Source organism: Sapajus apella, unplaced genomic scaffold (assembly GCF_009761245.1).
Source record: "Sapajus apella isolate SASKATOON/1434 unplaced genomic scaffold, GSC_monkey_1.0 scaffold12, whole genome shotgun sequence".
Lineage (NCBI taxonomy): Eukaryota > Metazoa > Chordata > Mammalia > Primates > Cebidae > Sapajus > Sapajus apella.
Window position 1 is genome coordinate 32,167,167 of NW_022436952.1, and position 51,736 is coordinate 32,218,902.

The 51,736-nt window shown below is 45.2% G+C and overlaps 1 protein-coding gene and 2 pseudogenes across 3 annotated transcripts; all 3 read left to right on the forward strand.

The window, feature by feature from the left end:
• Window positions 1–3,158: 3,158 nt before the first annotated feature.
• Window positions 3,159–14,387, forward strand: RDM1 (RAD52 motif containing 1). 3 transcript variants are annotated; one of them, XM_032280838.1, is made up of 7 exons: window positions 3,159–3,311; window positions 3,689–3,868; window positions 7,951–8,073; window positions 8,476–8,644; window positions 9,633–9,731; window positions 11,731–11,816; window positions 14,305–14,387. In XM_032280838.1, the coding sequence occupies exons 1-7, from the start codon at window positions 3,216–3,218 to the stop codon at window positions 14,332–14,334; spliced, it is 783 nt and encodes a 260-aa protein (XP_032136729.1). In that variant the 5' UTR covers window positions 3,159–3,215; the 3' UTR covers window positions 14,335–14,387. The 3 variants fall into 3 exon arrangements, with proteins under 3 accessions (XP_032136729.1, XP_032136728.1, XP_032136730.1); XM_032280837.1 differs by lacking the exon at window positions 14,305–14,387 and adding an exon at window positions 13,590–13,947; XM_032280839.1 differs by lacking the exon at window positions 3,689–3,868 and having other exon boundaries at window positions 3,162–3,311; window positions 13,590–14,332.
• Window positions 14,290–17,418, forward strand: LOC116553384 (annotated as a pseudogene).
• Window positions 17,419–20,575: 3,157 nt separating this feature from the next.
• Window positions 20,576–21,468, forward strand: LOC116552674 (annotated as a pseudogene).
• The last annotated feature ends 30,268 nt before the right edge of the window (window positions 21,469–51,736 follow it).

A 51,736-nucleotide genomic window follows, 5' to 3' on the forward strand; every position in this document is an offset into this window, starting at 1 on the left:
CCACTCATTTCTCTACCTCTGAGCCTTAACTGTTTCTATTATGAGAGAAGAGATTTGACTATTCAGTGGTTCCCAGGCTTTTGTATTTCGCAGGTCATAAAATGTAAAAAAATAATTAAACCTGAGATTTCTAATTTTTATTTTTTGAAACAGTCTCACTGCATAGCCCAGGCTGGAATGCAATGGCACGATCTTGGCTCACTACAACCTCCGACTCCCAGGCTCAAGCAATTCTCCTGCCTCAGTCTCCCAAGCAGCTGGGACTACAAGTGTGTACTACCATACCCGGCTAATATTTTGTATTTTTAGTAGAGATGAAGTTTCACCATGTTGACCAGGCTGGTCTCAAACTCCTGGCCTCAAGTGATTCACCCGCCTCAGCCTCCCAAAGCGCTGGGATTACAAGTGTGAGCCACCAGGCCTGGGCAAGATTTCTAATTTTTAATGTCCATGTAAGAGCATTGAAGCAACTATCCTCTATTTATCAGCATCTTTTCACAAAACAATTTTTAGTATCAACATTATAGGGAGATCATACTTGTAGAAGAATGGAGTAGAATCTATTTTATTTTATGAAATTATAAAAAACCTGATTACATTCTCCATATTGTCCTCATTTTGTAGAATAGGGGTGAAAACTTTATCACAGTATGTGTCTGAGGATCATTATTCAGAAACCACAAGAGACTTGTCCTGCAGGGTCTCTTCTGGCTCTGATACTCTAGGATTAAAATAAACAGTAGTAGGATCTGAAACTTCCTTTACAAAGATTACGACAAATCTGACCTAACTGACTCCATTTTGCTTCTAACCTCCAAGCTGCACTTGCTCATTCCTGGGCACAGACCAACCTAACTATGGGAGAAATTTTTACCGTTTAACTTTGAAACAAAGATAGTAGTCCCTTCCTGAAATAAACAACCTCCTTGCTTGGGAATCAGATCTCCTTTGTAAAACTAACGAATTAACCACAAGATTAGAAATTATGGCTCAGGAATTATGTAGCCAGAGGCCACAAGATTCCTAACCTCCCCAGTTGCTCCTATACTAACATTGCTCTAGTCTCAGCAATGCACCAGGATATAACAGTCTCCAGTTGTCTGAGATAACTCACAGAGTTCTTTGTCCTACCTCCAAGATGATTAAGGAGTGTGGACACAAATGTGAGGTTAGAGCGAAAGTTTCATAAGTGAAAGAAGAACGCTCTCTGCCAGCAGAGAGTGGGGGCCAGAACGGGTGCTCCCAATGAGGCAGGCTCCAGGGTTTTCACAGACTGGAAAAGGGGAGCAATGGCTTAGTCCACCAGCTGTCTTGGAGAACTCAACTTGGCCAGGAGCCTAGGCCCAAGACCAGTCAGGATCTGAAATGATAATTCTGAGATGCTGTTTAGCTTGGCCCAGGACCTATCAGCAGAGGCTGAAATGATGATTCTAGAGACTGGACTTACAGCCCAAAAAGGAGAGTGCCACCAGAACTCACCAGAGTCCACTGTGCCCATGCCCACAAAAGGAGAAGCAACTTTGTCCTGGGAGCCTGCTAACTATACAAAGGACAAAGGGGTCTTATTCCTTTATCTCAGTAAGCTGGAGGTTTGCACAAGTTTTTATCCAAATGGGCCAGAGGTTTTTCCATCTGTGCAGCAGTGGGCATGTCTCCAGGCACAACATCCTATGCTAGTTCCCTTATTGGTGCCTATAGCTTGAATTTTTTCCCAGGCTGCTTTTTATGTTATGTGTGGATGAGACACTGACCCTGTGGGCAGGGATCTCTCTGGGGACCCATCCCTTGATTTGTGTCCATGCTCCTTAAGGCAAGCTAACTAACTCCTTACAACATTACTATTTGTAAAACCTAATACTGGTGTTCTAGGTATTTTTCAGATGCTTTATTCTGATGGACCAGTTGGCACCACTCATATTGGCAAACTGGCTCCTCTGGTCTTGTGGGCCCCAACCAGGAATTCACTCAGCACAAGAACACAAGCTCTGACTCGCTATGATTTCATCCTTGACCCAACCAATCAGCATTTCCTGTTCCCTAACCCCTTGACTGCCAAATTATCCTTAAAAAAACACCTGCTTCCAAATTTTCAGGGAGGCTAAGTTGAGTAATTATAAAACTCCAATCTTCTATTTAGCTGGTTCGATGCTTATGAAACTCTATTTCAACAACACTATCTCAGTAAATCAGCTTTTCTGGGCAGTGGGTACCATGAATCCACCAGGTGATTACACTGCTCCACCACATAGCTGATTATGACAGCTACTCTTTCTCAGGCACCTTCAGACCCAATGTTGGTGCCCTATTTGGACCTATTCTTTGATTTTTTTCTCATTAATCTCTCCTCCTCACTCATACCTCCAAACTCACACATCGTCTAACCCCCACAAGTACACATACACGATTCACCAGAATCACGTAGGACAAACAGGTAATTCTTTTTAGGGATTTCATGCTAGACTGTTAATGGCTTAGTGAGTTATACTGTTTTTTGGGGGGGGGGGTTTTTGTTTGTTTTTTTTTTTTTTTTTTTGTAGACAGAGTTTCACTCTTCTTACCCAGGCTGGAGTGCAATGGCGTGGTATCAGCTCCCTGCAACCTCCGCCTCCCGGGTTAAGCCCCCCGAGTAGCTGGGATTACAGGCGTGAGCCACCATGCCCAGCTAATTTTTGTATTTTTAGTAGAGACAGGGTTTCTTCATATTGGTCAGGCTGGTCTTGAACTCCCAACCTCAGGTGAGCTGCCTGTCTCGGCTTCCCAAAGTGCTGGGATTACAGAAGTGAGCTACCACACCCGGCCGAGTTATATTTTATTTGTATATTTTAAACTCTTAAAAGTCCAAATATTGCATCTTTTGTGGTTATTTCCCACAAGCTCAGTAGGTAGTGCTAATGCTTAGTGCCCTGATCTCCTTCTGGAGTGAAGATAAAGCTGGCTGCTATAAACTTGTCCCTACCTTTCCATCCAGTCAGCTCATTTTGGGACTCTACCGTAAACATGCACTTGAATGGAAGCCCGTTTCAGGGTTCTTGGGCGTGTGGCTGGAGGAGCGGAACGGACTCAGAGGCCAGCCCTAAGTAGTGAGGACGAGTGAGCTATCCGACCGCCGGCCCCGCCCCTCAAACGCGCCTTTTTTTTTAAGAACGCGCGGGCGTGCCTTGCGCAGGCGCAGTGCTTGGAGCGAGCGTTAGCCGCGCAGGCGCGATGAAGGAAGGATGGCGGAGTTGGTACCTTTTGCGGTTCCCACCGACAGTGACAAAACCTTGCTAGTGTGGGAGCTGAGCTCCGGACCCACGGCTGAAGCTTTGCATGTGAGCCGGGGCCAGGGAGGAGGAAGGGATGGAGAAAGCCGCCCACCTGCGGACTGGGAGTGCCAGAGTCCTGTCCCAGCACCTCACCTGCCTCAGCCTCCGCTGAAGGATTCTTAATTCTAGAGGGGACCCCAACGGACAACTAACTACCCCCAACAGATTTTCAGAGTCCCAGAGAGGTACCGTTCCACTGTCAGCACGTTTTACCTGCTAGTGCTTCTTAAAGTTTAGGATTTCGAGAGGAAACCTGTTAAGTGGGAAGTGTTTTGAATCACATCCTTCGCAAAGAGGGGTTTGGGAAATATGAGGGCATGTGTGGTTTTGTTTTCCGGGCGTGAGATTTCATGCGCTTTTTTGGCGTGGGACCACCCCCACAGCATTCTCTGTTCACAGCATTTTCCCAGTTTGGCCTTCTGTATTCAGTCCGGGTCTTCCCAAACGCTGCAGTGGCTCAACCTGGTTTCTATGCCGTCATTAAGTTTTATTCAGCACTGGCTGCCCACAGAGCCCAAAAGGCATGCGACCGGAAGCTGCTTTTTCAGACATCTCCTGTCAAGGTGGGTCCAAATGTGGAATTTCTAGCTCCGCTGGAATGAACTGCTGAATTCAATAATAGGTTAGCATTTGTCCAGCACTCTGGTTTATAGAATATTTTCAGATGCATTGCCACACTAATCTTCCAGTTCTCTGGTTTTTTTAGATGAAGAAACTGAAATTCAAGATGATTGAGTGACTTGTTTAAGGTTCCTGACAAGAGGCTGGACATCGTGACTCACCCCAGTAATCCCTGCACTTTGGGAGGCCAAGGCGGGCGAATCATGAGGTCAGGAGTTTGAGACCAGCCTGGTCAACACGATGAAACCCCATCTCTACTAAAAATACAAAAAATTAGCCTGGCGTGGTGGCGCACGCCTGTAATCCCAACTACTCGGGAGGCTGAGGCAGGAGAATCGCTTGAACCCAGGAGGCAGAGGTTGCAGTCCAGCCTGGGCGACATGTCGAGTGAGGCCCTGTCTCAAAAAAAAAAAAGGGGGGGGTTCCTGACAAGAATTATGGAAGCTTGAGGCTGAACTCCAACCTACTGATGCTAAACCCCATGTCATTTTATGCTGTCCCTTTTTAAGAAATCTCAGCTTGGGCAACATAGTGAGACCCTATCTCTACAAAAATTTTAAAGATCAGGCTGGGCATAGTGGCTCATGCCTATGTTTTCGGAGGCCAAGGCAGGTGGATCGCTTGAGGCCAGGAGTTCGAGACCAGCCTGGGCAACATGGCAAAACTCCATCTGTACTAAAAATACAAAAACTAGCCAGGCATGATGGCACACACCTGTAGTCCCAGCTACTCAGGAGGGTGAAGCATGAGAATCACTTGAAGCCAGGAGGTGGAGGCTGCAATGAGCTGAGATTGTGCCACTGCACTCCAGCCTGTGTGACAGTGTGAGGCTCCATCTCAAAAAAAAAAAAAAGAAAGAAAAATATCAGCCAGGTGTGATGGCATGCACCTATAGTCCCTTCTACTTGGGAGACTGAGGTGGGAGGATCGCTTGAGCCCAGGAGTTTGAAGGTGCAGGGAGCTATGATTACATCACTGCACTCCAGCCTGGGCAACAGAATGAAACCCTGTCTCTAAAAAATAAGTGAATGAATGAAATCTTTGCCAGAATAGATTTGCTTATATTTACTTTTTAATTTTTTTAGAGACAGAGTATCCCTGTGTTGCCCATGCTGGTCTCTAAATCCTGGCCTCAACCAGTCCTCCTGCCTCAGCTTCTTCAGTAGCTAGGTACAAACCATCATGCCCAGCTATTTTTACTTTTTTTTTTTTTTTTTCGAGATGGAGTTTCACTTTGTCACCCTGGCTAGAGTGCAGTGGCACGATCTTGGCTCACTGCAACCTCTGCCTTCTGGGTTCAAGCGATTCTGCCTCAACCTCCTGAGTAGCAGGGACTACAGACACCTGCCACCACACCTAGCTAATTTCTGTATATTAGTAGACATGGGTTTTCACCATGTTGGCCAGGCTGGTCTCAAATTCCTGACCTCAAGTGATCTGTGTGCCTCACCCTCAGGTGTGAGGCACCACACCCAGCCATATATATTTACTTTTATATGAATTTAAAATGTGTAAGCATAACCACATCTTCTGCCACCTATTACATGAAGGAGACTTTATCATCATCATCATCATGGTCACGATGACTCAGAAACTGCCTATTTGGAACTCCCTTCAGTTCTCGGAGAATGAGAACATTCTTTAAACGGCATTGTAGAAACCCTATTCCATATTAACATGCCAACCAATTTTACTTTCTCAGATCCACAGAATGATATCTCATTGTATGCCTCAATTCAATCACCTTTCCCTTTTCAAGGACCGTTTCCATTCCTGATTGGCTACTTGATCTGACTGCTTCCTGCTAATCTTGCTGCCGTTTCTTGTCTATATTCCATTCCTCATTGAATTAATCTTGATCAAATGTGAGAACTCTACTTACTAATGTCTCCAGGTATACTACCCCCACTTCTGTAGCCTGTTCAACACCCTCTTAGCCTGTTCAGCACCCTCTTCAATCCTGGTTCCACTTCCTGTAACTGAAATGATTACCTGTGAGATATTATTTAACTTTTGGACAATGATCTGTTTCTAACGTGTGACCATTTCACATAGCCACTCAAATATTTCAAAGGTATGGTAAAGAGTATGAAACACTTACTTGGTATCATTTTGTAAATGATGAGTTTCAAGTGCTCTTTGGACATTGAGACCATTCCATAAGCTTTAGGTTTTGGGGATTTCACAGCATAAATCACATCACTTGATACAGTAATGAAGGGAATATTTTACAACTCAATAGATAGGTGAGAGGAGAGGGCATTCATACTAGATTTATTTCTTTACTGGATTCAGAGCCTTGGGTTACTAATCGCCCTGACTGTTAACTAGTTTAGGTGTTCTTTTCTACTTTTGCACATACACCTAGATCCTGTCTTTTTTGTCCTTTTTAAATACAGAAAAGACAGCAATGTTTTAAAATAAAATCAAAGGCCTAATGCACCTGAGAGGGTTTTATTTTTGTTTTTTGGAGTTTTGTTTGAGACGGAGTCTTGCTCTGTTGCTTACGCTAGAATGCAGTGGCATGATCTCAGCTCACTGCAGCCTCTGCTTCCTGGATTTAAGTGATTCTCCTGCCTTAGCCTCCCAAGTAGCTGGGATTACAAGCGTGCACCACCATGCCCAGCTACTTTTTGTATTTTTGGTAGAGATGAGGGTTTCTCCATGTTGGCCAGGCTGATCTCAAACTCCTGACCTCAAGTGATCCACCCGCCTAGGCCTCCCAAAGTGCTGGGATTACAGCCATGAGCCACTGTGCCCAGCCAAAAGGTTTTTTTTTTTTGGTGGGGGGGCAGGAGTGGTGTGAAATGAAGGAAAATGGTTGCCAGCAAGAACTGTAACAAGGTTATCCAAGGTGACAACTGTCTGTGCCACCCAGGGGATCAGAGTTTTATGAAGCTTCCTGGTTGTCCAGAAAGTCTCCACTGTGACTCATGATACAGGCCAATCTCCCCATTAGCACTCAACATTTAAAAACTGGTCTTCATTTCTCTTTCCCAACAAGCATTTCTCCTTTTCAGTTGGAGAAAGTAATTTCATTTTTACTTGCCCCATTGTTTTATCCATTCACTCGATCAACAGATCATTTGTCCTCTATTATATGCCAAGAACTGTGCTTGGTTCTGGGAATGAAAAAAAAGAATACGCTATGGTTTCCTTTGGGACTTATGGGGCTTGTAAACCAGTGATGGAGGAAGGTGCTTAAACAAATCCGTAAAGAATTAACTTTACTGTTAATTCTTACTAATTTCTAATACAAATAAATTTAACTTTATGGCCAGGCACGGTGGCTCACACCTGTAATCCCAGCACTTTGGGAGGCCAAGGCAGGGGGATCACGAGGTCAGGAGTTCGAGACCAGCCTGGCCAATATGGTAAAACCCCATCTCTACTAAAAATACAAAAAATTAGCAAACAAATACAAAAATTAGCAGGGTGTGGTAGTGCCTGTAGTCCCAGCTACTCAGGAGGCTGAGGCAGAAGAATTGTTTGAACCCAGAAGGCAGAGGTTGCAGTGAGCCAAGATCGCACCACTGTACTCCAGCCTAGGCAACAGAGCGAGACTGTGTCTCAAAAGTTAAATAAATAAATTTAACTTTATTTGTGTCATTTGAATTTCATGAATATAATATACTACACTTAAAAAATGAAATAGACATAAGAAAGAACTGGTGATATAAGAAATCCATAGAAATGGGTAAAATATTTCAAGAAGTAACAGTAGATATTTGCATTCTCAAAGAAGCTTATAAATGTAGATAAATCTCGTTGTTTTAGTTGCTTGTAAAATTTACAGAGGTATGTATAATTTCTCTTTAAATAGGGGTTAGCAACTTGGGGAGGGGGTGGGTGGTAGGTTCATCTTACCTATCCTTCAGATCATATTCTCAAGCAGGAACTACTGAATGGGAAGACTGAAACAATTTATTTTCTTTGTACACTTGGTTTTGATAAATCCCCACGTGTCCAAAGTAAAATCTCTAATGGGTTGTGATATTTATGAGTCTATCTCTTGTGACTTTAGGTTCATCTTGGCACCAGACATAAGGCAGTTCAACATCAGGCCCTTCCCCTGAACGGCTCCCAATGCCAAGAACTGGCGAATTACTACTTTGGTTTCAATGGATGGTCAAAAAGGATCATCAAGGTGAACCTTGTAAATTTTCTTTCACTAAGCACACTCTCCTTTCAACACTGAAATCCTAGACTTTAGACAGAAATATGGAACTGGATTGTAGGGAGGAGATATAAGAGGCCTCTTAACATTGAGGGTAAGTGGACATGTCTGAGTTGGCATGTTGCCTAGAATTAATAATCTCAGTCACTTGAATGCTGGTATCCATAATTTTCTCCACTATTTGTGTGGTCTATAATAAAAAATGGGTGTCTCTCTAGCAGTTCCTTTGCAAACCTAACTTGATTTTGAAGCCATAAGACACCTCAACTGTTAGCTTGAATGGCTGGAGTTTAGTTTTTATTTCTAATAACAAAACATTTTGAAGCCTACATTAAGATCCTAGGAAGGATCTTAGATTAAATATCCTTACAGCTGCAGGAGCTTTCTGACCTTGAAGAAAGGGAGAATGGAGATACCATGGTGCCACTTCCGAAGCAAAGCCTGAAGTTCTTCTGTGCTTTAGAGGTGGTGTTGCCATCCTATGATTGCAAGAGTACTGGCATTGGCTTGGTGGAGGAGCCTGTGAATAAGATGGAGGAAGGTTTGTTTACATTAGGGGTGGAGGTGGGTAGGGATTTGGAGTAGAAAGGATCTCTCTTTTTTCTTACTTTGCAAAACTTATCTTTTCAGATACATATCAAACCCTTCCCTCTCTGAGCTACTGAAGTCCTGGACAGAGTTTTTCTGTTTTACAATATAGATTTTTACTGTGGCGATGCCTGATTGAACCTTTAAATTTAAAATCATACGGCTGACTTCCTGCCAAGAGGCTTAAGAGGAAAAAGGAAGTAATGTTTATTTTTTCAGCTTTTGGTTAAGAACTTGCTTTGTGCTAAAATAGTCTTTCACCTCTTTTTTGTTTTTTGTTTTTTGAGACGGAGTCTCGCTCTGTTGCCCAGACTGGAGTGCAGTGGCGCAATCTCTGCTCACTGCAACTTCTGCCTCCCCGGTTCTTGCAATTCTCCTGCCTCAGCCTCCCAAGTAACTGGGACTACAGGCGCACACCACCACACCTGGCTAATTTTTTATTTTGGTCATGACAGGGTTTTACCGTATTGCCCAGGCTGGTCTCAAACTCCTGAGCTCAGGCAATCTGCCACCTTGACCTCCCAAAGCGCTGATATTACAGGTGTGAACAACTATGCTCAGCCAAATATGTGTCTCTTGTAGCCTTCAGTTATCTTAGCAAAACCATCTAAAGATTTATTTATTTATTATTATTGTTAGAAACAGGCTAGAGTGCAATAGCATGATCATAGATCACTATGACCTCAAACTCCTGGGCTCAGGGGATCCTCCTGCCTCAGCCTGCTGAGTAGCCAGGACTACAGGCACTACTGTGGAGGCAGTAAAAACGGGCCCTGCCAGGATATACCTATAACAGAGCCATGCAACCATACCCTTGGGCTGTCTGCCCGTAATCACGAAGATTATGAGCTAAGAATTGTGGATGCATTTTTATTTTTTAAACATATAGCAATTATTACTCAGATAAGCATTTTAAATCCATTTGTTTTGATTGGATTTAGGACCGCTATCATGCCTTATGAAAAGGAAGACAGCCCAGAAGCTTGCTATTCAGAAGGCTTTGTCAAACGCATTCCAGAAACTGTTGATTGTGGTTCTAGGTAAGACTCTCTTGTTCATCCTTGAAGTACTTTAGTTTCAGTGAGCAAATAAACTCATTTTGAAAAGTTAATTGGATAAAAATATTGATAACTAAAGCACTCCATAGTATGCTTTCATTTGCTAAATTCTTCCACAGCAACAGGCTCAAATTTGTTCTTTGTGACATTTGTGAAAAAAAAGACAGCAGATATTGTTTCTAGTTTACAGATGTGAAAGGACTTGCCTCAGTTCCCACAGAAAATGTTTAAACCAGGTCTTCTTTACTTGCTTGCCTATCATGTAGAATAATGATTATAAGCTTTGGACACATAGATTTGAGTCCTAACTCGGTCTCTTAGATTTTTAATGCAATTTTAGGTCTTCTAGCCAGAGAGATTTGAAGATACTTAATATCTCTAAGCTTCAGTCTCTTCATCTACAAACCAGGGTTAGTAATTCAGTTAACTTTATGGGGGATATTGTAAGAGTAAATGAGATGATGAATGTAAAAGCTCAGAACTACACTTACAAGGTAAGCAGACATATTAACTATTATTGTCATTGCTTATTTCTTTCTGAATAAATAAACTCTCTGCTGAAGAGTGTAATAGATGATGTTTCCTGAATCAAGAATTCCGTTTCAGCTTTCATTTTTGGCACTGACACATTAGGCAAGTATGATTCTTATACAATAATCAGCTGCTTTGCTGTGCGCCTTGGAAGTGGTCATGCAATTGAATGGTATTGATTGTATTCCCTATTAAGTTCTACAGTGGCAAGAATGTTATAGGCTGTGCCCAAAGGAAACCTGTTGATTAGCAAAGAGTCCCTGAACAGAGTTGCTCTTCTGCTTCACAGCCCTGAAGGCTTAGAGACTGAGAGATCCTAATTAAGTTACCACAGAGCTTTATTTGCTTGTAAGGGGTGCTCCTGATTGCTCTCAGCTTTCCAACTTAAGCAACAGCCCTTCTAGTGAAAGTCTTACTTCCTTGGTCGTCAACTGTCAAGTCTGAGTAACAACCTTTAAGAACCAAACTAGATGTGTGGGTTGTTTACCTCTCCCTAGTATATGAAGGTGTCCCTTGCACACACTCAAAACTTCTTAGACCAAAAGCCTGATGGCTCTCATTTGCCTTGAAGGAAGTTCTGTTGTCTATAAGAGTATGTGGGCCAGTTTCTGCCAATAAAATATTCAAATATTCTCTCTCTCAGAAGCTTTGTTCATTGTATCTGGTGAAATTTTGGTTCTCAGATAGTTGACACCTGGCCCTTGCTTCTAATGTGAAGTGTCTACTAGCACAGTGGTCTCTATTCCAGATTTGAACTTACTTTAACCCCCACCTGATGCCTTACCATTTAATCATATTATGATTGAACATTTTTGTTTTCACATTTTTTTCCCAACAATATGTTTCTCCATGAAGGCCTGTTTCTTTCCACATTTTAAACTTTTTATGTCGTTATTCCTTAGTTCCTATCTGTAAGATCATAAAGTTCTTTGAACCAAACACAGTTATTTCATACATATGTTAAAAACTGAGTTGTGAGGCCAGATGTGGTGACTCATACCTGTTACCTCAGCACATTGGGAGGCCAAGGAAGGAGGATCACTTAAAGTCAGGAGTTCAAGACCAGCTTGGGCAACAAAGCAAGACCATGTCTCTAATAAAAAAAAAAAAATTATCCGGGCACAGTGGTGTGTGTACCTGTAGTCCCTGCTACTTTGGAGGCTGAGACAGGAGGATCACTTAAGTCCAGGAACTCCAGGCTGCAGTGAACTATGACAATGCCACTGCACTCCAGCCTGGGTGACAGAGTGAGACCCTGTCTCCAAAAAAAAAAAAAAAAAAAAAGGAAAGAGAAAAAACTGAAGTGTGGATAAGGAAACTTCCAGGAAAATGCCCTTGTTTTCTGCTTTTAGAAACCAAAAGAATGTCTCATCATGGGGTGCTACCATTATATGCAGGAAGTTTTAAAATGAAAAAGATTCTGAATTGATCCTTGCTAACTTTATTTCAGAAAGTGGTAAAATAGCTGTGGAGTACAGACCCAGTGAAGAGATCGTAGATGTCAGATGGGAAGAGGAGCTACATGGTTTAATTCAAGTATGTGGGATAAAAATTCAGGGGTAATATAGCCAGTATAACCATAATTCAAAACAACCAGCAGAATTTGAAGGATAATTTGTTTCATTCTTAGGAAAATGTGATACTGCTTTTGAGTGCAGTGTATTTCTGGGGCTTTTCTTGAAGTCCCGACCCTTGGTTCTGACCCCTTATTTGAAGTTTGGAGAGCAGAACTGAGAACTATTAGAATATTACTACAGTTGTGGACAGAGGAGAGGGGTTAGTCTCCCCCCAGGAGTTAGGATGCTGGGCTGCTTGAACACGGATCTTTTTAGAACTCCCTTCAAACAGGATCCCAGAGATATGGGGAGAAGGTTACCGGCCTTAAGGATGATTGTACTACAGCTTTTGAAAACTATAATGACTTTCAAATATGGCTTATCACCTGGATATCAATACCTCCCATATATCTTGGGTAGACTATTTTGCTGAAGATTTTCTGTAAATGAGACAGTCATGTGCTGCAAAATGATGTTTTGGTCAACAACAGACCACATATATGATGATGGTTCCATAAGAGTGTAATGGAAGCTATCCCTATACAGCTATACCATTTTTTATCTTTTAGAGTATTTTTACTATATCTTTTCCATGTTTACCTTCACAAATACCTGCCATTGTGTTACAGTTGCCTTTGGTATTCAGTACAGTAACATATGGTACATTCAGTACAGTAACATACGGTACAGTAACATACAGTACTAGGAGCCATAGGCCATACCATATAGCCTAGGTGTGCTGTAGGCTATAGGTTTGTGGAATTATATACTATGATGTTAGCACAGTGGTGAAATCACCTGATGACACATTTCTCAAGCTCCTCCTCACATGGTGAGCAATGCATGACTGTATATGAAAGTTCTTACATAGGGATTAAGTTTCTAAATTAATTTCTGAAAGAAAACAATGATTATTTACTACCTATGGAATGTTTTATTTCAGTGGGAACTTAATTTAGAGCTAGAGTGTTTTATTTAACTTTCACTCCAAAGTTGCAAAGTGTTTTGTTTTGAAGTTTTTCCTTGTAAAATAATTATTTTAATTCAATTTAAATAAAAACCATCAAGGAAGCTTCAAGCTTTAAGAAGTCTAGCTCTGTGAAATGTGAGAGGAAGTCAGCACTGATTTCAGAAATCTGGTTATAACAGTAGATCCACCCCTAAATGAGGTGAGTCTTGGAATCCCTTCCATTGTAAAACCATTACTCTGTACCACGTGCCTATGTTAGGCACTGGAATAAGATGAAGCACCTTCTTAGAGTTCACATGCTGGGGATTGTGCCAGACAATGAGTAATAAGATAGGTAAGAATGGATGTGGAGGAAGTCAGCTGGGTTCTAGTTATAGTCACATTTCAGGAAATAAATTATTTAACATGCTGATTTTATCAACCTAAGCATCTTCTCCACATGTGCACACAGGGTAGATCTCTGAAGAGTGGCACTGTAATTCTAGGGTAATGGCTGTGTTAAGTCAAGGCAGGATGACAGTTCAGCCTCCTCCCAGGCTACTGCAAAGGGCTATTCAATCGGTTTAGCCTTCTCTCCCAGACTGAATTGCCCATGCCCCAAAGCCCCTCCTGCAGAAAATTTGGAGTCCTCTCTTATTCCCTGGAAGCCCCTACCTAATAGGGTGGTGAATTATCAAACATGCAACAAAGGATCTGGGAGGTTTAGCAAAAATCACAACATTTAGGAATGAATGACTGTAATGTGTGGGCTGCCTGCCATCCTAGCTGGTGCATATTTTGCAGATCAGTTGCTCTCCCTGGAAGCAGCATGGCCAAGAGGAGAATGAGTATCTCGCGGATTTCAGCTTGGAGGAGGAAGAGTTTAGGCTGCCAGAACTTGACTAGCACTTCTGAATATCTCGAAGCAAGGTCCCGTAACTTCCTTGGGAAGCTCTGTCATGCCCCTACCCCACCCAACCACAACAGGCTGCTGGAGTCCTGGGACCACCTGGGTCTGCTGCCCAAATCATTCCTGATGAACAGGAGGGAGGGGTGTTCTGGTGGGGCGGGAAGGGAGGCTTGGGTGGGATTGTGGGATAAGAGTGCTCTGGTGACTGTGAGGATCTAGACCAGAGCCTAATAACAGTTGCCTAAATAAAAATGTCGTAAATAATGGATGAGGTGGAGCGCACGGTTGCTAGGGGCGCCAGCTTCTATGGGCTGCCATGATGACTGCTGCTCAGTGCAGGGAGCTAACATATGTCATGTTTCATCTGCCTCTCAGGGGCCCCATGGCCCCTCCTCACACAACAACTATTGTAGCTCCTAGCCCAGGAGACTCAACCTCTGGAGTGGTTCCAGGGCCCACTCCAGCTGACCTCCAACCCCCAGAAGCCAACTGAGCCCTGGTCTTCACGCTCCATCAATCTCCCACCAGAATTTCCCCAGCACTTATCTAGCCCTGCCCCCAACAGACTTGGGGGTCTTTGATAATATGGGGTCCTCTACTTCCTCCCAGATGTCAGCCTCACCTCAGGAACCTGACTGAGACTTTGGTTCCATTCCTGGACATGGATTCAGCTGGAGAGCTGCCCCTGGGGCCAGAGAAGTTCACAGCTACACAGCAGGATCTGAATGACAAGCTGACTCAGCAAGAAAGACTCCCAGAGTTGGCTCCAGTGGAACTTGGGTCAAAACCAGACGCTAGCATGGCCTCTTTGCCTCAAAAGTTAGGTTCAAACTGTAGGTCTAGATCAGGCTTCAGATCATCAGGCATATGAAATATTTGTTGCACCTCTAGATAATCAGAATTCAAAGGCAGTAAAGACTAGTGTTTCGCCCAAGAACCTGAAGAAAGATCTGGCTCAGCATAGGAGGCTTGCTAAGGTTGTTGTTGGACCTCCACACCAATTTGTATTAAAACCTCAGCATCGGAAACAAACTTTGCAGGGTGAGTATTTAGATTCAAGTATGGATACACTGTATCCCGAAAGCCTGCTTCCAGAACTCCAGGTGAACTCAGATGAGCCTCCAGGGCCCCCTGAGCAAGCTGGACTACTCAATTCCATCTAGAGCCCGAAACTCAAAATCCAGGGACCCTTGAACAGATCAGTCCTCTTCACTCAAGCAGAAAGCCCCAGTGCAATTTCCACAGCTTCCTGAACCTTCTTCAATCCAGCAGGAGGCCCCAGCTCTACCTTCATTCATAGTCCCTTGAGGGAATCCACTCTTCAACAGAGCAGGAGGCCCCAGCAGAGCAGCTACCTACCTCTGAAGAGATTGTAGCTCAGCCATCAATACATCACTAGGTAAATATTCCATTAAAAAGTTGGAGTGAAGCTCAGCACTCACACTTGCCCAATGTAACAGTCAAACCTGTGGATGTGGAGCTTATAGTAACTCCAGAGCCAGGTAAGGGACTTAAATCAAGCCAGGAACAGGCCGCAGCTCAGCTTCCAGACCACCCCGAGGAGGTGAACTCTTCCTAAACCCAATTAAAGGCCCAACTCAGACACCAGACCACCTGGAGGAGATGAAATCTGTGACCCAGCAAGGAAACCCAGCTGAACCTCCAGTTCCTCTTGTGGAGGCTGAACCTTCTCCAAGTGAGCAGGAGCAGCCAGCTCAGCCTTCTGAGTTTCCAGGGGAGGTTGAACTTTCTCAGACTCAGCAGGAGGCCCCAGCTCAGCCTCCAGAGTCCTCTGTGGAGAATGCAGCTCGAACTCCACTGAATCATGAGGTGACAGTTCAACCTCAGGGTAAGGATCAAGCTCCTTTTACCTTGCCCAACTTTACAGGTAAACCTGCGGATGTAGAAATTACCATAACTTCAGAACCTAACAAGGAGGCAGAATCCTCTCAAGCCCAGCGGGAGGCCCTAACCCAGCCTCCAGAGGAGGGAGAACCTTCTGCAACCCAGAAGGAGACCCCAACTGAGCTCTTATGTCCTCTTACGGAGGCTGAGCCTTCCCCCAGTGAGCAGGAACAGCCAGCTCAACCTTCTGGGTTTTCTGGGGAGGCTGAACCTTCTTAGACCTGGCAGGAGGCCCCAGCTGAGCTTCCAGAGTCCTCTATGGAGAGTGTAGCTCAAACTCCACTGAATCATGAGGTGACAATTCAAACTCCAGATGAGGATCAGTCTCATTATAACTTTCCCAGTGTTACAGTTAAACCTGTGGATGTGGAGATTATCATAATGTCAGAGCCTATTAAGGAGGCAGAATCTTGTCAAGCCCAGCAGGAGGCCCCAACCCAGCCTCCAGAACAGGTGGAACCCTTTGCAACCCAGGAGGAAACCCCAGCTGTACTTTAAAGTCTTGTGGAGGCTAAGTCTTTCCCCGGTGAGCAATTGCAGCTAGCTCAGACTTCTGAGACTCCTGGGGAGGTTGAATCTTCTCCAGCCCAGCAGGAGACTCCAGCTCAGCCTCAGGAACATCATGAAGTAATAGTTTGACCTTCAGGTCAGCATCAAGCTCAGTGTTCAGATTTGCCCAACGTCACTGTTAAGCCTCCAGTTATATAGCTCATCATAGCAGCAGAGTCCATTGCAGAGGTGAGAATTTCTCTAATCCACCAGGAGGCTACAGCTCAGCTCTCACGGCCAGTTAATGATGTGGAAACTTCCACCAGCCAGCATGGGGGCCCACCTCTGCCTCCAGAGTCATTGGAGCAGGCTAGACCTCTTTGCCAGTTCAACAGGAGATGTCAGTTCAATCTCCAGAACCTATGAAGAAGGAGAACCCCTCTCCAAACCAGTAGTAGGCTACAGCTGAGCATCCACAGACCCCTGAGGAGGTTGAGTCTTCTCTAACCCAGCAATAGGCCCCAGCTCAGCCTTCAGAGTTCCCTAATTGGAAACTGCCAAGCCACAGGAGAATACCCTCACAAAGTGTAGACAAAAAAAGAAGTGGGAGAGCAGAGCATCAGGAAGGAATAGAGTGCCCAGGGACTGGGATCAGAACTGGGTCTTAGCTCGGCCTATTCACCTCAGATGTAAGGTTCAAACTGTAGATCTAAAGTTTGAGTTTGAGCTACATATCATCAGGCATATGAAATACTTGTTCCACTTCTAGATAGTCTGAATTCAAAAGCAATGAAGATTAGTGTTTCGCCCAAGAACCTGAAGAAAGATCTGGCTCAGCACAGGAGTCTTGCTAAAGTTGTTGGGACTCCACACCAATTTGTATCAAAACTTCAGCATCAGAAACAAACTTTGCAGGATGAATATTTAGATTCAAGTATGGATATACCATATCCAGGCAGCTTGCCTCCAGAACTCCAGGTGAATTCAGATGAGCCTCCAAGGCCCCCGGAGCAAGTCAGGCTTTCTCAATTACTATCTAAAGCCTAAAACTAAAAATCCACAGACACCCAAAGAGATCCAGTCCTTTTCATTCCAGCAAGAAGTCCTAGCACAGCTCCCTGAGGAGGTAGAACCTTCAACCCAGCAAGAAAGGCCCAGCTCTGCCTTCACAGTCCTTTAAGGTGCTCCACTCTTCAACAGAGCAGGAGGCCACAGCACAGCAGCTACCTGCTTCTGAAGAGATTGTAGCTCAGCCATCAATACATCATCAGGTAAATGTTGCATTAAAAAGTTGCAGTGAGGCCAGGTGCAGTGGCTCACACCTGTAATCCCAGCACTTTGGGAGGCTGAGGCTGATGGATCACCTGAGGTCAGGAGTTTGAGACTAGCCTGACCAACATGGTGAAACCCTGTTTTTACTGAAAATACAAAAATTGGCAGGGCATGGTGGTGGATGCCTGTAATCCCAGCTACTCAGGATGCTGAGGAAGGAGAATCGCTTGAACCTGGGAGGTGAAAGTTGCAATGAGCCAAGATCGTGCCATTTCACTCCAGCCTGGGGGACAGAGTGAGAGTCCATCTCAAACAAAAAAAAAGTTGGAGTGAAGCTCAACACTCACACTTGCCCAATGTCAAAGTCAAACCTGGATGTGGAGCTTACAGTAACTCCAAAACCAGGTAAGGAACTTGCATCAAGCCAGGAACAAGCTGCAACTCAGCCTCCAGAGTACCCCAAGGAGTGGACTCTTCCTCAACCCCATTAGAGGGCCCAACTCGGACACCAGAGCACCCTGAGGAGATGAGATCTTATACAACCCAGCAAAGGACCTCAGCTGAGCCTCCAAGTCCTCCTGTGGAGTCTCAACCTTCTCAAAGTGAGCAGGAAGAGCCAGCTTAGCCTTCTGAGTTTCATGGTTAGGTTGAATCTTCTCAGACCCAGCAGGAGGCCACAGCTGATGGCCTCCATGTCCTCTATGGACAGTGCAGATCAAACTCCACTGAATCATGAGGTGACAGCTCAAACTCAGGGTGAGGATCAAGCTCATTATAATTTGCCCAAAATTGTAGTTAAACCTGTGCATGTAGAGATTAGCATAACTTTCAAGCCTACCAAGGACATTGAATCTTCTCCAGCCCAGCCTCCAGAGGAGGTAAAACCTTCTGCAACCCAAGAGGAGGACACAGCTGAGTCTCCAGGTCCTCCTGTGAAGGCTGAACCTTTTTCCAGGAAGCAGGAGTAGCCAGGTCTACCTTCTGAGTCTTCTGGGGAAGTTGAATCTTCTCTAGCCCCCAGGAGATCCCAGCTTAGCCTCTAGAACATCAAGTAACAGTTTCACCTCCAGGTTACCATCAAGCTCACCATTCAGATTTGCCTAATGTCACTGTTAATCCTCCAGACATGCAGCTCACCACAGCAACAGAGCTTACTGCAGAGGTGGGAACTTCTCCAGTCCACCAGGAGGCTACAGCTCAGCTATCAGGGCCAGATAATAATATAAAACCTTCCACCACTCAGCAAGGGGGCCCACCTCTGCTTCCATAGTCATCAGAAGATAACTTCACCGGTTCAGCAGGAGACTTCAGTTCAATCTCCAGAGCCTACTAAAGATGAGAACCCCTCTGCAACCCAGCAGGAGACTGCAGCTGAGTATCCACAGATGCCTGAGGAAGTTGAGTCTTCTCCAACACAGCAATAGGCCCCAGCTCAGCCTTCAGAGATCCCTAATGAAGTTGTAACTCAACCTCTAGCTTATCATGAGTTAACACCTTCTCCTCTAAGTCATGATCAAGTTCAGCCTTCAACATGGCACCATGTCACTGTTAAGCCTGTGAATCACATGGTAACCATGACTCCAGAATTCACCTAACAGGTTGAAACTTTAACCCAACAGGAGGGCCAGATAAGTTCGTAATGTCCCTTGAGCAGTTTAAACATTTGAAAGACCAGCAAGAGATTTTCATGCAGCAGCTAAATACCCATGAAAATGAACTTCCTCCAGTCCATCAGTAGCCCACAACTCAGCCTCCAGTTGAGCTCTCCTCAGACTTTGTAAAGTCATTGAATGATGAGATGGTATTTTCACCTCTAAATCTGTCTTTAGTGTTTGAAAGTAATTCAACTTTACCTAATACCACAGTTAAAAATGAGGATATGGACCTCACCATAGCTAGTGAAGTCATTATGGAGGTTGAACCTTCCCCAGTCCACCTGGACAACCCTCCTATCCCCACTGAGTAGGCTGATCTTTCTCTAACCCAGCCTGATTCCTTTCCCCACCTCTGGATTCTCCTGAAAAGACTGAGTCTCCATCACAGCAAGAGGCCACAGCTCAGATCCCAAATCCTGCTAAAACGGTAGAATTTTCTCCAGCAAGAGTCCCCAGCTGAGGCACTGGAGCCCCCTAAGGAGGTTGAACCATCTGCAACACAGAAGAAAGCCTCAGGGCATCCTCCAAAGTCCACTGCAGAGGTCAGTCCCCCATCACAGCTGGAGATACCAGCTCAGCCATCAGCCAACTGAGAAGGTCAAACCATCCCTATTCCTACAGCAGGCCCCAATTCAGCTTTTAGAGCCACCTGAAGAGATGGAATCCACTCCAGCAGGCAGGGACTGCTCAGTCTTCAGAGCCCCATATGATGGTAGAACCCTCTTCGACACAGCAGATGGCCCCATCTTTGCCTCCAGATCTCCCTCAGGAGGTGGAACAATCTCTCATTCAGCAGAAGTTTCCAACTCAAACTCCAGAGCACCCTTTGGAGGCAGAACATTTTCCAGTCCAGCAGGAGGCCAGAGTTCAGGCTCCAGAGCCTCCTAAGGAGGCAGAACCTTCAAGTCAGCAGAAGATCCCAGCTCAGCTTCCAGAGTTCCCTAAGGGGGTTGCAGCTCAACCTCCAATACATTATGAGATGACAATTTCAACAGCAGGCCAGGACCAAGCTCAGTATCCAGTGTCACAATTCAGCCCTTACACCTGGAGCTTACCATAACTCCAGAATCCACTATGGAGGCTGAGCATTCTACAACCCTGAGGAAGATGACAGCTCCTCCAAAACATCCTGAGGTGACACTTCCACCTCCACACTAGGTTTAGGCTTAGCACTAAACTTGGTGTGGAGGTGGATGTGTCACCTCAGAATGACACTTCCTTTAGATCTCAAATGTAACTGAGGTCACAGTTTAACCTTTAGATCTCAAACTTACTACAACCCCACAACCTACTACAGAGGGTATATTTACTCCAACCATGGAGAACTCAACTCACCTTCCAGGACCACCTGTCAAGATTGTAGCTCAACCTGCCGCTCATTATGAGATAACAGTTCCAATTCTGGTCAGGATCAAGCTCAGCATTAAACATGGCTCAGTGTCATAATTCAACCTTATGATCTGGGGCTTACAATCACTGCAGAATCCATTACAGAGGTTGAACATTCTCCAACCATGCAGGAGACCCCCACTCAGCTTCCTAAGAAAGTTGTACTTTAATCTCCGGTATATCAAGAGGTAACTGTTCCAACACCAGGTCAGAATCAAGCTCAGCATCCATTGTCACCCATAGTTACAGTTCAACCTTTGGACCTAGACATACAATAACTCCAGAACTCACCTCAGAGCTTGAATATTCTACACTTCTGAAGAAGACTATAGTTCCTCCAAAGCACCCTGAGGTGACACTTTCACATCCTGTTCAGGTTCAGACTCAGCATTCAAACCTGACTCAAGTCACAGTTCAACTTTGGATCTGAAACTTACCTTAACTCCAGAATCCACTATGGAAGTTGAATCCTCTCCAACCATGCATAAGACCCCAACTTAGCCTCCAGAGCTACTACATAAGGAGGCTGTAGTTCACCTTTGTTGGTATTATTATGAGATGTCTGTTCCAACACAAGGCCCGGATAGAGCTCAGCATCCAACATAACCTAGTGTCACAGTTCAACCTTTGGATCTGGGGTGTAACGTCACTCCAGAATCCACTACAAAGGTTGAGACTTCTACAGCCATGATGACTACAGATCCTCTTCCAAAGCACCCTGAGGTGACATTTTCACCTTGAGACAAGAGTCGGGCTCAGCATTCAAACCTGACCCAAGTCATACTTAAACTTGGACTTGGAACTTACCATAAATGCAGAACCTACTACGGGGGTTAACCTTCTCCAACCACAGTGGAGACCTCAACTCAGCCTCCAGACCTGAGGCTTGCCATAACTCTAAATGCTATACAGACATTGAACATTCTACAGACCTGGACAAGACTACAGCTCCATGTCCAGACCAGGTTCAGAATCAGTATCAAAACCTGACTGAAGTCACAGGTCCACCTTTGAACTAGAACCTACTCAGGATTTATTGGTTCCGTCTGAAAGTTATGCCTAAAATAAAGCTTTAACTGCACAAGAGGAACAGAAGGCCTCCACAAGCACAACATATGTGAGCTTTATACTGGCACAAATGAGACACTGTCAAGTACTGACCTCAGCCCAAGGCAGAGGCTCCACCAAGGTCCTGTCCCAGAGCCCAACACCTACAATGGCACATTCCCCATCTTGTAAAATCACCTTTCCTCAACTGTTCTCTGTGTCCTGCCTGACACAGCAGCCTTTTCCTGGCAGCCTTCCTGGACCTTCTGTATCTCCCCAAACCACACGGACAACTGACTTTCTGCTTTCACCTTTCCGTCAATTCTTCCTTCTCATTCTCCTTTACTGTTGGGCCCCTTCTCCAGTCTTTTACTTGTGATTGCTCTTAATCCTTTTCTTATCCATTTTCCTTTAGCCCCATTATTTCATTGCTTAAGTGCTGCTATCTTCCTATTTGCACTTCACCCTCTTTACAGCACTCTGTCTCTCTCCCCATCTCAGTAATAGTGTTCTAAGTGGCTAAGAGTTGATTCTGAAGCCAGGTTACTAGGTTTGAATCCAGGTCTGTCATTTATTAGCTTGGTTACCCTGAGCAAGTTATTCTGCTCTATGACTCAATTTCCTCGTCTTTAAACTGGGGATTATGCTAGTTACCATTTCATAGGTTTGTTGTGAGATTTAGATGAGTGAATACCTGTAATACTTAACATCAGTGCCTAGCATATGTAAGAGTGTTGGCTTTTAACATGATTACTCAGTTCTTTAGTTGTATCTGGAACTCATCTTTTTCCCTGGCTTTCTATATATAGCAGTCGTTTTGTGTCCAACCCAAGGACAAGTATGACACTGTCTCCAGAACATGAAAATGATATGAAGGAAAAAGGGAATAGGCATAAAAAGGGAGGTGTACATAATAAGTACTAAAAGATAATGCAGATCATCGGTGCTACAATTTGCCAGAATATGTGATCCTTGAGGTGTGGCGGTCAGGGGAACCTATATCAGTAAGCTAAAACTTTACCTGGGGTTTAAAGTGTAGCTATAATTTGTTAAATAAGAAAAAAATGAGCTAGGCGCAGTGGCTCATGCCAGAAATCCCAGCACTTTGGGAGGCCAAGGCAGGCAGATCATGAGGTCAGAAGATTGAGGTCATTCTGGCTAACACGGTGAAACCCCGTCTCTACTAAAAATACAAAAATTAGCCAGGCGTGGTGGCATGTGCCTATAGTCCCAGCTACTCAGGAGGCTGAGGCAACAGAATTGCTTGAACCTAGGAGGCAGAAGTTTTGGTGAGCTGAGATGGCGCCACTGCACTCCAGCCTGGGCAACAGAGCATGACTACATCTCAAAAAAAAAATAAGAAAACAAGAAAAAATGGGAGTACAGTCTAGGCAAAGGCATGGTTATAGGTATGGTCAGAATTAAGTAGAACAGGCCACAGCTCAGCCTCCAGAGAACCCCGAGGAGGTGGACTCTTAACCCAATTAGAGGCCCCAGCTCAGACACCAGAGCACCCTGAGGAGATGAAATCTTCAGCAACCCAGCAATGGACCCCAGCTTAGCCTCCAGGTCATCCTGTGGAGGCTGAACCTTCCTCCAATGAGCAGGAGCAGCTCAGCCTTCTCAGTTTCCTGGGGAGGTTGAACCTTCTCAGACCCAGCAGGAGACCCCAGCTCTGCCTCCAGAGTCTTCTATGGAGAGTGGAGATCAAACTCCACTGAATCATGAGGTGACAGTTCAACCTCAGGGTGAGGATGGAGCTCATTATAACTTGCTCAACATTATAGTTAAACCTGCAGATATAGATTAGCAGATCTTCACAGCCTACCAAGAACACTGAATCCTCTGCAGTACAGCAGGAAGCCCCAATCCAGCCTCCAGAGGAGGTGGATACTTCAGCAACCCAAAAGGAGGCCCCAACTGAGCCTCCAGGTTCTCCTGTGGAGATTGATCCTTTTCCCAGTGAGCAGGAGCAGCCAGCTCAGCCTTCTAAGTCTTCTGGGAGGTTGAATCTTCTCCACCCCAGCAGGAGATTCCAGCTCAGCCTCAAAAACATCATGAGGTAACAGTTTCATCTCCAGGTCACCATCGAGCTCAGCATTCAGATTTGCCCAGTGTCACTGTTAAGCATCAGATATGGAGCTCACCATAGCAACAGAGCCTACTGCAGAGTTAGGAACTTGTCTATTCCACCAGGAGGGTACAGCTCAGTTCTCAGGGCCAATTAATGATGTGAAACCTTCTGCCACCCAGCACAGGGGCTCAACTCTGCCTACAGAATCATCAGAAGAGGCTGCACCTTTACCAGTTCAACAGGAGACCTCAGTTCAATGTCCAGAACCTACTAAAGATGAGAGCCCCACTCCAACCCAGCAGGAGGCTACAACTCAACATCCACAGACCCCTGAGGAGGTTGAGTCTTCTCCAACCCAGCAAGACGCCCCAGCTCAGCCTTCAGAGCTCCCCTAATGAAGTTGTAGCTCAACCTCTAGAGCATCATGAGATAACACTTTCTCCTCTAAGTCATGATCAAGTTCAGCTTCCAACATTGCACAATAACACTGTGAAACCTGTGGATCACATGGTTAATATGATTCCAGTGTTCCCCTGCCAGGTGAAATTTTAACCAAGCACAGGCTCCCAGATCGGTTCATAATGTCCCCTGAGCAATTTAAACATTTGAAAGACCAGCAAGAGATTATCATTTAGTAGCTAAATACCCCTGGAAATGATGACTTCTTCCAAGTCTATCAAGAGCCCACAACTCAGTCTCCCGCTCAGCTCTCCTCAGACATTGTAAGTTCATTGAATGATGAGATGGAATTTTCACCTCTAGATCTGTCTTCAATATTGAGAAATAATCCAACTTTGCCTAATACCACAGTTAAAAATGTGAATATGGGCCAGGTGTGGTGGCTCACGCCTGTAATCCCAGCACTTTGGGAGCCCAAAATGGGTGGATCACCTGAGGTCAGGAGTTTGAGACCAGCCTGGCCAACATGGTGAAACCCCATCTTTACTAAAAAATACAAGCTAGCTGGGTGTGGTGTCAGGCTCCTGTAATCTTAGCTATTCGGGAGGCTAAGGCAGGATAATTGCTTGAACCTGGGAGGTGGAGATTGCAGTGAGCTGAGATTGTGCCATTGCACGCCAGCCTGGGAGATAGAGCAAGAGTCTATCTCAAAAAAAAAAAAATGTGGATATGGAGCTTACCATACCTACAGCAGTCACTATGGAGGTTGAACCTTCTCCAATCCAGCGGGACAACCACCTATTCCCAGTGAGCAGGCTGACTTTTCAGCAGCCCATCTTGATTCCCCTTCCCTACCTCTGGAGTCTCCTGAAAATATTGGCTCTTCAGCCTAGCAAGAGGCCACAGCTCAGACTCCAAATTCCCCTAAAGAAGCAGAACCTTCTCCAGTCCAGCAAGAGTTTCCAGCGGAGCCAACAGAACCCCCTAAGGAGGTTGAAGATTGAATCTTCAGCCTAGCAAGAGGCCACAGCTCAGACTCCAAATCCCCCTAAAGAGGTAGAACCTTCTTCAGTCCAGCAAGAGTTTCCAGCCAAGCCAACAGAGCACCCTAAGGAGGTTGAACCATGTGCAACCCAGCAGGAAGCCTCAGGCCATCCTCTGAAGTCCACGAAAAGAGGTTAGTCCTCCACCAAAGCTGGAGATACCAGCTCAGTCACTAGAGTCACCTGAGAAGGTCAAACTATCTCCAGTACTACAACAGACCCCAACTCAGCTTTTAGAGCCATCTAAAGAGGTAGAATCCTCTCCAGTCCAGCAGGCAATCCCTGCTCAGTTTTCAGAGCCCTCTATGGTGATAGAACCGTCTCCAATCCAGCAGATAGCCCCATCTTCTCCTCCACAGCTCCCTCAGGAAGTGGAACCATCTCTAACTCACCAAAAATTTCCAGCTCAGACTCCAGACCCCTGATGGAGGCAGAACCTTCTCCAACTCAGCAGGAGGCCACAGTTCAGGCTCCAGAATCCCCCAAAAAGATAGAACTTTCAAGCCAGCAGATGGTCCCAGCTCAGCTTCCAGAGCTCCCTAAGGTGGTTGCAGCTCAACCTCCAATGCATTATGAGATGAAAATTGCAACAGCAAGTCAGCACTAAGCTCGGTATCCAGTATCACCCAGTGTCACATTTCAACCTTTACACCTGGGGCTTACCATAACTCCAGAATCTACTATGGAGGCTGAGCATTCTACAACCCTGAGGAAGATGACAGCTCCTCCAAAATTCCCTGAGGTAACACTTCCACCTCCACACCAGGTTTAGGCTCAGCACACAAACCTAACTGAGGTCACAGTTTAACCTTTGGATCTCAAACTTACCACGACTCCACAACCTACTACAAAGGTTATATTTTCTCCAACCATGGAGAACTCAAATCAACTTCCAGAGCCACCTACAGAGGTTGTAGGTCAACCTCCAGCTCATTACGAGATGACAGTCCAACACAAGGTCAGAATCAAGTTCAGCATTCAGCATTGCCCAGTGTCACATTTCAACCTTTGGACCTGGGGCTAGCAGTCATTCCAGAATCCATTACAGAAATTGAATTTTCTCCATGCAGGAGACGCCAGCTCAGCATCCTAAGGTAGTTATACCTCAACTTCCACTATATCAAGAGGAGACAGTTCCAACACCAGGTCAAGATCAAGCTCAGCACTGAATATAGACAATTGATTGCAATGCTTCCAGGGCAGCAGCACCTCCATGCTGTGTGACTTTATTTGCTTAGCAGACTAGCATCACTCTATGAATTACATGGCAAGTGGGAATCTGCTCTTTCTATAAGATATCTTATTAATGCAGGTCAGAGGGTCATATGTTAACACTGTAGGACTTAACATTGCTTTTCTTGCTGTTTATGGGAGATTCTGCACAAGTCACACATGCCCTTCACATTGCACTATGTACCCACTTTCTCACAGGGATAATAAAAAGAGCACTTTCGTTGGAGCTGTGCTTATTGACATGTCCAAGAGCAAACCTGCAATAAACATGGTGCTTTGTGCTTAGTCTAGGAATTATTGCTAAGAAGTTCAGGGATGATTTTTTTCTTTTTGATTTTTTGTTTGTTTTCGTTTTATGAAATGGAGTCTGTTGCTAGTCTGGAGTGCAGTGGCATGATCTCGGCTCACTGCAACCTCCAACTCCCTGGTTCAAGCGATTCTTCTGCCTCAACCTGATGAGCAGCTGGGTCTACAGGTGTGCACCACCACACCCAGCTAATTTTTGTATTTTCAGTACAGAGAGGGTTTCACCATGTTGATCTAACCAGTATATCAAGAGAAGACTGTTCCAACACCAGGTCAGCATCAAGCTCAGCATTGAATATCACCCAGAGTTACAGTTCAACCTCTGGACCTGGTGGACTCACCATAACTCTAGAACCCACTACAGAGATTGAACATTCTACACCCCTGAAGAAGATTATAGTTCCTCCAAAGAACCCTGAGGTGACACTTCCACATTCAGACCAGGTTCAGACTCAACATTCAAACCTGACTCAAGTCATAGTTCAACCTTTGGGTCAGCAACTTACCTTAACTCCAGAATCCTCTGCTGAAACTTCTCCAACCATGCAGAAGACCCCAACTCGGCCTCCAGAGCTACCTAAGAAGTTTGTAGCTCAACCACCTGTGTATTATTATGAGGTACCCATTCCAATACCAGGCCAGGATCAAGCTCAGTACTTCTACAACCCTGACAGGTATAGCTCCTCGTCCAAAGCACCCTGAGGTGACACTTCTACCTCCAGGCAAGAATCAGGCTCAGCTTTCAAACCTTACTCCACTCACAGTCCAACCTTTGAACCTGGAACTTACCATAACTACAAAACCTACTACAGAGGTTAAACTTTCTCCACCACAAAGGAGACCTCAGCACAGCCTTCACATATGGGGCTCGCCATAACTCTAGAACCCACTACAGAGATTGAACGTTCTACAGCCCTGGACAAGACTACAGCTCCATGACTAGACCAGGTTCAAACAGCATCGAAACCTGACTGAAGTCACAGGTTCACCTTCTGAACTAGAACCTACTCGGAATTCACTGATGCAGTCTGAAAGTTATGCCCAAAATAAGGCTTTAACTCCACAAGAGGAACAGAAGGCCAGCACCAACACATGTGAGGTATGAACCTGCAGAGATGAGACACTGTCATGTATTGATCTCAGCCCAAAGCAGAGGTTCCACCAAGTGCCTCTGACAGAGCCCAGCACCTACAATAGCACCTTCCCCATCTTATAAGAATCACCTTTCCTCAATTGTTCTCTGTGTCCTGCCTGACCTGGCAGCCTTTTCCTGATGGAGGCCTTCCTGGGCTTTCTGTATCTCCCCAAACCAAACTGACAACTGACTTTCTGCTTTCACCTTTACTTGTCAATTCTTGCTTCTCATTCACCTTTACTGTTAGGCCCCTTCTCCAGTCTTTTGCTGGTGATTGCCCTTACTCAGTCCCATGACATCATTGCTTACTCTGCAGCTCTCCTCCCATTTTCACTTCACCCTCTTTACAGCAGCCTGTCTTTCTTCCCATCTCAGTGATGATCCTCTATGTGGCTAAGAGTTGATTCTGGAGCTAGGCTGCTTGGGTTTGAACCCAGGTCTTTCATTTATTAGCTTGGTTACTCTGAGCAAGTTATTCCACTCTGTGACTCAATTTTCTCATGTTTAAGCTGGGGATTATGCTAGTTACCATGCCATAGGATTGTTGTGAGATTTAGATGAGTGAATACATGTAATACTTAATCTGCGCCTACCATATGTGAGTGTGTTGGCTGTTAACATGATTATTCAGTTTTTGGTTTTTTTTTGTTTTTTGTTTTTTTTTGAGACGGAGTTTCGCTCTTGTTACCCAGGCTGGAGTGCAATGGCGCGATCTCGGCTCACCGCAACCTCCGCCTCCTGGGTTCAGGCAATTCTCCTGCCTCAGCCTCCTGAGTAGCTGGGATTACAGGCACGCACCACCATGCCCAGCTAATTTTTTGTAGTTTTAGTAGAGACGGGGTTTCACCATGTTGACCAGGATGGTCTCGATCTCTTGACCTCGTGATCCACCCGCCTCGGCCTCCCAAAGTGCTGGGATTACAGGCTTGAGCCACCGCGCCCGGCCGATTATTCAGTTCTTTATGTCATCATTGTCCCTGGCTTTCTATATGTAGCAGTCATTTTGTGTCCAACCCTGGGCCAAGTATGATACTGTCTTCAGAACATGAAAATGATGGAAGAGAAGAAAGAGAATAGGCATAAAAGGGAGATATATATATATAATGAAGTACTAAAAGATAATGCAGACCATCGGTGCTAGATCTGTAAACCTTGAGGTATAGAGGTCAGGGAAACATATATCAATAAGCTAAAACTTTACTTGGGGCTTAAAGTGTAGCTCTAATTTGTTAAATAAAAAAAATATGAGTACAGTCTAGGCAAAGGCATGATTATAGGTATGGTCGAAATTTAGTAGACAGGCTGCAGCTCAGTCTGCAGAGAACCCCAGGGAGGTAGACTCTTTCTCAACCCAATTAGAGGCACCAGCTTAGACAACAGAGTGCCCTGAGGAGATGAAATATTCTGCCCCCAGCAAGGGACCCCAGCTGAGCCTCCAGGTCCTCCTGTGAAGGCTGAACCTTTTTCCAGGGAGCAGGAGCAGCCAGGTCTACCTTCCGAGTCTTCTGGGGAAGTTAAATCCTCTCTAGCCTGCAGGAGATCCTAGCTCAGCCTCCAAAACATCAAGGAACAGTTTCACCTCCAGGTCACCATCAAGGTCTGCATTCAGATATGCCTAATGTCATTGTGAAGCCTCCAGATATGCAGCTCACTATAGCAACAGAGCCTACTGCAGAGTTGGGAACTTCTTGAATCCACCAGGAGGCTACAGCTCAGCTCTCAGAGCCAGTTAATGATGTGGAACCTTTCACTACCCAACATGAGGGCCTGCCTCTGCCTACAGAATCATTGGAAGATGCTGGATCTTTACCAGTTCAACAGGAGACTTCAGTTCATTATCTCCAGAACCTACTAAAAATAAGAACCCCTTTCCAATACAGTAGGAGACTGCAGCTGAGCATGCACAGGCCCCTGAGTAGGTCGAGTCTTCTCAACCCAGTAAGATGCCCCAGCTCAGCCTTCAGAGGTCCCTAAAGAAGTTTTAGCTTAACCTTCAGAGCATCATGAGGTAACAGTTTCTCCTCTAAGTCATGATCAAATTCAGCCTCCAACATTACACCATGTCACTGTTAAGCCTGTGGATCAAATGGTTACCATGACTCCAGAGTTCACCTATCAGCTTGAAATTTTAACCCGACACAGAGCCCCAGTTCAGTCCTTAATGTCCCCTGAGCAGTTTAAACATTTGAGAGACCCACAAGAGATTATTGTTCAGTAGCTAAATACCCTGGAAATGATGACTTCCTCCAAGTCTATCAAGAGCCCACAACTCAGTCTCCAGCCTAGCTCTCCTCAGACATTGTAAGCTCACTGAATGATGAGATGGTATTTTCACCTCTATATCTGTCTTTGATATTCAGAAATAATTCAACTTTGCCTCATACCACAGTTAAAAGTGTGGATTATGGACCTTGCCATACCTACAGCAGTCACTATGGAGGTTGAACTTTCTCCAGTCCAGAAGGACAATCCTCTTATTCTTAGTGAGCAGGCTGTTTTCTCTAGCTCATCCTGATTCCCCTTCCTTGCCTCTGGAGTCTCCTGAAAAGATTGAATCTTCAGCCCAGCAGGAGGCCACAGCTCAGACCTCAGATGCTCCTAAAGAGGTAGAACATCCTCCAGTCCAGCAAGAGTACACAGCTGAGACACCAGGACCCCTTAAGGAAGTTGATCCATCTGTAACACAACAGGAAGCCTCAGGTCATCCTCCAAATTTGACGAAAGAAATGAGTCTTCCACAGCAGCAGGAGATATCAGCTCAGCCACCTGAGAAGTTCGAACCATCTCTAGTCCTACAACAGGCCTCAACTCACCAACTCAGAGTCACCTGAAGAGGTAGAATCCTCTCCAGTCCAGCAGGCAGAAACTGCTTAGTCTTGAGAGCCCCCTATGGTTGTGGAACCCACTCTCACCCAGCAGATGATTCCATCTCTGACTCCACAGCTCCCTTAGGAGGTGGAACCATCTCTAACTCAAGAGGAGGTTCCAGCTAAGACTCCAGAGGCCCCTATGAAGGCAGAACCTTCTCCAACCCAGTATAAGGGCACAGTTCAGGCTCCAGAGTCCCTAATGAGGTAGAAACTTCAGGCAGCAGATGGTCCCAGCTCAGCTTCCAGAGTTCCCTAAAGGGGTTGCAGCTCGACCTCCAATGCACTATGAGATAACAATTTCAACAGCAGGCCAGGACCAAGCTCAGTATCCAGAATCACCCCATGCCACATTTCAACCTTTACACCTGGAGCTTACCATAACTCCAGAATCCACTATGGAGGCTGAGCATTCTACAACCCTGAGGAAGCTGGAAGCTCCTCCAGAACACCCTGAGGTGACACTTCTACCTCCACATCAGGTTTACCACACAAACCTGAGGTCATGGTTCAACCTTTGGCTCTCAAACTTACAACTCTACAACCATGACAGAGGGTATATTTACTCCAACCATAGAGAACTCAACTCAGCTTCCAGGGCCACCTATCGAGGTTGTAGCTCAACCTCCAACTCATTATGAGGTAACAATTCCAATTCTGATCAGTATCAAGCTCAGCATTAAACATGGCTCAGTGTCATAATTCAACCTTATGATCTGGGGCTTACAATCACTGCAGAATCCATTACAGAGGTTGAACATTCTCCAACCATGCAGGAGACCCCCACTCAGCTTCCTAAGAAAGTTGTACTTTAATCTCCGGTATATCAAGAGGTAACTGTTCCAACACCAGGTCAGAATCAAGCTCAGCATCCATTGTCACCCATAGTTACAGTTCAACCTTTGGACCTAGACATACAATAACTCCAGAACTCACCTCAGAGCTTGAATATTCTACACTTCTGAAGAAGACTATAGTTCCTCCAAAGCACCCTGAGGTGACACTTTCACATCCTGTTCAGGTTCAGACTCAGCATTCAAACCTGACTCAAGTCACAGTTCAACTTTGGATCTGAAACTTACCTTAACTCCAGAATCCACTATGGAAGTCGAATCTTCTACAACCATGCATAAGACCCCAACTCAGCCTCCAGAGCTACTACATAAGGAGGTTGTAGTTCACCCTTGGTATGGTTATGAGATATCTGTTCCAACACAAGGCAGACCTGGTTTCTCCTGCTCCCTATTGTCACAGTTCAACCTTTGGATATGGGGTGTACCATCACTCCAGAATCCACTACAAAGGTTGAGCCTTCTACATCCCTGATGACTACAGCTCCTCCTCCAAAACACCCTGAGGTGACACTTCTACCTCCAGACACGATCAGGCTCAGTATTCAAATCTCACTCAATTCACAGTTCAAACTTTGGAGTTGGAACTTAAACTAATTACAGAACCTACTACACAGGTAAACCTTCTCCAACCACAAAGAAAACCTCAACTCAGCCTCCAGACCTGGGGTTTGCCATAGCTCCAGAACCCACTACAGAGATTCAACTCTACAGGCCTGGACAAGACTACAGCTGTATGTCCAGACCAGGTTCAGAATCGGCATCAAAACCTGACTGAAGTCACAGGCCCACCTTCTGAACTAGAACCTACTCAGAATTCATTGGTGCAGTCTGAAAATTACACCCAAAATAAGGCTTTAACTGCACAAGAGGAACAGAAGACCTCCATAAGCAGCAACGTATGTGAGCTCTGTACCTGCAGAGATGAGACACTGTCATGTATTGACCTCACCCCAAAGCAGAGGCTTCACCAAGGGCCTATGCCAGAGCTCAGCACCTACAATGGCACCTTCACCATCTTGTAAGAATCTTCTTTTCCTCAGTTGTTCTCTGTGTCCTGCCTGACATGGCAGCCTTTTCCTGGTGGCCTTCCTGGGCCTTCTGTATCTCCCCAAACCACACTGACAACTGTTATTCTGCTTTCACCTTTGCTGTCAACTCTTCCTTCTCCTCATTCTCCTTTACTGTTAGGCCCCTTCTCCAGTCTTTTACTTGTGATTGCTGTTAATCCTTTTCTTATGCATTTTTCTTTAGCACCACCACATTATTGCCTAACCTCAGCTCTCCCATTTTTGCTTCACCCTCTACAGCAGCCTGTTCCTCTTCCCATCTCAGTGATAGTTCTCTAAGCTTCAACTCCCTATGGTTTTATCTCTGACCAGTCAGCACTCCTGGCTCACTGGCTTCCCCGCACCTACCATGTTGTCCTTAAAAACTGATCCCCGAATGCTAGAATGCTTGAGGAGACTGATTTGAGTAATAAAAACTCTGCTCTCTCGCACAGCCATCTCCACGTAAATTACACTTTCTCTACTACAATTCCCCTATCTTGATAAATCAGCGCTGTCTAAGCAGCAGGCAAGGTGAACCCATTGGATGGTTACGAGAACATAGTAAAACAACATCTTTAAAGTGCTGAAAGAAGACTTGCCAGCATAAGTGAGATAAAGTATGGCTGGAACCAGAGTTTCAGTAATGGGAACTCAGTAGCAAATGCCATCTCCCACTATTTCTTTTTGTCCATGCACTGCTTTTATACAGGTCCACAATTAAAACAACTTATGTTTCAGAAGGCCTAGGAGAACTTAAGGAAAAGCAAACGTTGTCCTCAGCCTCCAAGGGATGTATCCACGGGAATCAGGAATCTCACTCTGGGGAAGAACACTGAGATATAGTCTTAGTCTAAGAACATGGATCAGTGGGTTAGAGGATACTTTGAATATAACAATGGGTGATCTAATTTGACTATCAACTAAGCCCCAGGAGACCTTCTTCCCAGAGAGGGGATTGAAGGCTTTGGGGATCCTAAAAGAAAAGTTGAAACAGCAATGGATGAGAGCCTTTTTCTGTCTCTCCAAGGATATCAGGTAGAGCTCAATAATCCAGTGAGACCAGCCTTAGCCCTGTAGGGACAGCAGCTGACTATAGCCACTAAGAGCCAAAGTGCAGAATGGCAGTAGCACAGGAAAACCAAGTCAGCTAGACCCTTTCCAGAGAAAGAGTAGATGGGTATGGGCTGGGCGAAGTGGCTTACGCCTGTAATCCCAACACTTTGGGAATCCAAGGTGGGTAGATCACCTGAGGTCAGGAGTTCAAGACCAGCCTGACCAATAGGTAAAACCCTGTCTCTACTAAAAATACAAAAATTAGCTAGGCATGTTGACTAGCGCCTGTAATTACAGCTACTCAGGAGGCTGAGGCAGAAGAATTGCTTGAACCTGGGAGGCAGAGGTTGCAATGATCTGAGATGGCACCATTTCACTCTAGCCTGGGCAACAGAGTGAGACTCCATCTCAAAAATTAAAAAAAACCACAAGGGAAACAACAGAGGTGCAATGACTCCAGCTGACTCTAAAAAAAAGCCAGTAGGGATTTTTTTTATTAGGCAAATCACAGGAACTGACATCAGGGATAAGGTAAACAGGCTGGGCTGGGCAAGGCACATGATGGGTGAGGTATGCAGGTCAGTATATCTGGTTGTGATGGTTGTGAATAATGAACCACCTGGTAGTCTGGCCAGCGGCAACAAGGCTGTAGGTCAATTGTTTAGCATTCCTTACCAAGGTAGGACATTCCAAACCTTGGTGTAATAGATTTCCTATGGCCAGTTCCTGGAATTCTTTAAGTAAAAGGTATGGTTAAACATGAAAGAAGGGCCACATCCCTATTCTATCTCAACAGGAAAAGCTCTGAAAAAGACGTTATCATTTCATAAGAGAAATGTACTTATACAAAGCAAACCTCCAGTTGCAAGGGTTTCTCTCTCTCTCTCTCTCTCTCTCGCTTGCTCTCTTTCTGTACCAGGAAGAGAAGAATGACTCTAAATCACTAGAAACTCACCAGTGAAGAAGTAATTGTTTTACAATATTTTTCCTGGCCATCTCATAATTGGCCCTTCCTCACATCCCTCTTTGTTTCTGCAGAAGATGATGTTTTAAATCACATAAATGTACTCTTGAGAATTACTCATTCCCTGGGTATCTCCCATATATACATTAGATATGCATTTTATTAAACTTCAGTTTTTCTCTTGTTAAACCATCTTTTCTTACAGGAGTATATCCAACTAAGAACTTAGAAAAAGTAGAGGAAAAATTATTTTTTCCTCTCCTATAATATAAACAAAATATGACACTGAGGCAAGAGGATTCCTTGAGCCCAGGAGTTCGAAGGGAATGAAGAATTAGAACAATAATCCATTTTAACACAAAATGTGGCACTGGGCAAATTCATTACATTCTTAGCTTCATTTTCCTCTATCTATCATATAGTCCCTACATTGTAGTTGTTGAGAAATTATATGTATATATGAGGTTCAGGGCACACCATCACAAAATATGAGTAGGAAACCAGAATATCGCACCCCAAATATGCCTCTCTTTGGCATAAGGATTATTTTGACAAAATGCAGACACAGCCTCATTTCGAGGCTAAAGTGAGCTATGGCTGAAACCACCTTTGCAAAACTTTTATCAGTGAGGAAATTATGACAAACTCCCAAGCTTTAAAGCCGCCTTAATCATTGCTGGGCTTTGGGTCTCTAGCTAACTTTGGAAGACATTTAGATTATAATTTAAATGATAATAGCCCTTCCCCAAAACTCAAATGCCTTTATAAAGCTAATGTAGCCAGGCACAGTGGTGGCGCCTGCCTGTAGTCCCAGCTACTCAGGAGGCTGAGGTGGGCTGATCGATTGAGCCCAGGAGTTCTGGGCTGTAGTGCACTATGCCAATCGGTGGGTGTCTGCACTAAGTTCTGCATCAATATGGTGACCTCCCGAAAGCAGGGGACCACCAGGTTGCCTAAGGAGGTGTGAACCGGCCCAGGACGGAAACTGAGCAGGTCAAAACTCCCAAGCTGATCAGTAATGGGATCATGCCTGTGAATAGCCACTGCACTCCAGCCTGGGCAACATAACAAGACCCTGTCTCAAAAAAAAAAAAAAATGAATGTTTTTTCCAGGCCTGGGGAACAGAGGAAGCTGAATTCTGCTCAGATGTAGACATGGATTGCCAGCCATTCCTGCAGATTACACCACTATTATAGATTAGCCTTTTGAGATACCTTTTCAGGCTTTTTGCATGTCTGACACTCATGGCTCCACCTGGACCTGCTGACCCCCAGGGACAAGTCCTGTGGCCCCACTGAGAAGTGATTCAGGACACAGGAGGACAGCTTAGACCTCTTATGATTTCATCTCTGCCCCAACAAAGTCAGCAGAAAGCCTAACCACTCCCACCCCTTCCCCTAAACTGCCTTTAAAAAACCCCTAACCCACGAGCCTTGGATGAGATTAACTTGAGTACTAATTCCATCTCCCATGTGGTGTAGCCAGCCTGTGTCTATTAAACGCTTGCTTTGCTGCAATGCTGTGGTCTTTATTTGTGCCACAATCAGGAAGAACCCATCAGGTGGTTATTGATCACACCACTGTACTCCAGCGTGGGCAACAGAGCAAGCAAGACCCTATCACAAAAGGAAGAAAAAAGAAGAGAGAGGGAAGGAAGGAAAGAAGGAAAGGAAGGAAGGGAGGAAGGAGTTATCTTCTTCAATACAGTAATCCTTTATTCCCCATTTTCAATGCCTTTTTTCCTGCCCTAAACACCCTACATATATGAATCCTGGGAAAAGGTATAGTATGAATGAGAAAACCAAGGCTCAAAGAGGTAGAGTGACTTGCCCAGGGTCACATACCTCATAAGAGGGAAAACCTACAGCCATACATCGTGGCTCATGCCTGTAATCCCAACACTGGGAGACTGAGGTGGGTGGATCTCTTGAGCTCAGGAGTTTGAGACCAGCCTGGGAAACAAAGTGAGACCCTGTCTCTACAAAACACAAAAGTTAGCCAGGCAGAGCAGCATGTACCTGTGGCCCCAGCTACTCAGGAGGCTGAAGTGGGAGGATGGCTTGAGCCTGGGAGGCAGAGACTGCAGTGAGCTGAGATCACACCACTGCACTCTAGCCTGGGTAACAGAGACGGATCCCATCTAAACAATAAATAACTGATGACAGATGAGGTACAGGAAACACTATCCTAAAATATGGTACCTTGGCATATTGAGTATTTTAAGCTGAAGGAAAATGAGAAAAACCACAGAAGGAGGAAGATCTCTCTGACCTTCTCTGTCTCTGATCATCTTATTTCTCTCCTAAGCATGGTCATGAAAGAACTCCCTGAACTACCTTCTCTGAAAGTAGGTCATCGGAGGGGTCCTGCTCCCTACCTAGGCCTCATTCAAGAGAGGTCCTACCCTATATCCAGAGGCCAAGAAGAATCTGAACAAATGGACCTTGCTAAGTGCCCCCCACCAGTTTATTACCATTAGGTAATACCTCTTTTTGTGCAATTATACTTCTGCATGACAACTCTGTAAACCAAAAATTATCTGAGAGAAGTCTCAATCAATTTAGCAGTTTATTTTGCCAAAGTTAATGACACAGCCTTGGAAGGTCCTTGGGAAGTCCTGACAACACATGTCCGAGGGAGTCAGGCAACAACTCAGCATTAGACATTTTGGGGAGACATAAGATGTCAATCAATACATGTGAGATGTACATTGGTCCAGTCCAGAGAGTAGGGACAATTGGAAGCAAGGGCAGATAGGTGGATTCAAAGATTATGTGATTGGCAATTGGTTGAGTTATTATCTAAAAACCTGGAATCATTAGAAAGGAATGTCTGTATTATAATAAGGGGTTGTGGAAAACAAGATTTTATCAGCAGGCCTCAGAGACAGTAGATTGTAAATGTTTCTTATCAGATTTAAAGAGTCTATTCTATCAGTCTTAAGATCGTTTTAATGTTAATGGTAATGAGGCATGTCTGACTCTCCCTTCCCATCATGACCTGAACTCGATTTTCAGGTTAACTTTGCAATGCCCTTGGCCGAAAGGAGGGGTCCATTCAGATGGTCAAGGGCTTCAAATTTTATTTTTGGTTTACAGCCCATTCTTCGTCTAAGAAACCTAAGCATAAAACAACAGCAGTTTGTGTCATTTCTGAAGGTTCCAGTGTCATGCAAGGCTTTGATTTCAAAAATGAAATAAATTTGTTACACTTTATTCTTGTTAACCTGTCTTGTTATAAGGGTGTCATCCATGAAACAATGGGTGAGGAAAAGATACTACTTTCTCTCCTCTACAATACCACACTCTCTTCAAAGCTCATGCATTTTTGCTCACGTCCATTGTTTCACAATGAATTCACAGGCTGCGATGGCTGGGATTTGGGTTGAAAAGTAGTCTCGAGCCAAATTGTCAAGACTTTTGAATGCCATACAAAGATGTCTATATTTTATTTTTTATGAAATAAAGAGTTATTGGCCAGGCATGGCCTGTAACTCACACCTGTAATCCCAATACTTTGGAAAGCTGAGGTGAGCAGATGGTTTGAGCCCAGGAGTTTGAGACCAGTCTGGGCAACATGATGAAACCTTGTCTCTGTAACAAATACAAAAATTAGCCCAGTAGGGTGTCACATGCCTGTAGTCCCAACTACTCAGGAAGTTGAGGTGGGAGGACCACTCAGGCCCAGGAGGTTGAGGCTCCAGTGAGCTATGATTGTGCCACTGTACTCCAGCCTGGGCTACAAAGTAAGTCCCAGCCACGAAACATAAAAATAATAAATAAGGAGTTACTGAAGGAGATCTCTGCAGTCAGAAAAATCTGGGCACAAATTGTAGGGGAGAAAAAGTAGTATCTTTTTCTCACCCATCACAAGTTTCATGTCTGAGGCCCCTATAACAAAAGACAAATTAACAAGAGAAAGCATACTTATTATTTATGGTAAGTTTTACATAAAACGGAACCTCAGAAATGAAAACTCAAACACTCAAGCAAAACTACTTTGATGTATAGTCATGCAGAAGTATGATTAGGGGACAAAAGGGTATAATCTAATGGTAATAAACCGAGGGAGGGGAAGACTTACCAAGGTCTGTTTGCTCAGATTTTTCTTGGTCTCCACGGTTGGGGAGGACCCCTCTGGAATGAGGATCTTATGACCTACTTTCAGAGGAAATAGGTCAGAATTCTTTTTTTTTTTTTTTTTTTTTTTTGAGACAGAGTTTCACTCTTGTTGCCCAGGCTGGAGTGCAGTGGCACGATCCCGGCTCACCGCAACTTCCGCGTCCTGGGTTCAAGCAATTTTTCCGCCTCAGCCTCCCAAGTAGCTGAGACTACAGGTGCCCACGACCAAGCCTGGCTAATTTTGTATTTTTAGTAGAGACGGGGTTTCTCCATGTTGGTCAGGCTGGTTTTGAACTCCTGACAGGTGATCCACCTGTCTTGGCCTCCCAAAGTGCTGGGATTACAGGTGTGAGCCACCACGCCCAGGGTCAGAATTATTTTATGGCCTGCTTCAAGGGAGAAAAGCAGGACGAGGTCAGAGAGTGACCTCCCTGTTTCTGTAGTCTTCTCAATTTCTTTCAGCTTAAAGTAGTATCCCAAGGTGCTCCATACCCCATCAAAATTATGTTCCAGTAATCAACTTCTGTATAGAAAATCACCCCAGAGGCCAGACGTGGTGGCTCACGCCTGTAATCCCAGCACTTTGGGAGGCTGAGGCAGGTAGATCACAAGGGTAGAAGTTCAGGACTAGCCTGGCCAAGACGGTGAAACCCTGTCTCTACCAAAAATACAAAAATTAGCTGGGCATGGTGGCAGGCACTTGAGGCTGAGGCAGGAGAATTGCTTGAACCTGGGTGGCAGAGTTTGCAGTGAGCTGAGATCGTGCCACTGCACTCCAGCCTGGGCAATAGAGTGAGACTCTGTCTCAAAAAAACAAAAAACAAAACAAACAAACAAAAAATCACCCCAGAACTTTATAGCTTAAAACAATAACCATTTCTTATCTCTCATAATTTTTGTGGCTTAGGAATTCAGGAAAGGGTTGGCTGGGGGTTCTGGTGTGGGGTCTCTCGGGTAGTTACGGCCAGATATTAATTCTCTCTCTCTGTCTTTCTCTCTCCACATGGCAGTCTCAGGGTAGCTACACTTCAAAGGCTTCCAGAGTGAGTATTTCAAAAATAGCAAGCATCTGTGCAACCTTTTCTACCTAGCTTTGAGAGTCATTCTGATCACTCTATTGAGAATGTTGCAAAGACCCAAGAACAGAGGACATACTTTCCACCACTTGATGGGACAGACATCATAGAATCGTGGCCATGTTTTAAAACCACCATTTAACTCATCTATATAATATAAAGAATAATAAGAATATCTATCTTGAGAGAGTCAATGTGAGGCTAAAATAAGATAGAGTATACCTCATTTCTCTGTTTCCCTTCTAGATCTTCCTGAGATCACCTCTCAGTAAACTACTTGCACTTGGCCAGGCACAGTGGCTTACACCTGTAATCCCAGCACTTTGGGAGGCCAAGGCGGGTGGATCGCCTGAGGCCAGGAGTTCGAGACCAGCCTGGCCAACATAGTGAAACCCCATCTCCACTAAAAATTCAAAAATTAGCTGGGCATGGTGGCAGATGCCTATAATCCCAGCTACTCAGAAGGCTGAGGCATGAGAATCACTTGAACCCAGGAGACAGAGGTTATAGTGAGCTTAGATCATACCACTGTACTCCAGCCTGGGTAACAGAGTGAGACTCTGTCTCAAAAAAAAAAAACAAAAGAAAAGAAATACTTGCACTCAAATCCTTATCTCAGGTTCGGATTCTGGAGGAGTCCAACCTAAGAAAAGTGTGAAAGAAAAAAAAGTCAACTCCTAGGTTGTTGGCCTGACCAGTTGAGCTTCATCATTTTAGCTTAAACAGCCACATTTATGGAGTATATGCCAAGTACCATGTTACATATTTTATGGCAATTCCTAATCATAGCCACATTGTGTAGTATATTGCATCATCCTCATATCTCCAGTAAGAAAACAGGCTTGGAAAAGTCAACCAGCTGCCCAGACAACTAGTAAGTGGTGGAGCTGCTTTGTAAAGAACAGGAGATGAGGGAGGTAGAAAGTACACTGCTTTGGTGTGGCTGCCCAAATGGGGTTATGACAACTCCTATTTCCATGTGCCAGACCTCCCTCCCAACTGGAAAGTTCCTATTTCCTTGCGTTCCTTTTTTTTTTTTTTTTTTTTTTTTTTGAGGCAGAGTCTTGCTCTGTCTTCCAGGCTGGAGTACAGTGGTGTGATCTTAGCTCAATACAACCTCCACCTCCCACGTTCAAGCAATTCTCCTGCCTCAGCCTCCCAAGTAGCTGGGATTACAGGTGCCGGCCACCACACCCAGCTAACTCTTGTATTTTTAGTAGAGACAGGATTTCACCATGTTGGCCAGGCTGGTCTTAAACTCCTGACCTCAAGTGATCCAGCCGCCTCGGCCTCCCAAAGTGCTGGGATTACCAGTGTGAGCCACCACACCCAGCCACAGTGGGGATTCTTAATGGTACTATCATTCACCTTGTCACCGATGGAGAAAGTGGAAGAGACAGAGAACGAAAAAGAGAGCAAAAGTATAGAGGAAGAGAGAAAAAGTTTACAATGTACCAGATACTGTTCAATTCTTCATGTCATTCCATTTAGTCTTCCCAACAAGGCTCAAGGGACACTTTAGCTAATACTATCTTTCATTTCCCAGAAGGGGGAAAGGCTGAGTTCTATGAGACAGTAAAGTGAAAATCCAGCCAACCTGACACCCAGTCTGTCTGGGTCCCGCCCCACCTCACTGTGACTCAGAAGTTGTCTGAGTAGTTGTCTGTATGTTTTTTATTTCTTTTCTTTTTTCTTTTTCTTTTCTTTTTTTAACAAAACAATTTCATGTCCTAGTTTCTGAGTATGTCCCGGCTGGTCCCTGAGGAGAAATTAAGCCTGCTTAAGGGGTTGGAGCAATCAAAAAGCAGCTGCAGGACATAAAAGTGAGACGTTTAGCAGCACTAATAGGAGTCTGAAGAGAGAAACAGGTGGTTAGAGAGCCTGCAGTGATGGGGCTAGAAAGCAGCCTGTGTGTCCGCAACATGAACGGGAGGTTTTATGGCTGGAGGACTGTGTGTATATGTGATCTTGGGGGCAGTTCTTCATCATTCATCATGTAGCAGTGTCAAAAATATACATGTTACAAGTTGGACTTACAGAAAAAAGTTGCTGTCTATTTTTCAGTAATTGGGCTGACACTGGAGCACCCATTCTCATCAATAGTGGAAGAAACACTTAAACAGGGTAATTAAGAAAAATGGGCTCCTCTGAAATGAAGCAGCTTCACTTCAGGTAATTATTCATAGCCAGTGTGAAGTTCAAACTCCTGGTCAGGACTGTTTCTTACCTCCCAAGGTGGCTTCAGGATGCAGGGCCTCATGGCCCTGGTTGGGGGTGGGGTGTAGTTCTCATTCTGTTGACTCCAGCTGACCTGTTGACATATAGGTCATCTCACCTTGCCCCGGGACCCTCCTGATGCTACAGCGCTACATCTAGCGGACCTTGTGGTCGGTTCTCTTGGTGAGGCCAGAACCCACTTGCTGCCTGGGCCCAGCCAGTTCTCACTGCTGAGCCTCAGCATGTCCTCTAACTTTTTTAAAGTACCCATTTGGCAGCCTCTGCTATATGGCCATCCGGAGCCTTATCAGAATGTCCAAAAAGTCATTCCCATTCTCCATCTCAGATACTCCCAGCTGCCACGGAATTCTCCATTTCTTCATACGCTGCTGCACCCCACCAGGGTCAGGGGCTTCATTTCTTCATTCTCCCAAAACAACCATGATGTAAGGCTATCAGATGCAACAGATGTTTACTGGAGATTTGCACATAAGATAGGTATTGAATGTAGCACAGAATAATTCAGGTGAGAACTTGTAATTGGATACCAGCCATAAAAATCCGTGCCTTAGGCCAGGCACGGTGGCTCACCTGTAATCCCAACACTTTGAGAGGCCAAGGTGGACAGATCACTCAAGTTCAGGAGTTCGAGACCAACCTGGCCAACATGGTGAAACCCCATCTCTACTAAAAATACAAAAATTAGCTGGGCGTGGTGGTGGGTGCCTGTGGTCCCAGTTACTCGGGAGGCTGAGGCACAAGAATCGCTTGAACCCGGGAGGCTGAGGTTGCGGTGAGCCAAGAATGCACCACTGCACTCCAGCCTGGGTGACAGAGTGAGACTCTCGTCTCAAAGAAAAAAAATCTCTGCCTTAAAAAACCACTGGCCATTCCCTAACAGAGAAATTAATCTCTCCCTGGCCTGATTTTATTCCCAGGATCTGGCCACTGTGTTCTAGGGCCCCACACATCTCCCCTCTTCTCCCTCACCACCCCATGTCCTTGCCCCATCTCTCAGCCTGACCGTGAATGACTTCCAATCCTGTTTCTTATGCAGAAAGATTTAGCCCTCTCTAGGCAATATGAGGTGAGGGAGGGATGTGATGGAAGGGTTTTCCTTTTTATAATCAAACATGCCCATTAAGGCATTTTTTTCCCTAATCCTATGAGTAATTCCCTTCCTAGGAAGAATTGTTTTGCCCTCATTTTAGATCTGCCAGCTCAATGTTAGGCAGCTTTACTAAAACAGTTTTGTAATGCCTCCAAACATTTTATAATGGGGTATTTTTTTGAATCCTCACACGAAGCAGTAGGTAATATTATTACACCCATTTTACAAAGAAACCAAGGCTTAGCACAGTTAGGGAACATGGCCGCTGAGTGAATCAACAGCCAAGTAAGAACTCAGACCCAGGTCTGCCTTACTCTAAATGCCCGTGCTCTCTGTCACTGCCCATCAGGGGAGAAAGAGATCTGTGTCTGCAGCTGAGAGGCAAACCCCATGTTCAGAACCAATTCCCATGCATCAGGAATTGCTTCTGTACTGCAGGGGCTTCTGTGGAGGGTACAGGCCAGGACACAGGAGCCCTTGACACTGGGGAAGCTTGTTCCCACGGTCCCTACTGGTCCAACACACCATCCTCAGGGAGAAACCTCCAGGATTCTCACTCCCTCCCAGCTCAGCCTGTTCCCTGACAAGAGTCCCCACTGCAAACACCAATGCTGAGTCTGCCCTGGAAACAGTCCCCTTGGGGCTGACCACACTGTTTCTAGATCTCAGAGCTACAGAGAGGCAGCTGCAAACTTGAGGCTCTCCCAGACCCTTCTGATCAATGTGCATCCCTGGCAGGGAGGCATCGTGCCTTTTTATATCTACTGGGCAAGGGGTCAAGCCCCCAGAGGGCCACCAGTGTTTGCTGAACTGGGGCCAATTCCAACTACTACTATTTCCTCCTTCCTTTGTGATAAAGGGCTCCAGTAGGCTAAGCTGATCTCAGTGACTGTGAGCACAGCTGCTTCCATTTACTCAGCACCTACTATGTGCCAAGCATCGTATGCAATGACCTTATCTGGTCTTTCCCAGTCACGTGGGTTCAGTGGAAAGTCAGCCCATTTTATAGATGAAGGAAAGAGTCCAGCAAGAGCACAACAGTTTCTTGAGCTTTTACAGCATAAGCAGCAGAGGCTGGAATTTGAACCAAAGTTTGTACAACTCCAAGGGCTATGCTGTTTCCACTATGAAACACCCTCTGTCAGAGGAGATAATGTCCATCACTCCTTCCCTGGAGATGAAATATCACTCTTCTTTTTTGGGGGGAAGGCACGTACGGTTGTTTTTGGTGTCAAAATGTGATTCTAAAAGCCTATTTCCCTGATGCGGTAAAGGGTGGGGTGAGGGGCCTGGGGTGGGAATGAGCCACTGGGTGAGTCATGCACCTCAACCTCTGCTGAGAAGACCTGAATCTCTCACTGGCCTGAGGGGTAAAAGAAGCTCTAAGACTGGGGCTGAAGCTCCATGGGAATTCTCCCTCCAATACTTCTTAGAAATAGATCAAATATGCACATGATACAAAATTCTAAAGATACAAAGTGGTATACAAGAAAAGGAGGTCTCCCTCCTAGCTCTTCTCCAGGCCTCCCTCCCATTACCCTTCCTAACAAGAAGGGAATTGTTGCCAGTTTCTTATGCAGCCTCCAAAAGCATTTACATAGATGAGTCTCTCTCTTCTTTTTAAACACACACACACACACACAGTAGCATATTATATAAGCCATTCTAGCCTCCTTGTTTCTTTTACTTAGTATGTCTTAGAGATCACTCAATTTCTGCAAGTATGGAGATTTTCTCTCTCTTTTTTTTTTACACGGAGTCTCACTCTGTCGCCCAGGCTGCAGTGCAGTGGCATGATCTTGGCTCACTGCAACCTCCACCTCCCAGGTTCAAGTGATTCTCCTGCCTCAACTTCCCAAATAGCTGCTATTACAGGCATGCACCACCAGGCCGGGCTAATTTTTGTATTTTTAGTAGAGACAGAGTTTTGCCATGTTGTCCAGGCTGCTCTTGAACTCCTGACCTCAAGTGATCTGCCCAGCTCAGCCCCCCAAAGTCTATGCCCAAGCAGAGATTACCTCATTTTTTTTTTTTAGTAGCAGCCTGACATTCCGTTATATGGAAGTGCCAGAATTATTTCATTAGTCCTTTATTGATGAACTTCAATTTTCAGGATTACAAACCATGAATATCTTGTATAGATCAAGTTGTACATATGTGAGTACATCTGTAAGATAAACAACTAAAAGTAGGATTACTAGTGCTTATTAAATACAGTATATACTTTAAAATTTTTTCAAACCGTATAGAGAATGTAGCAATGTATACCCCATCAATAATAAAAGGCACCATGCCCAGCTAATTTTTTGTATTTTTAGTGGAGATGGGGTTTTGCCATGTTGGCCAGGTTGGTCTGGAACTCCTGGCCTGAAGTGATCCACCCGACTTGGCCTCCCAAAGTACTGGGATTACAGGCATGAGCCACCATGCCCAGCTGGGAGTGTTTTTTATATGAGAAAAAAACTAGAAGAGACTAGTTGAGAAGTAGACAGACAGGCCTATGCCTGGCCCAGAAATTCATCCTAGGACAAGTAAAGAAGTCACCAATGGGCTATTCCCTACAGGCAAGCTACCCATTTCACAGATGAGAAAACTGAGGCTCAGAGAGCTGAGTTGCCTTACTCAGGGTTGTGGCCTGGAATGCTATAGATCCAGGGCTAATTCCTCCAGACAGTATATGCCCCACCTTCTGACCTCAAGCTGTGGTCTCCTGTGTTGAGTTGGCTACAAGTCAGAGAACTCAACTCCTTCCTATTGTGAGCGGAAAGTAGTTGGGGCCACCACATGACTCAGAGCTTCCCGTGGTTACTTCATTCCCACATATAAGAAACCACCATCAGTCCCACACATTCACAGTCAAACGGCTACTATTTTCAGCCTCCTTGGGGCCCATAGGACCTTCAGCGTCCACTTCTCTGAGGTGGGTAGCAGTGACGGCCCTGGACATTCATCGACCAGCCTAAGGAAGTGAAACTCTCAACAGATCCTCTGCACAGCTACCACCCGATAGTGGGCAGTGAGGCCGTGAAAGAAGTCAAAGTAGCACATGAGCCACAGTGTTATCAGCCACTCAGGAAAGATAAGTAACCACGGTGAACTAATTATCTTTCTCTGTATTGGAAAATGCCTTCTCATACATTAACTCACTTCACCTCCACAGCAGTTCTCAGAATTAGACAAAACAGGAATTCTTATATTCATTCTTCTTCTTGAACAGATAAGGAAAAAGAAGTATGTCTTTTCTAGAGAAGCAGAGATCAGAGGAAGACCCAGGTTTTCTGGTGCTTAATCCTGGCCCCATGTTGTTCTGCCTCATGTTAAGCAATATCCTGGCAGTATAAGATGTTCACAAAAACCAGCTCTTATCTGCCCACATCCAGAATGAGTCACCGTGTCACTAGCCATGTTGTTTTGAACCCTCCAGTACATGGACATACATGCATTCCTTTCTGTATCTTTCAGCTTCATAGATGCATCCTTCGTAAGGATACTCTTGGGATGTTTCTGAAGGACTCTTGTGGTGTCCTTCTACTGTATCTAAGTGCCTGGCATGGCCTCTGGAACATGATGGGTACTCAACAAAGGTGTATTGCCTGATTGGCTAAGAGAATGGATGATATATGTATGAGAGGATGAATCAACAGGTGAACAGATAAATGGATAGATGAATGAGTGGGTGGGTGACTGGTGGGTTGAGTATTGGGTTCACTTGTTTTGTTTTATTTTTATTTTTATTTATTTATTTTTTGAGATGGAGTTTCGCTTTTGTTACCCAGGCTGGAGTGCAATGTCGTGATCTCTGCTCACTGCAACCTCCACCTCCTGAGTTCAGGCAATTCTCTTGCCTCAGTCTCCTGAGTAGCTGGGATTACAGGCACACGCCACCATGCCCAGCTAATTGTTTGTATTTTTAGTAGAGACGGGGTTTCACCATGTTGACCAGGATGGTCTCGATCTCTTGGCCTCGTGATCCACCCACCTCGGCCTCCCAAAGTGCTGGGATTACAGGCATGAGCCACCGTGCCCGGCCCCTTTTTTTATTTTTCTAATAGCATCCATTCCCCCTTCAAAATATCATCTTGTCATTGTTTTATGTAATTACTTCTTTCCAGGGTATACAGTCTCAGTGGTATAACATATCAGGGACTCTATTCTCCTAGCCAAGAAGCATGTAAATGACACAAGCTTGGCTGGTCATACTCCCTCTCCTAGGACTGTGAATCCTTAGTAGAGTGCGATGAGGATAGGAAAATTAGCTGGGGTACATTTATATCAACAGTGGCACCCTGAAGGCACTGCCAAGTAGTTCCTGCTGCCCACACACCCAGAGTGTTTCTGGTTTCTCACTTATCATTTTTCCAAGCCAAGTTCTCCAATGTCCTACCCATTCTATGAGCTACTCAACATTACCCCCAATACATTACTTTCCTGATTAAGTTAGTGTGATATAATTATGTGTGTGTGTGTGTGTGTGTGTGTGTGTGTATACATATATATAATGTACATAGGTTTTCATCCAAGTTCCTGGCTTATAACTCATTGCCCTTACAGTCTTCTGTTATAATGTTGGGGCACTTTAGGCCTTAGAAGCAGGCTTCAGGAAGCAGAATTTCTCTCTCTGACCTCTCCTGCCTTCCTTTTGCCTGCCCAAGGCAGGACTCTAATCTGATTGTGGGTCATAAGACCCTCCTTCCAGAGAGGGCCCTGCCCCATACCCTGGAGGAAGGAATGCCGAAAAAAATCTGAGCAGACAGGCCCTGCTGGGTTCCTGCCTCGCTCTATTAGTATTAAATCACATCCTTTTTGCCCAATTACATTTCAACATGGTTGTCCATGCTTATCCAGTGAACTTTATAAAAGGCTCAGGAAAACAAGGTTCAGAGAGCTTCCAGAGAGCAGAACACGTCGAGGCTGACAGGAAGTTGAAGGAGAACTCATCCACGTGCTGGGCGAGTGGTGCACCCCAACCCCAGAGGAACAGAAGCTCTTCCAGATCTTGCCTTGCCTTGTGTATCTTTTCATCTGGCTGTTTAAATGTAAGTGTTTCCCTGAGTTCTGAGAGCTCCTCCAGCAAATTAATCAAACCCAAAGAGGGTGGATCATGGTAACCCCAACTTGAAGCTGGTTGGTCAGACATTCTGGAAGCCCAGACTCATGACTGGTAAGAAGGAGGGAGCAGCTCTGTGGAACTGATTCCTCAACCTGTGGTTTCTAAGGCTATTTCCAGGTAGACTGGTGTCACAATTGATTTAACTGGCAGACGACACCCGGCTGGTGTCCACTGCAGAACTGATTGCTTACTTGTTGTGTGGGAAGAAACCCCTAGATATTTGGTCACGGAAATCTTGTGTGTTGTTATGGTATAAGAGAACAGGAAAAATGCATGTTGAGTATTTTTTTCCACACTCCCAGTCCACAAAAGTATTCTCCACTTATGAACAAAGAATTTTTTTTTCCCTGAGACAGGGTCTTGCTCTGTCATCCAGGCTAGAGTACAGTGGTGTGATCATGGCTCATTCATGGGGGGTTTCAACCTCCCAGGTCCAAGTGATCCTTCTACCTTAGCCTCCTGAGTAGCCAGGACCACAGGTGCATGAGTCACTGTGCCTGACCATGAACAAAGGATTTTAACAGACATAAGATGCAAATGTGAAGGAATAGCTGAGAGGTTTCTTTTTGTTGTTGTTTGTTTTTTTTTTTCTTAAAGACAGGGTTTCACCATGTTGGCCAGACTGGTCTCGAACTCCTGACCTTAGGCAGTCCACCCACGTTGGCCTCCCAAAGTGCTGGGATTACAAGCATGAGCCACCGCGCCCCGCCTGTGAAGGAATAGATGAACAGACGTGTGCGGGACAGGAAGGAGTGAAGGAATGAGTGAGTAAATGGAGGAGTGCAGTGCTGCTCACAGGAGAATTTCATGAACTAAGTGGTAAAGTGAGTCCCGGGCCTTTAATGGATAAGAGGGAAAGAAGGGATCATAACCTCTCAGCCTTACTCATAGGAGGAGTAATGTGAACTAATTTTAGGGGCAAACAGGACACTTACCCCCAAATCTCACTCCAGTATACTAGAAATTCTTTACTTTTCTCTCTTTTTTAATTTGGTTTTTTTTTTTTTTTTTTTTTTGTTTGTTTGTTTTGAGACAGTTTCACTCTTGCCGCCCAGGCTGGAGTGCTATGGTGTGATCTCCACTCACTGCAACCTCTGCCTCCCGGGTTCAAGCGATACTCCTGCCCCAGCCTCCTGAGTAGCTGGGATTATAGGCACCTGCCACCATGCCTGGCTAATTTTTTGTACTTTTAGTATAGATGGGGTTTCACCACATTGGCCAGGCTGGTCTCAAACTCCTGACCTCAAGTGATCCACCCACCTCACTCTCCCAAAGTGCTGGAATTATAGGTGTGTCACCACACCCTGCCTATACTTTTCTGTCTTTTAACTGAGAAGGAAATAAATAACATTGTCAGAACTTCATTTCACAGATGAGGAAACTTGGACCTACAAAGGGCAAGTGGTTCACCAAAATCTAACAAATGGGTTTGGAGCTGCAATAGCATTAAAGCTTAGGTCTCTCAATTCCCAGTTCCTTGCTCTTTTCACCACCCAAAGCTGACACTAAAAGGAATGACTGTGGTGCAGAATTTCCAAACCCTAATTTGAGGAAATTCCCCAAAGGGACTTTTTCATGCAAGCTGGAGAGCCTCAAAAATGCAATGAATGCTTGGAAGTTTCTAAGGACCCTAATATTCTAACCTGAACATTAGAAAGAAGGGGAAGCAGCATAGGGGGGAAGCAGGGAACTGGGACCCCCATCCCTGAGAATGGAAGTAATAGGCAAGAAGCCAAGGGGCTTCCCAGGATGAGCTCAAAAAAGGGCAGCATCCAGACTACAACCACATCATCCTGTAAGATTCTGAAGCTTTGTCACTTCCTTTCTAAGCCTGTCTGTGAAACTCTTTGAAAAGGAGTATGTGTGCTGGCCTGACAAGACAGCCAGGAAGGGAGAAGAAAGGACCACATCCCGCTCCTTGGCCAGGCTCTGAGAGACAGAAATCCAGTGAAGGACAGAGCATGGGGCTGAGTGCCTGAAGCCCACTGCACTGAGGGCAGGAGAGCTCAGGGCAGGTCTGAGTCATTAACATTTTCTGTGCTTCTTCCTAATAAGTGAAATAATGTGCATAGTGTCTAGGACAGTGTCTGACAGCTCACAGAAAATCACCAACTCCCCCTCTCCCACCGCCATGCCTCCTAACTCTCAGATACGAGGAACACCTCTACTGGGAGGGGAAGCCATTGAGGGAAGAAATGCTGGCAACTTGACATTTGGGGAAAGAAAGGAAAGGAATTGTTTTCCAAGTATCTACTTTGTGCCAGAAATGGTATTGGGCAATTTACTGATTGCCTCATTTAATCTTTTGAAGTATCCTTGGAGTTAGGTATTCTCAGCCCCGTTTCCAGAAAGGAAACCAAGGTGAAAAATAGTTAATAATTTGTTCAAAGGCATACAGAAAAGTGCCAGGTGCAGTGGCTCATGCCTGTAATCCTAGCACTTTGGGAGGCCAAGGCAGGTGGATCATTTGAGATGAGGAGTTCGAGACCAGCCTGGCCAACAAGGGGAAACGCCATCTCCACTAAAAATACAAAATTTAGCCAGAAATCACTTGAACCCGGGAGGCAGAGGTTGCAGTGAGCCAAGATTGTGCCACTGCACTCCAGCCTGGGCAACAGAGTGAGACTCCATCTCAAAAAGAAAAAGACATACAGAAAGGGTTGGGTGAGGTAGCTCACACCTGTAATCCCAGCACTTTGGGAGGCCAAGGTGAGAGGACCACTTAAGGCTAGGAGTTTGAGACCAGCCTATGCAACACAGTGAGATCCCTTCTTTAGGAAAAAAAAAAAAATCTGCCACAAAAGCCACATTCAATAGAAAACATTTTGTTAAAACATAGCCAGGCATGGTGGCATGCACCTGTAGTCCCAGCTACTCAGGTGGCTGAGGCAAGGAGATTGCTTGAGCACAAGAGTTTGCGGTTACAATAAGCAATGATCAGCTACTGCATTCCAGCCTGGGCAACAGAGTGAGACCCTGTCTCCAAAGAAAAATCAAACAAACAAAAAACGAAATACAGAAAGTATGCGCTGTCTGATTTCAACCCCAAGTTTGTCCTGCTTTACCAGGCTTTCTCCTGGGGGCTAGAGGTACTGGGGCCGAGGGCAGGGGTGGGGTGTGCAGGGGATAGCAGTGTTCCAGCAGTAAGAGTTCCTGAAGAGTACTTCATGAGGGGTGTATACCAGTAGAGGGGAAGCCACCAGCCATCAGCAAATATGCAGAGGAAAACAACAACAGGAACAGACCCCAAGGTGTCAGTAGGAGGAGGACAGTCTGAAGTCATCTGGCACCCAGCCATTTTGGAAGAACTGAAGCTTCTCCGTAGGCCTTGCTCCACAGCTACCCCAGCCCCAAGACATCTTGTAATAGGCTCCTCCAGTAACCAGAGGCAGGTGAGTGATGCTCTGATCAACAAATACACTGCATGTGGTCTCCATCTGCAATAAACCGGTGGCTGTGCCCAGCCAATATCCTGTGTGGGGAAGGTGAGAAGAGTGAGGGGGAACCAAGCTGCAACCCTTGATCTGAATGTGGTTGAAATTATGAGAGCCGTTGTCAAAGTTAGTACACTGACATAGTGCAATGTGCATTAAAGTGAGATATAAGGTGACAGGGGAGGGGATGGGGGAGGGGAGGGGACGGGAGGGGAGGGGATGGGGGAGGGGAGGGGA

Excerpts from the sequence above, each read along its gene's own strand:
- RDM1 (XM_032280837.1), top strand. The coding sequence starts at position 3,216 with ATGGCGGAGTTGGTACCTTTTGCGGTTCCCACCGACAGTGACAAAACC. Across the intron at positions 9,732-11,730 it reads ACTGTTGATTGTGGTTCTAG|AAAGTGGTAAAATAGCTGTG; the intron begins GTAAGACTCTCT and ends ACTTTATTTCAG. Across the intron at positions 11,817-13,589 it reads AGCTACATGGTTTAATTCAA|ATCAGTTGCTCTCCCTGGAA; the intron begins GTATGTGGGATA and ends CATATTTTGCAG.